Consider the following 68562-nt stretch of genomic DNA (forward strand, 5'->3'; position numbering starts at 1 on the left):
CACAAAAAACAAAAAACAAAGAAAAGCAGCCAGGTGCAGATGTCTGTAATGCCAGCACTTTGGGAGGCAGAGTTGGGTGGACTGCTTGAGCTCAGGTGTTCAAGACCAGCTTAGGTAATATGGTGAAACTGTCTCTAACAAAAATACAAAATTAGCTGGGCACGGTGGTGTGCACCTGTGGTCCCAGCTATTTGGGAGGCTGAGGTGGGAGAATCACTGGAGCCCAGGAAGTTGAGGCTGTAGTGAGCTGTGATCGCACAACTGTACCATAGCCTCGGTGACAGAGCGAGACCGTCTGAAAAAATTGAGAGCTGCTGGCTGGGCGCGGTGGCTCACGCTTGTAATCCCAGCACTTTGGGAGGCCAAGGCGGGCGGATCACGAGGTCAGGAGATCGAGACCACAGTGAAACCCTGTCTCTACTAAAAATATAAAAAAAAAATCAGCCGGGCGTGGTGGCGGGCGCCTGTAGTCCCAGCTACTCGGAGAGGCTGAGGCAGGAGAATGGCGTGAACCCGGGAGGCGGAGCTTGCGGTGAGCCGAGATTGTGCCACTGCACTCCAGCCTGGGCGGCAGAGCGAGACTCCGCCTCAAAAAAAAAAAAAAAAAAAAATTGAGAGCTGCTGACCTCACCACACACAACTCTGTACCCCACGGTATCCACAGATTGGCACTGTCCCTGTGCTTTCCCTTCTTCCTCAAGGCCAATTAAAAAGCAGAGATTTGGCCAGGCACAGGGGCTCATGCCTGTAATCCCAGCACTTTGGGAGGCCGAGGCGGGTGGATCACCTGAGGTCGGGAGTTCAAGACCAGCCTGACCAACATGGAGAAACCCCGTCTCTACTGAAAAAAAATGGATACATATACAAAAATTAGCCGGGCGTGGTGGCGCACACCTGTAATCCCATCACTTTGGGAGGCCGAGGCGGGCGGATCATGAGGTCAGGAGATCGAGACCATCCTGGTTAACACGGTGAAACCTCATCTGTACTAAAAATACAAAAAAGTAGCCGGGTGTGGTGGCACGCGGCTGTAGTCCCAGCTACTCGGGAGGCTGAGGCAGGGAGAATGGCTTGAACCCAGGTGGTGAAGTTGCAGTGAGCCAAGATAACGCCACTGCATTCCAGCCTGGGTGACAAGAACGAGACTCCACCTCAAAAAAAAAAAAAAAAAAATAAAATAAAAGCTTCCTTCCTTCCTTCCCTCCCTCCCCCTCCCCTCCCCTCCCCCCCTCCCCTCCCCCTTCCATCCCCCTCTCCTCCCCCTCCCCCTCCCCCCTCCCCTCCCCTCTCCCCCCTCCCCTCCCCCCTCCCCCCTCTCCCCTACCCCTCCCCTCCCCCCTCCCCCTCCCCTTCCCTTCCCTTCCTTTCCTTCCTTTCTTTCTTCTTCCTTCTGTGGCCCAGGCTGGAGTAAACTCGGCTCGCTGCTGACTCCCTGCGTCCGGCTCCAGTGATTCTCCTGCCCTGGCCTGCGGGCTGCCTGGGATTGCCGCCGCGCGCCGCCACCCCTCCCTCGTTTTTCTCCTTTGGCTGGAGGCGCGGTTTCACCATGTCGGCCAGGCTGGTCTCCAGCTCCTGACCTCCACTGCTCTGCCCGCCTCGGCCTCCCGAGGTGCTGGGACTGCAGACGGAGGCTCGCTCATTCGGTGCTCGGTGTTGCCTGGGCTGGAGTGTGGTGGCGTGGTCTTGGCTCGCTGCAGCCTCCGCCTCCCAGCCGCCTGCCTTGGCCTCCCGGGGTGCTGAGATTGCAGCCTCTGCCCGGCCGCCGCCCCGTCTGGGAGGTGGGGAGCGTCTCTGCCTGGCCGCCCATCGTCTGGGTTATGAGGAGCTCCTCTGCCCGGCCGCCCCGTCTGGGAGGTGAGGAGCGCCTCTGCCCAGCCGCCACCCCATCTAGGAAGTGAGGAACGTCTCTGCCTGGCCGCCCATCTTCTGGGATGTGAGGAGCGACTCTGCCCGGCCGCCCCGTCTGGGAAGTGAGGAGCCCCTCTGCGCGGCCGCCCCGTCTGGGAAGTGAGGAGCGCCTCTGCCCGGCCACCCATCATCTGGGATGTGAGGAGCGCCTCTGCCCGGCCACCCATCATCTGGGATGTGAGGAGCGCCTCTGCCCGGCCGCCCCGTCTGGGAAGTGAGGAGAGTCTCTGCCCGGCTGCCCCGTCTGGGAAGAAGTGCGGAGTGCCTCTGCCCGGCTGCCCCGTCTGGGAAGTGAGGAGCCCCTCTGCGCGGCCGCCCCGTCTGGGAAGTGAGGAGCGCCTCTGCCCGGCCACCCATCATCTGGGATGTGAGGAGCGCCTCTGCCCGGCCACCCATCATCTGGGATGTGAGGAGCGCCTCTGCCCGGCCACCCATCATCTGGGATGTGAGGAGCGCCTCTGCCCGGCCGCCCCGTCTGGGAAGTGAGGAGAGTCTCTGCCCGGCTGCCCCGTCTGGGAAGAAGTGCGGAGTGCCTCTGCCCGGCTGCCCCGTCTGGGAAGTGAGGAGCCCCTCTGCGCGGCCGCCCCGTCTGGGAAGTGAGGAGCGCCTCTGCCCGGCCACCCATCATCTGGGATGTGAGGAGCGCCTCTGCCCGGCCACCCATCATCTGGGATGTGAGGAGCGCCTCTGCCCGGCCGCCCCGTCTGGGAAGTGAGGAGCGTCTCTGCCAGGCTGCCCCGTCTGGGAAGAAGTGCGGAGTGCCTCTGCCCGGCTGCCCCGTCTGGGAAGTGAGGAGCGCCTCTGCCCGGCCACCCATCGTCTGGGAAGAAGTGAGGAGCACCTCTGCCCGGCTGCCCCGTCTGGGAAGTGAGGAGCGCCTCTGCCCGGCCGCCCCGTCTGGGAAGTGAGGAGCGCCTCTGCCCGGCCACCCATCGTCTGGGAAGAAGTGAGGAGCACCTCTGCCTGGCCGCCCCGTCTGGGATGTGGGGAGCGCCTCTGCCCGGCTGCCCCGTCTGGGAGGTCTACCACAGAGGCCAGAAGCAATGTGGGGCTGGATGTGGTGGCTCACACCTGTAGTCCCAGTACTCTGGGAGGCTGAGGCGGGTTGATCACTTGAGGCTGGGAGACCAGCCTGGCCAACATGGCGAAACATGAAAAATACAACTGTCTAACCAACCAACGAACCAAGCGACAACAAGACAGGTCTACTCTGGAGTCATACTCTAATTTTTTCTATTTTCCTCCCTTTCTGATCCTTTATCCCACTTTCTTTTTCTTCCTCTTCCTTCTTTGTCAAAGAGGATTGAGTTATTATCATTGATTCATACAAAGTCCCTATTTTCTTTAATTCCCACCCCCCATTTCTATTCCCCGTCTTCCCATGTGCAACCTTCCTAATGTTTGATATGCATCTTTTTGTTCGTATGTACTTTTAGAAAATGTTTATTGTTTTGTGTGCAAAAAAAAAAATTTTAAAAAAATTAAAAAAAAAAAAGAAAAAAAAAGGCACATTTGAGAAACAGGCAGATCACCTGAGTTCAGGACTAAGCCTGGCCAGCCTGGCCAACATGGCAAAACCTCTACTGCTGGTTTAAGTGAAGTAGGTTTGCTTAAGCCCGAAAGCTTGAAGTTGCAGTGAACTTGTGATCATGTCACTGCACCCTAGGACTGGGCAAGAAGGAAACTTAATAGATGTCCCTTCAAGTACCAGGTACTTGAGGGAGCATGAGAGGAAAGCCAGTTTCCCATGGAAATTTACACACTGCTGCTAAGAGACACATACATACAAAAAAAAGTAAACAGGACTATGTAATCCATCATTTTATTATTTTCATCAACAACCAACACAGCAACACAAATTGACAGCCAGTCCTCAAGGGAATCTTTTTTGAAGTGAAGAGCAAGGCCCTGACTGAGCTACCTACGTGTGGAACATAGTATTTGCAATATGGAAATGGAGACCTAAAGGCTCATGATGGCAATAGAAGGTGGCGGCATACAGAGGAACAGAAACGAAGTGGAGTTATGGGAAGCTCAATCAACAATTGGCAACAAGCTAGGTCAGTAGTTTACCTAACTGGTCATCTATGCAGTGCCTGAGTTTGGGTTCTGGGCCTGGATCATGTAAGAAAGGCAGCAAAGTCTGGGTGCCACGCATCACACCTGTAATCCCAGCACTTTGGAAATATGTAGTGGGAGGATCTCAAAGCTAGGGCCTTGAAACCAGCCTTGGTAACAAAACCAAGCCCTTGTATCTTAAAAACAAAAGGGCAGGTAGATTCCACAGAAATAATGTTGCAGGAAGGGGGTGATAAAATACAGAAATGTGATACACAGCAAACCCTCAACTGCTGTTTCATTGGCTCCCAGTGTCTTAAATCTGTGTCTGCTAACACTTTAAGGTACATCTGAAAGACCCCCCCAAACCCAGAAAGCTTTTTTTAACAGCTAGGTTGTCCAAGGACTTGGAAAATTCACCTTCTGATGTCTTCCAAGACAGATTCCTGCAGAGGAAAAAAAATTCTTATTGGATTGGAAAATACAAATGTACACAATATTTAACACTATGTAACCTAGGAGGAAAAGGTTGCTATTATAAAACCAATTAAATATTTCAACAGATACCTACCATTTTTTATACACCTTCTTTCCTCAGACCTGGAAAAAATAAAACCAATGTTTTCAACAAGTGATGATTACTCCCTTTCTCTGTATAGAAATCTTTATCATCCCTCAGACAGTTCCTTCTGGAACAAATCTTCCTCTTCTCCCCCAGCCAGTCCCAGTGGGTTCACCTTTACAGGCTCTGGGACTAGGACAGAGAGTAAGACATGTGAAAGTTTCTTCATTGGGAATTTTTAGCATAATCCACCTTACATTTAGGTTTACTCACCTGTAATTTCAGCCTGGAGTGAACAGAGACACTTAGTTTTCCTGCAAAATTAAGAAAAAAACATGTAGTCTTGAGAGACTTTCATTCTACAACACATTTTACAATCTCTCAATTATATCTGTTGCTTGGCAGAAAGAAGTTTCAGGGCACATTTTATAGGAAACACTACTTAGCCCAAGAACTTCCTATTGGCTGTAAAGCCTCCTCAAATAACTTGCAATTTTTAGAACATGTCGTTGGAAGGCAGGCTCACAGCTCAGAAAATACCTTTCAGTCACACATTGATCAGACTGGGGCGGTATTCAACTCATCAATGGTGAGCAGCAATTCATCACTGGTGGTTCAGGAGATCAAAGACTTTGGGTTAAGCCAGTTATGTCTGTATACATTCACCCAGATCACAGTGCTATCACACACAAAAATCACAGAAAATTTCATATAGCAGCCATTGACGGTAACTATTGCAAAGCCATTTACCTCCAACTCCTCTTGGGCTTTAGAGAGAAGGTGCTGGCCCTGAAAGGAGGAAGACCAAGTCAGTAGTGCTTCTCATATTCCGCATTATGTTGTTCCCACCCATCATTCTTAGAAAATCAGATTTCAGTCTCAACAGCAAGTCATCAGCCGAACGAGATTCCATGTAAGTCATCACAAACACATGCCTAAAAAGGCACTTTTTCCTACCCTATATGCTGAATGCATTGAATACAGTGAAATTACTCACCTTTGAGCCAATCAGGTTATTGGTTAGTAGTACCTAGAGAAAAACAAAGCTGTGGGTGAAAGATTCCTCAGACATGGTAACCCCCGACTCCCTGCGTTCTCCAGTTTCTCAGGTGTTCATGTATTTTCACTGTCAGTCATAGTGAGCTAGTTTTATTCATCATAGAAACTGCCTACTTGGTGGCCTAAGCTGTAAGGAACAAAAAATATCAACTAACCTCTCAGCTCTGAAGGCTTTTCAATGGTATATAGCAACAAGCTGCTCCTGAATAAAAAAAAAAATCATTCAATTAGCTAATTATCCCAGTCAAAACTATTTATGATTGCTAGTGGACACGCTAAGAAAAAGGTAACAAAATGCCTCAGACAGTTCCTTATGGAATAACCTCTCATGCCGTCTTCAAGTTAACCCTGGTGGGTTCACAATTACTGGTTCCCAGGCTAGAACAGGGGTAAGGCAGGATGTTTCCTCCTCACTGGAGCTGAACCCTGGAAAGCTACAACTGACAAGCATTCATCTGACCCTGGGCAGATCAGTGGGCATCTATCTGAGAGAAAAAAGGGGAGGTCTAGAAACATCACTACAGAGAACAAGAGGAACCAGAAAATTTTATGGGTTAAGCAGGCTTTGGTAACAAACATCAAGATGGCTAAGTTGTCTATTAGATAATAAGCCCATAGAATTCGAAAAACTTACTGTAAGATAGGGGCAGACTGTCATCAGGAATACCTGGAAAAGAAAGCAAATTAGTTATTTAAGGTATTAGGATAGAATGAAGTTTATTCATAAACAACAACTGCCATCAGAACTCTAACATGCTATTAACTTTTGTACCTCACAGAACATCAGCTTATCAATTCAAATCATCTGACAGTAACGTGATCGATATATGGATGAGGGTAACAGCACACCCTTACAAGAACTGTAGCACCGGGTTGCGATCTCCCTCCCCAGAAAATCATTTCAAGAGGAATAAGATGGAAGGCACCAAAAAACAATATTGCTTCCGCCGGCCACTTGTTCTCTTGTGAACATTTAGAGATGACATACACCAATTTGGATAATTACCTGTATTCACCCTGGGAGGCAGCTGAATTCCTCAGGATAGGTTATGAGATGCTGTAGACAACAGAGGAAGGCATTTTATGTAGCTAAAAATAGTCATTCAAAGACCCCTTAAGACCTCTCTCTCACTTCTCAGTAGTAAGATGACATCACTTGTAAGTTCAGCCATATGCTTGTCATTTTGTGTTCATCATGGAGTGGTTATCTAGCAAGGTCTCCTCTATAACGGCGTAGACCATGTACACCTACCTGGAACATTACTGTAACGCTGGCTTTGCATAAAGATGGGTCTTGTCCCATTCCTTCACCAGTAAGCTCTTGTGGGCTGAACATCTGAAAAAATAACACTCTTCACTAACACCTCAGACAAATCAATAGGGCCCTGACATTTGTTGCGTACAGTACAGTGCTACTCAGAATTTTTGTGTTTTCTCCACTAATCCATCAGAAAGAGAGAGTTCGGTTCGTAAAATCATCCCCGTAGCAACTTCCACACACTCAACGAAAGAGCAGAGGTTAAGAAATGGCCATAAGAACTTACTGCAACAATAGAACTCTCTTCGATTCCAACGTGCGCGTAAACCCTGGAGACAGGAGCCCAAGAAGACATTAGGTCAACACAGGGCATTTCGAAAACGCTATTTTCTGAACAGACGTTACTAAGCAGGAGGCTTGCAGGGCCCATCTCCTCAGAGTTACATATCCTCACGGAGCTCAGTACAGGTCTGTGAAAAGGTCCTCATCATAGGGAGGGGACCTGCACGGCCCGCCATCGCCATTTTGTCCTTCACAAAGCCCCGCTACTACTTTTAAGCCTCGAGGCCACGCACAAGACCTTATTCGCCAGTCATCCTGGCCAGACAGCTACAACACAGAAGGCATAGCGCGTGCTATGCTATGTTCGCACAATCGCTCAAAAGAAAATAAAAGAAAAAGACAAAGCACAAAAGAGTAACAGCTACAAAGCACACAAGTCCACTTACCCTGCGCAGTAGGAAAATGAGAACGAATTTAGCACGGAGAGACGATTAAATACCATCCCGCAGAGGCCCACGGGATTTGGGGGCGGGGCCACGGCGAGCGCACGCGCATACGTTGACTGTATGCGACCCCGGGGAGTTGTGGGTAGAGAGTTCCAGGGAAGGAGGGCGTAGACAAAGCGCTGCCTGAACTTGCGGCGCGAAAAAGGCGCGCATGCGTCCTACGGAAGCGTGCTTGCTCACCGACCGCATTGCGGCTTGGTTTTCTCACCCAGTGCATGTGGCAGGAGCGGTGAGATCACTGCCTCACGCTGATCCTGGACTGACGGTCACGACTGCCTACCCTCTAACCCTGTTCTGAGCTGCCCCTTGCTCACACACACCCCAAACCTGTGTGCGAGATCCGCGTCCATGGAGCTACAGCCTGCTGAAGCCTCGATCGCCGTCGTGTCGATTCCGCGCCAGCTGCCTGGCTCACATTCGGAGGCTGGTGTCCAGGGTCTCAGTGCGGGAGACGACTCAGGTACTGGATCCCGGGCTAAGCTCGGGAGGAGGTCCCCTTTGGTGGGGCCATTTCGGGAAAGTAAGTCAGGGCGTAAGTGCTCCACTGAAGACAGGATCTGATTTTTTCCTAACTGGTCCCCTATGTCCTGCCTTCTGGTGCGTTTTCTTTAGATCTTGGACTACTACGGGCCAACATTAGCTAACATTTATGGAGCACCGTTTTAAGCACACTATATGAATCGATTAATCCACCAAAATCCCAAGAGCTAGGTAGGATGACAACCCCCATTTTATTGATGGGGAACCCTAAAGAGCTCCGGCGGTGCTGCCTGCTGCAACTCCTGCCTGATCAATATGGTTGCAGTCAGCTATAGACTGTTTTACTGAGACTGGACAGCATTAGTTCAGTCGTTTGTGGTAAACATCTACGTGTACAAGCACACTTTATAAACATTTTTTTTTCAAGACGTTGGCTTGCTCTGTCGCGCAGGCTGGAGTCCAGTGGCGGGATGTCTGTTCACTGCAACCTCGCCTCCCAGATTCAAGCGATTCTCCTTCCTCAGCCTCCTGAGTAGCTGGGATTACAGGCTCCCGTCATCATCATGCCCCGCTAATTTTTGTATTTTTAGGAGAGACGGGGTTTCATCACGTTGGCTAGGCTGGTCTCGAACTACTGACCTCAGGTCACCTCCTGCCTCAGCCTCCCAAAGTGCTGGGATTACAGGGGTGGGCCACCACACCTGGCCTGGCTCAGTATTTTGGGAGGCCAAGGCGAGAGGATCTCTTGAGCCCAAGAGTTCAAGACCAGCCTAAGCAACATAGTGAGAAACCCATACCCATCTCTACAAAAAAACAGAAAAAATTAGCCAGGAGCGGTGGTGCATGCCTGTAGCCCCAGCTACTTGGGAGGCTAAGGTGGGAGGATTGCTTGAGCCCAGGAGGTTGAGACTGCAAATGAGCTGTGATAAAGCCACTGCACTGCACTCCAGCCTGGATGACTGGGACCGACCCTGTCTCAAACAAAAAAAAGAAAAAAAAAGTGGGACAGATAAACTGGAAAATAAAGATGGCCCAGAGTAGACAGACAAGGCTGGGGAGGTTGTGTGTGGGAATGGCAGTTGGGAAATGCTTTATAAAGTGTCTGGGCATGAAAGGGTAGAAAGACTTGGGAGGGGAATTCCAGTTGAAGAAACAACTGGAGCACAAGCTTGGTGCTAGAAAAAGAAGGAAGTGTGTAGCTACAATTCGTGAAAGATGGGCAAAAGGGGAGTATTAGAATATAAAACTGGAAAGTATTTCCTGGGGAAAGCCAGATAAGCGGGACCTGGAATGCAAAGCTAAATCATTTGAATTATAGATAGAAAAGAAAAAAAAAACCAGGGAGAGTTTTTAAGTAGGAAAGTGATAAGACATTGGGGGATAAGATGGAGACAAGGCCATTAATTAGATTGCCATAGTAGTTTAGGCAAGAGGATTCAATACTAACAAGTGTAATGGCAGTGGAAGTGGAAAAGAGGACATTTAGGTTAGGGGTCTCCAACTCACGTACAGAAATCAGCTAAGTAATGTAGGTAAGTGAAATGAATTGAGTTGGGACTGGTGAACTGGGCAGCCCTTTCACAGCTCCAGCTGATTGTTGCCTTGCGACAATATTGTCTCTGTGTGATCAGATAGTCAGTTTTCAAAAGAATCCAGAAGTCTAGAATTGTGTATTTACCCACTTTAAAATGTTGAATTTAAACGCGGTGGCTCATGCCTGTAATCCTAGCACTTTGGGAGGCCGAAGTGGGCGGATCACCTGAGGCCAGGAGTTAGAGACCAGCATGGCCAACATGGTGAAACCCGTTCTCTACTAAAAATTCAAAAATAAGCCGGGCGTGGTGTGGGCACGGTGGCAGGTGATTGAGTTACCTCAGTATTTATTGATCACTATCTCTACCATCTCAGCCAGAGGGATGTGGCAGGACTATAGGGTAATGGTGGGGAGAGGGTCAGCAGGAAAACATGTGAGCAAAGGACTCTGTATCATAAATAAGTTTAAGGAAAGGTGCTGTGCCTTGATGTGCACCTAGGCCACATTTATGTTTGACTTTACACAAACATCTCAGCGCAGTAAAGAGCAGTATTGGTTGGGCGCGGTGGCTCACGCCTGTAATCCCAGCACTTTGGGAGGCCGAGGCGAGCGGATCACGAGGTCAGGAGATCAAGACCATCCTGGCTAACACGGTGAAACCCCGTCTCTACTAAAAATACAAAAAATTAGCCCGGAGTAGTGGCGGGCGCCTGTAGTCCCAGCTACTCGGGAGGCTGAGGCAGGAGAATGGCGTGAACCCGGGAGGTGGAGCTTGCAGTGAGCCGAGATTGCGCCACTGCACTCCAGCCTGGGCGACAGAGCCAGACTCCGTCTCAGAAAAAAAAAACAAAAAACAAAAAACAACAGTATTGCCGGCAGGGCGCGGTGGCTCACACCTGTAATCCCAGCACTTTGGGAGGCCGAGGTGGATGGATCGCGAGGTCAGGAGATCGAGACCATCCTGGCTAACATGGTGAAACCGTCTCTACTAAAAACACACAAAAAATTAGCCGGGTGTGATGGCGCGCGCCTGTAGCCCCAGCTACTTGGGAGGCTGAGGCAGGAGAATGGCGTGAACCCTGGGCGACAAGGCGAGACTCTGTCTCAAAAAAAAAAAAGCAGTATTGCCGCCAGCATATCTAACCTCCAGCCATAAGGCGGTTTTCTCCTATCAGTAAATAGGATGTACGATCGGGTTTTATACAGATATTCCATTCCCAGGGACTAGCAGGAGACAGATGCTAATGCTAGAAGCAGGGCTTTTTTTTTTTTTTTTTTTTTTTCTGAGACAGAGTCTCACTCTGTCGCCCAGGCTGGAGTTCAATGGCGCGATCTCTGCTCATTGCAACCTCCACCTCCCAGGTTCAAGCAATTCTCATGCCTCAGCCTCCCAAGTAGCTGGGACTACTCTTACCTCAGCTGCAAAGAGGCCTTCCTCTTTCACTAATCCTCCTCAGCACAGACCCTTTACGGGTGTCTGGGGGACGGTCAGGTCTTTCCCTTCCCATGAGGCCATATCTCAGGCTGTCTCAGTGGGGAGAAACCTTGGACAATACCCAGGCTTTCTTGGGCAGAGGTCCCTGCAGCCTTCCGCAGTGTATTGTGTCCCTGGGTACTCGAGACTGGAGAATGGCGATGATTTTTACCAAGCATACTGCCTGCAAACACATTTTTAACAAAGCACATCCTGCACAGCCCTAAATCCATTAAACCTTGAGTCAATACAGCGCATGTTTCTGGGAGCACAGGCCTGGGGCTAGGGTTACAGATTAACAGTGTTTCAAGGCAGAAGAATTTTTCTTAGTACAGATCAAAATGGAGTTTCTTATGTCTTCCTTTTCCCACATAGACACAGTAACAGTCTGATCTCTCTCTTTCTTTCCCCCACATAATCCCAGCACTTTGGGAGGCCAAGGCAAGCAGACTACTTGAGCCCAGGAGTTTGAGACCAGCCTGGGCAACATACGGAGACCCGTCTCTACAAAAATAAAAATTAGCTGCGTGTGGTGGTGCACGTGTATAGTCCCAGTTCCAGGGGAGGCTGAGGTGGGGAGGATTGCTTGAGCCCAGGAGTTCAAGGCTGCAGTGAGCTTTAATTGTGCAACAAATAGAGGCCCTGTCTCAAAAAGAAAAAGAGGGTTTCACTCTTGGTCACTGTAACCTCAAACTCCTGGGCTCAAGCAATCCTCTGGGCTGAGCTGGGACTACAGGCATGGGCCACTGTGCCCAGCTAATCTATTTTACTTTTTGAATAGACAGAGGTCTTGCTGTGTTGCCAGGCTGGTCTCAAACTCCTGGGCTCAAATGATTCTCCAGGCTTGGCCTCCCAAAGCAATCCCTAGGTAACAGACTCAGTCTGGCTTCCTGGCTGTGGCTTCTTCCCTTCTAGTTCATTCTCCACACTGTAGTCAGAGTGATCTTTACGAATAAAAACTCTGGTCGGTCGGGCACAGTGGCTCATGCCTGTAATCCCAGCACGTTGGGAGGCCTAGGCGTGTGGATCACTTGAGGTTGGGAGTTTGAGACCAGCCTACCAACATGGAGAAACCCCATCTCTACTAAAAATACAAAATCAGCCAGGCGTGGTGGCTCATGCCTGTAATCCCAGCTACTCAGGAGGCTGAGGCAGGAGAATCGCTTGAGAAAGGCGGAGGTTGAGGTGAGCTGAGATCGCGCCACTGCACTCCAGCCTGGCCAACAAGAGCGAAACCTCTCTCTCAAAAAAAAAAAAAAAAGTCTGGTCAGGTCCCACTTCAGCTCACAATCCTTCAGTGCCTCTCCATTGTCTTTAAGCTATAGCCCAAATTGATCAATACAGCCATTAAGAAGTGCTGCTAGGCCAGGTGCGGTGGCTCGCCTGTAATCCCAGCACTTTGGGAGGCCAAGGCGGGAGGATCACCTGAGGTCAGGAGTTCAAGACCAGCCTGGGCAACATGGTGAAATCCCGTCACTACTAAAAATACAAAAATTAGCTGGACATTTTGGAGTGTGCCTGTAATCCCAGCTATTTGGGAGGCTGAGGCATGAGACTTGCTTGAACGTGGGAGGTGAAGGTTGCGATGAGCTGAGATAGCGCCATTAAACTCCAGCCTGGGTGACAGAGTGAGACTCTGTCTCAGTTAAAAAAAAAAAAAAGCCCTGCTTCTAACAGGGCCAATGGCTCACACCTGTAATCCCAGCACTTTGGGAGGCCAAGGTGAGAGGGTCCCTTGAGGCCAGAGGTTTGAGACCAGCCTGGGCAACATAGTAAGATGAAACCCCCATCTCTACAGGAAAAAAGCCCTGCCTCCCTATCACCACCCCTCCCCCAAGCCTTATCTACCCCTTCCCACCCACAGTAAACTCCCTGGGGTTTGATTTTATCTAGGTAAATCATCCTGCTATCTCTATTGTCTAGCAGAATACAATTCACAAATAGGACTCAATATACATTTATTAGTTACCTCTAAGTTTTTTTCAGTTTGCCTTTTTATGTTGGGAACGCTGTAAATTTTTAAATGATCTTTTCTCAGCCAATTCATTGACTGTCGTACCTTAACAAATGATTTTGCTCTTAGAGAGGTCTGGAGAGTATTTGTTCAAGGAGCAACCCTGCCCCCACCTGGCAGGAAGAGGCACTGCCTCAATTAATAGAGGAGAAGGACATGCAAATGACCAGTGCTTGGCAGGGAACTTGTAGAGACGTGACAGTGGAGAAAAGGCTCAATTTCTTTTGGAGATGGGGTCTCACTCTGTCACCCAGGCTGCAGTGCAGTGGTGTGGTCTCAGTTCACTGCAACCTCTGCCTCCCAGCTTCAAGCGATTCTCTTGCCTCAGCCTCCTGAGTAGCTGGGATTACAAGCGCCCGCCACCACTCCCAGCTGACTTTTGTATTTTTAGTAGAGACGGGGTTTCACCATGTTGGCCAGGCTAGTCTCGAACCCCTGAACTTAAGTGATCAACCTGACTCGGCCTCCTAAAGTGCTGGTATTACAGGCGTGAGCCACCACTCTGGGCCTCAATTTCTTTTCTTTTTGAACCAGGATCTCACTCTGTCACCTAGGCTGGAATGCAGTGTGTGATCACGGCTCACTGCAGCGTTGAACTCCTGGGCTCGGAGGATCCCCCCACCTCAGCCTCCTGAGTAACTGGGACTGTAGGCATGTGCCATCACACCCAGCTAATTCTTTAATTTTTTGGAGTGTGACAGTGCCTCATTATGGTGCCTAGGCTGGTCTCCAACTCCTGGGCTCAAGCGACCAAATTGCTGGGAAACAGGCATGAGCCACTGTACCTGGCCCAAAATAAATAGAATTTCCTGGGTTGTGGAGGAGTGTGACATTGAGGTGGTCTTCCAGGGAAGAGGTGCCTTTACAACTGTGGTAGGTAACATGGGTATCTGGGCTACCTGGTCATGCAATGTACTAATGTTTTCTGGTTCTGCTTTCAGCTTCATCATGTATATACCATTTCCATCTTTATGTCTGACTAAAGGGTCTGTCTGAGTTTATGACTTAATAGGTCTGACAAGACCCAATTCATAATGGGGCAGTTCTGGATGCTTCATAGTCAAGCTTTCCAGTAACAGCCCTGACGCTGTTTCTCAAAAGGCACCTACTTCCCTGCTTTGGACAGCTTGGCCTTGCTCCAGAATCTCAGGGACTTGCGTTGTGCTTTTGCCATAGGAGCTTGCCATAAGTTCTACACTGAATCTTTTTTTCCCTACTGATACTTTGAACCCCCAGGATCTGCTGGATTGCATGGCTTAAGTGTGCATTGCATCCTAGACTTGATGCAGAGCCCTTTCCTGCTCAGAGTTTGAGTCAAAGTTGGCAGCTTACCCGGTATGTGGGCTGGAGATATATTTCTAAGTATGGATGTGATAGACACCACACCCATGCATCCTTTTTGTCTTTAATGGTGGCACTGATCTCTGTCCCTCCCCAGGATGTGATACTGCTTTTGATTTACTATCGTGGCTGAAGAGAGGGAGGGGTTTTAGAGATCTCTTTGTCTGTTCCACTATGATAGGTCTTACCTCTTAGGCCAAGGACCCAATGTGATTACTTCAACTCCTAAGTATATCAATCCTGTTAAATACTTGGTTTTTTTTTTTTGAGATGGAATGTGCTGGCTTGCAGTGGCGCCATCTGGGCTCACTGCAACTTCCATCTCCCGAGTTCAAGCAATTCTTGGTCCTCAGTCTCCCAAGCAGCTGAGACTACAGGCGCGCACCACCACGCCTGGCTAATTTTTTTTTTTTTTTTGAGACGGAGTCTCGCTCTGTCGCCCAGGCTGGAGTGCAGTGGCGCAATCTCGGCTCACTGCAAGCTCCACCTCTCGGGTTCACGCCTTTCTCCTGCCTCAGCCTCGCGAGTAGCTGGGACTACAGGCGCCTGCCACCACTTCTGGCTAATTTTTTGTATTTTTAGTAGAGACGGGGTTTCACCGTTTTAGCCAGGATGGTCTCGATCTCCTGACCTCGTGATCCGCCCGCCTCTGCCTACCAAGGTGCTGAGATTACAGGCATGAGCCACCACGCCCGGCCGCTAATTTTTTTTTTGTTTTGAGACAGAGTCCCACTCTGCCGCCCAGGCTGGAGTGCAGTGGCGCAATCTCGGCTCACTGCAATCTCCACCTCCTGGGTTCAAGCAATTCTCCTGCCTCAGCCTCCCATGCCTAGCCCCCATTTAAACACTTGGAACTGAGGAAATGACTAGTGATGGGTCCATAGACAAGCAGACTTACTATGAGCTAGTAAGTTTTGGCTAGGACTTCAGTTACCGCCTGACACCTGTAAGTCCCCACTCTAATGCGGGGATCATGATGATGCTTTGGGTTTCCAGGTCTCAATGTCAGCTCAGATCTTGTGCCCAAAATCCTCAAAGTGTTTAGGCGTTTCCCTTTACCCAGTGTACAGTTATCTGAGTAAGTGATATGTTGACATTCTCCCTTTTAGGAGGAACTGGCAGAACTGTTACAGTTTTAGCATCCTTTCGTAGGGATTTGGGCACCTCTTCAGTAATTGAGTTTTGGATGTGAAAGTTGGTTCAGCCAGGTGCGGTGGCTCATGCCTGTAATCCCAGCACTTTGGGAGGCTAAGGTGGTCAGATCACTTGAAGTCAGGAGTTTGAGACCAGCCTGGCCAATGTGGCGAAACCCCGTCTCTACTAAAAATACAAAAATTAGCTGGGCATGGTGGCGTGTGCCTGTAATCCCAGCTACTAAGGAGGCTGAGGCAGGAGAGTCCCTTGAACCCTGAGGTGGAGGATGTTGCAGTGAGCCTAGATCGCACCACTGCACTCCAGCCTGGGCAACAGAGCAAGACTCTGTCTCCAAAAAAAAAAAAAAAAAGGTGGCTTAGATCCAGGAGCTGAATTCAGGATTTTGACTGTTTATTGTGGTGATTGCCCTTAGCTGCCTCTTCCTCCTCTATTCTTGCCTTTTTCTGTTTGTAGATGTGTAGTAGCATCCTTTTTGGCTATCCACATATTTTTCCCCTGAGGATGCTATGCTCTATTGTATCCACAACTCTGTGAATCGAACTCCCCATGGCTACCCCTGCAACATTGACAGTTTTATGGTAGTTGCATATTTCTGGCTTTTGGCAGCTAAGTAGTGCTACCCGGCCTCTGTTATGTGTTGGGAGATACTTCCCCGTATATCTTGAGTAGCTCAGCTCTGTGACTGCTTCTCCTGTCATCAGCTGTGGACTGCTCAGAAGCCACCACTGAATTTCTAAGTGATGCTGATGTCCACCGATGTCACCAGTATATTCCTGATGGTCTTGTAAATGTGTCCTTCGGGTCCTTTCTTGGAACGCCATTCTCTGGTCTCACATAGTACAGTACAGTATGTATATCTATTCCAGCATGGCCATTTTTTTTTTTTTTGGATGGATTTTTGCTCTTGTTGCCCAGGCTGGAGTGCAATGGTGTGATCTTGACTCATTGCAACCTCTGCCTCCTGGGTTCAAGAGATTCTCCTGCCTCAGCCTCCCAAGTAGCTGGGATTACAGGTGCCTGCTGCCATCCCCAGCTAATTTTTGTATTTTTAGTAGAGACGGGGTTTCACCATGTTGGCCATGCTGGTCTCGAACTCCTGACCTCAGGTGATCCACCCTGATGGGAATGTTAATTGTGGTAGTTTCTTTGCTTTTTTTTTTGGGGGGGGGTCTCACTCTATTGCCCAGGCTGGAGTGCAGTGGCACGATCTTGGCTCACTGTAACCTCTATCTCCTGGGTTCAAGCTATTCTTGTGCCTCAGCCTCCCAAGTAGCTGGGATTACAGGTGTGTGCCACCAAACCTGGCTAATTTTTGTATTTTTAATAGAGATGGGCTTTCACCATGTTGGCCAGGTTCATTGCAAGCTCCTGACCTGAGGTGATCCGCCCCCCACAGCCTCCCAAAGTGCTGGGATTACAAGGTGAGCCACTGCATCTGGCCCTGCTTTTTTGGTCTGTGAGGCAGAATAGTATCTGTTCTTATCCTCTAACATCTCATCACTTCTGTACTTGAGGATACTTTATCAGGTGGATTTTTGGAACGGGGAGATTGAATAAAAACTTAAACGTGCTCATCATTTTTACAAGTCAATATAGTATTGCATTACCTCCACGAATGCTGTGGTTCTCCCTTTTGGGGTAGATGTCAGTTAAAATTCACACTGTCGCATTCCACTGTATCTTTTGTTTTCTGGAAAAAACTTTAAGGTGAATCTGCTATTTTTTTTTTCTTTTTCTTTTTCTTTTCTTTTTTTTTTTTTTTTTTGAGATGGAGTTTCTTGTTGCTTAGGCTGGAGTGTGATGGCCTGATCTCGGCTCACCGCAACCTCTAGCCTCCCGGGTTCAAGTGATTCTCCTGCCTCAGCCTCCTGAGTAGCTGGGATTACAGGCATGCGCTACCACGCCTGGCTAATTTTTTGTATTTTTAGTAGAGATCGGGTTTGTCCGTGTTGGTCAGGCTGATCTTGAATTCCTGACCTCAGGTGATGCGCCCACCTCGGCCTCCCAAAGTGTTGGGATTATAGGTGTGAGCCACTGTGCCCGGCCTATTTCCCTTTTTTCTTTTTCTTTTCTTTTTTTTTTTTTTTGAGACAGAGTCTCGCTCTGTCTCCAGGCTGGAGTGCAGTGGCCCGACCTCAGCTCACTGCACTGTCCGCCTCCTGGGTTCAAGCTATTCTCCTGCTTCAGCCTCCCGAGTAGCTGGGATTACAGTCGTGCACCATCACAGCCAGCTAATTTTTGTGTTTTTAGTAGAGATGTGGTTTCACCATGTTGGCCAGGATGGTCTCGATCTCTTGACCTTTTGATCTGCCCGCCTCTGCCTCCCAAACTGCTGGGATTGCAGGCATGAGCCACTGTGCCTGGCCGCTTCCCTCTTTTTTTTAAATTTAATTTAATTTTAAAAATTAAGATGTTTGTCTCACTATGTTGCCCGGGCTGGTCTCAAACTCTTGGCCACAAACAATCCTCCCACCTCAGCCTTTCAAAGTGCTGGGATTATAGGCATGAGCCACCATGCCTGACCCCTTTTTTCTTTAACATTATGTTTTTGACACATTTTGCATATCTTTTATGTCCTGGTTCTTTCAGATTTAGTCATTTCTAGTATTCTAGTTAGAAATTTTCTACAATTTATTTTACAAATGTTCTACAAATTATTTTTCAAAAAAAATTTTTTTTTTGAGACAGTGTCACTCTTGTTGCCCAGGCTGGAGTGCAATGGCATGATCTTGGCTCACTGCAACCTCTTCCACTCAGGTTCAAGCGATTCTCCTGCCTCAGCCTCCTGAGTAGCTGCTATTACAGGCTCCTGCCACCACGCCCAGCTAATTTTTGTATTTTTAGTAGAGACGGGGTTTCACCATGTGGTCCGGGCTGGTCTCAAACTCCTGACCTCAGGTGATCTGCCTGCCTTGGCCTCCCAAAGTGCTAGGATTACAGGTGTGAGCCACCACGCCTGGCCTATTTTTCAAATTTCCAAATTTTTACTACTATAACCAGTGCTGCAGTGAAATCTTTTATATATTGCTTTGTGTACATGTTTGTGTACATGTGTGAGAGTTTCTCTTTTTTTTTTTTTTTGAGACGGAGTTTCGCTCTTGTTGCCCAGGCTGGAGTGCAATGGCACGATCTTGGCTCACTGCAGCCTCCACCTCCCAGGTTCAAGCAGTTCTTCTGCCTCAGCCTCCCGAGTAGCTGGGATTACAGGCATGCGCCACCATGCCCAGCTAATTTTGTAATTTTAATAGAGACAGGGTTTCTCCATCTTGGTCAGGCTGGTCTCGAACTCCTGACCTCAGGTGATCCACCTGCCTCGGCTTCCCAAAGTGCTGGGATTACAGGCGTGAGCCACTGCGCCCAGCCTGAGAGTTTCTCTAGGGTATGAATCTAGCTAGGACTGTTGGTGGGTAAAAGGGTATTTTCATTCTTTTTTTTTTTGAGACGGAGTCTCACTCTGTCTCCCAGGCTGGAGTGCAGTGGCATGATCTCCGCTCACTGCAACCTCCGCCTCCTGGGTTCACGCCATTCTCCTGCCTCAGCCTCCCAAGTAGCTGGGACTACAGGTGCCTGCCACCACACCCGGCTAATTTTTTGTATTTTTAGTGGAGATGGGGTTTCACCATGTTAGCCAGGATGGTCTCGATCTCCTGACCTCGTGATCTGCCCACCTCGGCCTCCCAAAGTGCTGGGATTACAGGCGTGAGCCACCGTGCCCAGCCAAGGGTATTTTCATTCTATAGGTGGTTGCAAATTGCTCTCCTAGACCGGATGTACCAACTAATGTTGCCACTTACGCAATTTGTATCCTCCTAATCACTTGGTTTAGTCAGATGTTTTCATATTGCCAATCTGATGGACATGAAATTCTATTTTCTTGCCATTTTAATTTGCACTTTCCAGATTACTAATGAGGTTCTGTAATCTTTATCATTCTTTTTTATATCTAATTTTGTGAATTGGCTTTTTTTTTTTTTTTTTTTTTTGAGACAGTCTTATTCTGTTGCCCAGGCTGGAGTGCAGTGGTGTGATTTCAGTTCACTGCAACCTCTGCCTCCCGTGTTCAAGTGATTCTCTCGCCTCAGCCTCCCGAATAGCTGGGATGACAGGTGTGCACCACCACGCCCCGCTAATTTTTATATTTTTAGTAGAGACAGGGTTTCACCATGTTGGCCAGGCTGGTCTCGAACTCCTGACCTCAAGTGATCCGCCCATCTCGGCCTCCCAAAGTGCTGGGATTACAGGTGTGAGACACCACTCCTGGCCTGAATTGGCTATTTCTATTATGTGATTAGAATTTCTATTTGGTAGGCTGGGTGCGGTGGCTCACATCTGTAATCTCAGCACTTTGGGAGGCTGAGACAGGTGGATCACAAGGTCAGGAGATCGAGACCATCCTGGCTAATACGGTGAAACCCTGTCTCTACTAAAAATACAAAAAATTAGCCAGGTGTGGTGGCGGGCACCTGTAGTCCCAGCTACTCCGGAGGCTGAGGCAGGAGAATGGCGTGAACCCGGGAGGCGGAGCTTGCAGTGAGCCGAGATTGCACCACTGCACTCCAGCCTGGATGATAGAGTGACACTCCATCTCAAAAAAAAAAAAAGTATAGAATTTCTATTTGGTGATTTTTTTTTCTTGATGATTATTGGGCTTTTTCTTACTGGTTTTTAGTGATAATTTATATGTTCCATCTACTTTGTTAGTTGTATTAGTTTCAGATAGTATGTCTTCTATTTGTGGCTTGTTTTTTCAGTTTGTTATGGCAAGTTGTGATGCATAATTTTTTCTCTTTTAATGTTGCGCAATTTATTTGCCTTTTTCTTCATGATTTATTCTTTTGCGTATTTTTTTTTTTTTTTTTTTATTGAGTTGGAGTTTTGCTCTGTCGCCCAGGTTGGAGTGCAGTGGCGTGATCTCGGCTCATTGCAACCTCCGCCTCCCAGGTTCAAGCTATTCTCCTGCCTCAGCCTCCTCAGTAGCTGGGATTACAGGTGCCTGCCTGTAATTTTTGTATTTTTAGTAGAGACGGGGTTTTTCCATGTTGGCTAGGCTAATCTCTGGCCAGGCTGGTCTCGAACTCCTGACCTTGTGATCTGCCCGCCCTGGCCTCCCAAAGTGCTGGGATTACAGACGTGAGCCACCGCACCTGGCCTCCTTTGTTTCTTCTTTAAAAACTCTTTCCTTATCCTGAGGTCAGAAAGATATTCTTGTTTTCTTCTAAAATTTTACTTATTTATTTATTATTTTTTTTGAGACAGAGTCTCACTTTGTCACCAGCCTGGAGTACAGTGGCACGATCTTGGCTCACTGCAACCTCTGCCTCCCAGGTTCAAGCTATTCTCCTGCCTCAGCCTCCCAGGTAGATGGGACTACAGGCGTGTGTCACCACGCCCAGCTAATTTTTGTATTTTTAGTAGAGATGGGATTTTTTACCATGTTGGCCAGGATGGTCTCGATCTCTTGATCTTGTGATCCGCCCACCTCAGCCTCCCAAAGTGCTGGGATTACAGGTGTGAGCCACCGCGCCTGGCCTATTTGGTTACTTAGAATATAATTTTGTGATTGGTGTGAAGTAGTGATCTAATTTTATTTTTTTATAGTGCCATTTGGTAAATAGTTCATTCTTTCCCCAGTGATTATATTATCTCTGTCATATATTGTTTCAAGTATGCATGAGTTATTTTTAGGCTCGTTTTCTGTTCCATTGGACACTTGCCCATCCCTGTGTCTTTAGCATACTATGATTGTTAATTTATACATTATTATTACTATTTTTTTTTTTTTTTGTAGAGTTGGGATCTCACTGTGTTGCCCAGACTGGTCTCAAACTCTTGGCCTCAAGTGATCCTCCTCCCTCAGCTTCCCAGAATGCCGAGATTATAGGTAATTATTATTATTATTATTATTATTTATTTGAGACGGAGTCTTGCTCTGTTGCCCAGGCTGGAGTGCGCTGGTACGATCTCCGCTTACTGCAAGCTCCGCCTCCTGGGTTCAAGTGTTTCTCCTGCCTCAGCTTCCTGAGTAGCTGGGACTATAGGCGCCCACCACCATGCCTGGCTAATTTTTGTATTTTTAGTAGAGACAGAGTTTCAGCATATTGGCCAGGCTGGTCTCAAACTCCTGACCTTGTGATCTGCCTGCCTCGGCCTCCCAAAGTGCTGGGATTACAGGCGTGAGCCACTGTGCCCGGCCTGATTACAGGTAATTATTACTTTAGCAAATAACATGCCTGCTGCCTGGTAGGACTTGTCTTTTTTTTTTTTTTTTTGGTATGAAGTCTTGCTCTGTTGCCCAGGCTGCAGTGCAGTGGCGTGATCTTGGCTCACTGCAACCTCTGCCTCCCAGGTTCAAGCAATTCTCCTGCCTCAGCCTCCCAAATAGCTGGGATTTCAGGCGCCCGCCACCAAGCCTGACTAATTTTTTGTATTTTTAGTAGAGATGGGGTTTTGTCACATTGGCCAGCCTGGTCTCGAACTCCTGATCTCAGGTGATTCGCCCATCTCGGCCTCCCAAAGTGCTGGGATTACAGGCGTGAGCCACTGTGCCCAACCATAGTTTATATATTATTATTATTATTTGTAGAGACGGGGTCTGACTGTGTTACCCAGGCTGGTCTTCAACTCTTGGCCTCAAGTGATCCTCCTGCCTCAGCTTCCAAGAATGCTGAGGTTACAGGTAATTATTATTTTAGCAAATAACATGCTTGCTATCTGGTAGAATTTGTCTTTAAAAATACGATTTTTTTTCTTTAAAGGTATCTTTACTATTCTTGGCCCTTTTCTCTTGCACATGAATTATAGAATCATCTTGCAAAGTTCTCACCACCAGATATTAAGATTTGTATTAGAATTGCATTTGGATTTTTAGATTGTTTGGGGAGCACTAATTTCTTTATGACATCAAATCTTTATTTTATTATTATTATTATTATTTTTTGAGATGGAATCTTGCTCTGTCGCCCAGGCTGGAGTGCAGTGACGCGATCACGGCTCACTGCAACCTCTGCCTCCTGGGTTCACGCCATTCTCCTGCCTCAGCCTCCCGAGTAGCTGGGACTACAGGCGCACGCCGCCACGCCTGGCTAATTTTGTTTTGTATTTTTAGTAGAGACGGGGTTTCATCATGTTAGCCAGGATGGTCTCGATCTCCTGACCTTGTGATCCGCCTGCCTGGCCTCCCAAAGTGCTGGGATTACAGGTGTAAGCCACTGCACCTGGCCCTCAGTTTTTTTTTTTTTTTTTTTTTTAAAAGAATTTATTAGCTGAGTGCAGTGGCTCATGCCTCTAATGCTAGCACTTTGGGAGGCAGATCACTTGAACCCAGGAGTTCGAGACCAGCTTGGACAACATGGCAAAACCCTGTCTCTACCAAAAAAATACAAAAATTAGCCAGGCATGGTTGCATGCTCCTGTAATACCAGCTGTTCAGGAGGCTGAGGTGGGAGGATTGCTTAAGCTGAGGAAGTCAAGGCTGTAGTAAGCCAAGATCACACTACTGCACTCCAGCCTGGGCAACAGAGAGAGACCCTGTCTCAAAAAAACCCAAGAAACAGAAAACAGAATTTGTCTTTAGTTTCTCTATAGTCCAGCCTCCTTTTAAGAGACTTGGTGTTGAAATTAACCAATTTTTTCTTTCTTTGAGATGAAGTTTCACTCTTGTTGGCCAGGCTAGAGTGCAATGGCTTGATCTCAGCTCACTGCAACCTCTGCCTCCCTGGCTCAAGCGATTCTCCTGCCTCATTCTCCCGAGTAGCTGGGATTACAGGCATGTGCCACCACGCCTGGCTAATTTTGTATTTTTAGTAGAGATGGGGTTTCTCCATGTTGGTCAGGCTGGTGTTTAACTCCCGGCCTCAGGTGATCCACCTGCCTCGGCCTCCCAAAGTGTTGGGATTACAGGCGTGAGCCACCACGCCTGGCCTAACCAATTTTTTAGTTGCAGAATGAGTGATATTTCAAATTCAATTTTCTGTTACACCATACCATACTCTAAATATCTACTTCTCAATATTTTATATTCTCTTTTTACCTTATTGATTATAAAATACATATATATTTTTCAGACGGGGTCTCGCTCTGTGGCCTTGGCCGGAGTGCAGTAGTGTGATCTCAGCTTACTGCACTCCCGGCTCAAGCGATACCTCCCACCTCAGCCTCCCGAGTAGCTGGGACTACAGGCATGTGCAACCACACTCAGCTAATTTAAAAATTTTTTGTGGCCAGGCGCGGTGGCTCACGTCTGTAATCCTAGCATTTTGGGAGGCCGAGGTGGGCAGACCATGACGTCAGGAGTTCGAGAACAGCCTGGCCAACATTAGTGAAACCCTGTCTCTACTAAAAATACAAAAATTAGCCAGGCATGGTGGTGGGCCCCTGTAGTCCCAGGTACTCTGAGAGGCTGAGGCAGGAGAATCACTTGAACTTGGGAGGCGGAGGTCGCAGTGAGCCGAGATCGCGCCACTGCACACCAGCTGGGGTGACAGTGCGAAACTCTGTCTCAAAAAAAAAAAAAAAAATTTGTACAGACAAGGTCTCACTATATTGCCCAATCTGGTCTTGAACTCCTGGGATCAAGTAATCCTCCTACCTTGGCCTTGCAAAGTGCTGGGAGTACTAGGTGTGAGCCACCACACCCGGCCAGCTAATTAAAATCAAACTTTTTTTTATAGAGACACGGGGTCTTGCTACATTGCCCTGTCTGGTCTCAAACTTCTGGGATCTAATGATTCTCCCATTTTGGCCTCCCAAAATTACAGGCGTGAGCCATGGCACCTGGCCAGGCTCATCAGTTATTTGTTTTTTTGTTTATTTCTAATTTTTATTTTAATTATTTTAGACCAGATCTAGCTCTGTTGCCCAGGCTAGAGTGCAGTGGTGCAATCATAACTCGCTGTAGCCTCAACCTCCAGGGCTCAAGTGGTCCCTCCCACCTCAGCTTCCCAAGTAGCTGGGACCACAGGTACTTGCACCATGCCCAGCTAATATATATATATATATATATTTTTTTTTTTTGGAGAAAGAGTCTCAAATAATTTATGTAGATCTTCCCTCTGCCCAGAGATACAGAGTTTAACTCTGTACCTCTTGAGGGCAGGCTGCGCTTAGTGACTCTCTTCCTCAGAGTGTGATGACAAAGTTTTGGAGGGCCAGGGGAGGGAGAAAATGAGGATTCAGTATTGTGTGATCATGACTGCAGAAATAGCTGGTGTGGCTCACGCTTGTAATCCCAGCACTTTGGGAGGCCGAGGCGGGTGGATCACAAGGTCAGGAGATCGGGACCACGGTGAAACCCCGTCTCTACTAAAAATACAAAAAATTAGCCGGGCGTGGTGGCGGGCGCCTGTAGTCCCAGCTACTCGGAGAGGCTGAGGCAGGAGAATGGCGTGAACCCGGGAGGCGGAGCTTGCAGTGAGCCGAGATTGCACCACTGCACTCCAGCCTCGGTGACAGAGCAAGACTCTGTCTCAAAAAAAAAAAAAAAAAAGAAATAGCTGGTGTTGGAGGGCCTCAGTGATAATTTCAAGGTCTCTTATTGCTACTTAGCTTTTTTGATGAGATTAAGTATTCTGTCTCTGATCAGTTGAATATCTGATGTCATTAATCCAAGGATAATATGTTAAAAGTACTACCCCATATTTTCCACATACTGACCTGCTATTTCTCTGGTGTTTATCTTTTAGTATTTGGTTGCATTTGAGAGAATGGCTTGCTGCAGTGTTGTTCATTTGTCTAACTTACTTGAATACTGGATACTTTTCAGATGGTGCATTTATTTCTCTTCTCCTAAGACATGACTTTGGTTCTATTTCTTTCACTCTTTCTGGCTTTTATCCCCACTTTGCATTCTTCACCCTTTACTAAGACAACCCTGACAGTTCTCTTCTTTAGCAGCCAGTGTCCCTCCTATAGGATTCATAGTAACAATTAATAGTATTCTGACAACGGTTCTTCAGATAGTAGCTGCCAAGTGAACTGCTTTGGTTGGAGTCTCTTTCTTTGCTTTAATTTCAGCCACGCTTTGACTTCCAAATGCTCAATTCCTCACCCATCTTTCATTTTTCTTTTTCTTTCTTTTTTTTTTTTTTTTTTTTTGGAGACAGAGTCTCGCTCTGTCACCGAGGCTGGAGTGCAGTGGTGCAATCTCAGCTTACTGCAACCTCCACCTCCCAGGTTGAAGCAATTCTCCTGCCTCAGCCAAGTAGCTGGGATTACAGGCACCTGCCATTGTGTGTGACTAATTTTTGTATTTTTAGTAGAGATGGGGATTTCCCATGTTGGCTAAGCTGGTCTCGAACTCCTGACTTCAAATGATCTGCCCGCCTCATTCTTCCAAAATGCTGGGATTACAGGCATGTGCCACCACACTGGCCTCATTTTTCAAATGGCTAAAATCTTCGAGATTTCTGGCTGATTGGTATTTTAGAGGCAGCTTTGATGTTTTTTTTTTTTTTTTTTTTTTTTTCCGAGACAGCGTCTTGCTGTCGCCCAGGCTGGACTGCAGTGGCGCGATCTCGGCTCACTGCAAGCTCCGCCTCCCGGGTTCACGCCATTCTCCTGCCTCAGCCTCTCCGAGTAGCTGGGACTACAGGCGCCAGCCACAACGCCCGGCTAATTTTTTGTATTTTTAGTAGAGACGGGGTTTCACCGTGTTAGCCAGGATGGTCTCGATCTCCTGACCTCGTGATCTGCCCGCCTCGGCCTCCCAAAGTGCTGGGATTACAAGCGTGAGCCACCGCGCCCGGCCAGCTTTGATGTTTTGTTACTGGGTCTTTGGAATAGAGTCTTGGGCTTTGGGAGATTTATGGAGGCTGTTGGACAGAGACGGTCTCCTTAAGAGTTTCTAGCTGTCCTCCCATCTTCTCTCTGCCTTTAGAAATCCTTCTTAGGCCGGGCGCGGTGGCTCACACCTGTAATCCCAGCACTTTGGGAGGCCGAGGTGAGTGGATCACGAGATCAGGAGATCAAGACCATCCTGGCTAACACGGTGAAACCCTGTCTCTACTAAAAATACACACAAAAAAATCAAAATTAGCTGGGTGTGGTGGCGGGCACCTGTAGTCCTCAGGAGAATGGCATGAACCTGGAAGGCAGAGCTTGCAGTGAGCTGAGATTGCACCACTGCACTCCAGCCTGGGCGACAGAACGAGACTCCATCTCAAAAAAAAAAAAAAAAAAAAAAGAAGTCCTTCTTAGATGTTTTTAGTTGTTTGTTTTTTGAGATGGAGTTTTGCTCTTGTTGCCCAGGCTGAAGTGCAATGGCATGATCTGGGCCCATTGCAACCTTTGCCTCCCAGGTTCAAGTGATTCTCCTGCCTCAGTCTCCTGAGTAGCTGGGATTACAGGCAGCCACCACCATGCCCAGCTCATTTTTGTATTTTTAGTAGAGACAGGGTTTCACCACGTTGGCCAGGCTGGTCTCAAACTCCTGACCTCAGGTGATCCGCCCGCCTCGGCCTCCCAAAGTGCTGGGATTGCAGGCATGAGCCACTGCGCCCAGCCTGTTTGTTTGTTTTCAGGTAGGGTCACCCTGTCAGCCAGGCTGGAATGCAATGGTGTGATTGTGATCACAGCTCACTGCTGCCTCAACCTGAGGGCTCAAGTGATCCTCCCACTTCAGCCTCCTTAGTAACTGGGACTACAGGGGTGAGCCACCATGCCTGGCTAATGTATTAATTTTTGTAGAGATGGGGTCTCCCTATGTTGCCGAGGCTGGTCTCAAACTACTGGGCTTAAGTGATCCTCCTGCCTTGGCTTCCTAGAGCGCTGGGATTAAAGGCATGAGCCGCTGTGCCTGGTCAATCCTTTTTACATGTTTGAGGAAAAATAAACGTCCTGTTTTCAGGCTAAGATCAAGTAATAATCCTTATGTGTTAGGAAGCATGTGACATGGATTTTTGCAGCAGAGGGTTAGAAAGGAACTTTCTTTATATACTTGGCCCTCTGCATTTCAGGGCTCCACCGCCATCTGCCTGTCTGAGTGTAAAGTGGACCTTACTGGCATCTGGGCTGCCAAGCTGCTTTTTTTCCTTTGCTTTGCCCAGCCTTCTCTTGAAGGCTAGATTCTTGAAAAATTATATTCTTTGCATTCCGATAGTAAATATTAAGCTTTATATCAACACATATGGCAGGATCTGAGGCTCTCCACTTACCTCTGGTCCCTTTCTCTAGTCTTTTCTCTGTAGTCTTTTTGTTTTCCTGTCCTCCATCTCCTAATTTATTAGTTTTATTATTATATTTTATATATATATTTTTTAGACAGAGTTTTGCTCTTGTTGCCCAGGCTGGAGTGCAATGGTGCAATCTTGGCTCACTGCAACCCCTGCCTCCTGGGTTCAAGTGATTCTTCTGTCTCAGCCTCCCGAGTAGCTGAGATTACAGGCACGTGCCACCATGCCTGGCTAATTTTTGTATTTTTAGTAGAAACGGGGTTTCACCATGTTAGCCAGGCTGATCTTGAATTCCTGACCTTAATTGATCTGACTGCCTCGGCCCCCCGAAGTGCTGGGATTACAGGCGTGAGCCACAGTGCCTGGCAGTTTGTTTTATTTTGGTTGAACAGTTATAAGTCTTAGTTTGTTTTCCTGCAGTAACAGGTTCATCTTGATTTGATACAGTGTTATTTAAATTCCTTTTCATTTTCCTGCCTTTGTCTTCACATCCTAGTTTTTTTCAGTTTCTTTTTTTCTTTTTCCTTTTCTTTTTTTTTTTTTTTTTTTTTTTTTTGAGAGATAGTCTTGCTGTATTGCCCAGGTTGCAGTGCAGTGGTGCGATCTGGGCTCACTGCAACCTCTGCCTCCTGGGTTCAAGTGATTCTTTCACCTCAGCCTCCAGAGTAGCTGGGATTACAGGTGCCCACCACCACGCCTGGCTAATTTTTGTATTTTTAGTAGAGACAGCGTTTCACCGTGTTGGCCAGTCTGGTCTTGAACCCCTGACTTCAATTGATCTGCCTGCCTTGGTATCCCAAAGTGCTGATTACAGGTGTGATCCACCGCGCCTAGCCTATTTAGTTGTTTCTAAGAAGGGAGATATTGGTTTTGATTGACATAGTTCATCCACTTATTTACCAAACACTTGCGAAGTGCCTACTATGTGCTGCCTCCGAATAGGCAGGTTCATTGACAGTAGCACAAGGCTCCTGCCACTTGTCTTCAAGAACAAAGAGACATCCAGACAAAGAAATGTAATAAACAAATGGGCCATGATTGTAGCAGAGGCAGATGCATGGTGGAGGGAAAGTAATTTTGTCTGGGGAGTTGAGAAAAGCTGTCACTTGAGCTAGATCTTGAATGAATAGGAACTCATGAGATTGAGTGGACAAACAGGAAGGGCCAGCAGCAGAGGTATGGCATGTACAAGATGCAGAGGCCTGAAAAAGCCTGGTGTGTTGTGAGTCTGGCAGGTGTTTGAAGGCTGATGTGGCTGGAGGGTAGTGCCTGTGAAGCGGGTCGTGGCTGATAAGATTGGAGAGGCAAGCTGTTATCCTCTTTATGCATGCAGAAGGAATTGACTTCAGGCTGGGCACAGTGGCTCATGCCTGTAATCCCAGCACTTTGGGAGACCGAGGCAGGCAGATCACCTGAAGTTAGGAGTTCAAGACCAGCCTGGCCAACATGGTGAAACCCTGTCTCCCCTAAAAATACAAAATTAGCCGGGTGTGGCGGTGCATGCCTCCTATAATCCCAGCTACTGGGGAGGCTCAGGCAGAAGAATCGCTTGAACCTGAGAGGCACAGGTTGCAGTGAGCTGAGATCGCGCCACTGCACTCCATGCTGGGTGACAGTGTGAGACCCTGTCTCAAAAAAACAAAAAAAAAACAAAAGGAATTGACTTCAGCCATTTGGAGCCATGAGGGTCTGTGAGTGAGATACTGTGTCACGTTGGACCATCTCAAAGACAGCTTCTGACCCCACAGTTCTCAACCTTGTTCTTACTTATTTTTAGAGACAGGGTCTCGCTCTGTCTCCTAGGCTGGTATGCAGTGGTGCCACCATGGCTCACTGCAGCCTCACAAACTCCTGGACTCAAGTGATCCTCCTGCTTTTGCTTCCCTTGAGTGTTGGCATCTCATGGGACTCCAGAGGCACATCACCAGTTACAGATGATAATTTTTTTTTTTTGGTGGGGGGGATGGAGTCTTGCTCTGTAGCCCAGGCTGGAGTGCAGTGGCGCAATCTCGGCTCACTGCAAGCTCCGCCTCCTGGGTTCACGTCATTCTCCTGCCTCAGCCTCCCAAGTAGCTGGGACTACAGGCGCCCGCTGCCATGCCTGGCTAGTTTTTTTTTTTTTTGTATTTTTAGTAGAGATGGGGTTTCACTGTGTTAGTCAGGATGGTCTCGATCTCCTGACCTCTTGATCCGCCCGCCTCGACCTCCCAAAGTGCTGGGATTACAGGTGTGAGCCACCATGCCTGGCCTTTTTTTTTTTCTTTTTTGAGACAGAGTCTCACTCTGTCACCCAGGCTGGAGTGCAGCTGCACAGTCTTGGCTCACTGCAACCTCTGCCTCTCGGTTTCAAGCCATTCTCATGCCTCACCTCTCCAAGTCTGGGGCTACAGGCGTGTGCTACCATGTCCAGTTAATTTTTGTATTTTTAGTAGAGATGGGGTTTCACCATGTTGGCCAGGCTGGTCACGAACTCCTGACCTCAAGTTATCCGCCAGCCTCAGCCTCCCAAAGTGCTGGGATTACAGGTGTCAACCACCACACCTGGCCTGTTAGTTTTTTTGAGGCAGAGTCTTGCTCTATCACCCAGACTGGAGTGCAGTGGCCCATTCTCGGCTCACTGCAACCTCTACCTCCTGGATTCAAGCGATTCTCATGCCACAGCATGAGAAGTGGGATTACAGGGATTAGTAGGTGGGATTACAGGTGTGAGCCACCACGCCCAGCCAGGCCCAGATAATTTTAAAATTAATTTTTTTATTTATTTAGAAATGGGGTCTCACTATGTTGCCCAGTCTGGTCTTAAACTCCTGGCCTCAAACAATCCTCTCTCCTTGGCCTCCAAAAGGGCTAGGTGACAGGCATGAGTCACACTGCGCCCAGCCTTGAGCTTTTGTGCTTGAGATACAGTCCATTCGGAACCTCTGGTTGGCACTTCTTATCTGGCATATGCAGGGCACCTTGGACCTCTTATCATCTTTGAGCACTGGTCTGAACCCACTTGCTCGCCTTCTCCCAGGGGCTGCCCCGTGCACCCCTTGTTCCTAGGGTGGGGATGGGGTTGGATTCCTGGGGCTGCAGAGGGGACTAGCAGAGGATGACTTTTCTCTGTGCTATTACTTCAGATCCTGGCTTTTGCTTTCTTCCAAATACACAGCAATCTTGGCTTCCAGCCTAGGTGGGAAAGGGAGAAAGAACCAATTTCCTCCAGCTCCTCTCTGAAAGTAGCCCAACTGGCACTGTTTAGGAACAAGGAGTTCCTGAGAGTGTTGGCACCCCACGGTGTTGATGTCCGGTACTTCCCTGCTGTGAACCCTGTCTCTACCCCACTTCAATCCAAGGACCCTGTGGAGGGAATTCTAGAGGGAATTCTAGGCTTCTTCAAAGCCTTTGCAGTACCAGCTGCCTCCAAGGCCTAACATAGTGAAGTGATAGGGAGACAGGACCTTGGGGGAGTTTGGGGATAACCGTGGGAGGCCCTGCAAGGTGGGTAAGAGTCTGGCCATGGCATCTTCTGGTCTATTCTAGAAAAAAGGTGGATGCCTCTGAGACCTAGCTCTGTTATGTTCATTACAGCCCTATCAGTCTCTTCTGGATGTCTGATTCCTAGCTGCCAAACATCCAGGTGCTAGCAGCTGGGGGTGGGGTAGGATAAGAAGAGGGGTGTCTACATCAACCTTCCTGCCCAAACCATTCATTTTAAAGTACTGTGAAGAAGACTGGATTAGTGTTAATTCAATAAAGTTAACAAAGCAAAGTATTGTAGTGAGTACACAATAAATAGTTGCTGCATGAGGAATTTCTTGAAATGAATTCAAGATGAGTCTTGAAAAACGAGTGGGAGTAGTAGGCCGTGCACGGAAGCAGAGGTCTAGCGCCAAGTCCCAGAGGCCTGAGAGGGCAAGCCTTGGTGGGGGAAAAGGCAGAAGTTGTGACTGGCTGCCTCTGAGAGTGCAAGTAGCCATGCAAAGTTGGGAAAACCAGACGGTGGCCGGAGCCGTGAACCAGGGGCAAATGGAGGATGGTGTTGGGGTAGTCACTAGTCTGCCGGAATGGAAGAAGAGGGGCGTTTGGGGACGGTAAGGCCTAAAGGGCACTGGAGGGGCCTCGGGATTTGGGGCAGGATCACAGGCCTAGTCCACTTAAAGGTGGCCCCGTGCCAAGCCGTCCCAGAATCAGGTTGAAATGAACCTTAGGGTTAGACAGGTTGGAGATGAGAAATTGGACGACGTAGGAAGTACTGTCGGAGGCGTGTTCCTGACTTTACTACCCTGAGCCGCCCACGGCTGGGGCAGTCCCCGAGGTTCCACCTTAAGGGGCGGGCCGAGGCGGGGCTCCGCTGCCGCTTCCCAGAAGCCGCTCCTGCTGCTGAGCAGATGCAGTAGCCGAAACTGCGCGGAGGCACAGAGGCCGGGGAGAGCGTTCTGGGTCCGTGGGTCCGGGCAGGGGTTGAGCCACCATCTGACCGCAAGCTGCGTCGTGTCGCCGGTTCTGCAGGCACCATGAGCCAGGATACCGAGGTAGATATGAAGGAGGTGGAGCTGAATGAGTTAGAGCCCGAGAAGCAGCCGATGAACGCGGCGTCTGGGGCGGCCATGTCCGTGGCGGGAGCCGAGAAGAATGGTCTGGTGAAGATCAAGGTGGCGGAAGACGAGGCGGAGGCGGCAGCCGCGGCTAAGTTCACGGGCCTGTCCAAGGAGGAGCTGCTGAAGGTGGCGGGCAGCCCCGGCTGGGTGCGCACCCGCTGGGCACTGCTGCTGCTCTTCTGGCTCGGCTGGCTCGGAATGCTGGCGGGTGCCGTGGTCATAATCGTGCGGGCGCCTCGTTGTCGCGAGCTACCGGCGCAGAAGTGGTGGCACACGGGCGCCCTCTACCGCATCGGCGACCTTCAGGCCTTCCAGGGCCACGGCGCGGGCAACCTGGCGGGTGAGTGCAGCGCGCCCCCGTCCCGGGTGCCCCCGGTTGAATCTAGTGGCCTGCACCGACCCCCTCCTCTGTCCCCAGACGGATCTAGATGGTTCTTCCCTCCATCCGGTACCGACGACCGTTCCCCCTTCCCCCACCCCCTCCCCGGCACATTGTCCTTCCCTCCTTTCTTTGAAGAAAGCCGACCCGCCCCTCACTCTGTCACGAGGGTGGGTGACTCAGCGTCCTCCTTCCCCGCGGCACCAGAAGCCAGTTGCAACCGGTTTCTGAAGTAATGTGCAGGACTCCTTGCATCAGCTCCTCTGAGTCTCGTGATTCAGCCTTGCCTCCCTCTCCCCCTCTCCCCTCTCCCGGTCCCACCCTTAGGCTCTGGGAGAGAGGAGAGTGCAGAGGTCAGGGGCCTCTCAGAGGGGCCTCACCTGTTAACCCAGTCCCCCATTTCAGGTCTGAAGGGGCGTCTCGATTACCTGAGCTCTCTGAAGGTGAAGGGCCTTGTGCTGGGCCCAATTCACAAGAACCAGAAGGATGATGTCGCTCAGACCGACTTGCTGCAGATCGACCCCGATTTTGGCTCCAAGGAAGATTTTGACAGTCTCTTGCAGTCGGCTAAAAAAAAGAGTGGGTGTCCTGGGGTTCCCAAGGAAACAGCTATAAAGGACTTGGCCAGAGGAAAAGTAGGATAGAACTTTTGTCTGATTTCCTCCTAACTGGCTCTGAGTTTTCCTAGGGCAGGTAGAGGGGAGATTTGTTAGTCTTCAGCCTAAAAAGGATTTATCCAGTCGTTTGGGCGCTTTCTACTTGGCTGTGGAATCTTGAGCAGGTCATTTAACTTCTGGGCTTAAGTGCCCTTATTTGCAAAATGTAGATATTTACTAAACCAGTGGTTTTAAACTTGTAAAACAGTAAGTTCTTTGTGGTGGGGGTGGAAATCCCAAATATTGTTTTACGACTCGACATAGACACATGTTTAAAAAGGTTCACTTTGGGAGTGGGGAACACTGGGGCCACTTCTCTGCACTATAAACTTTCTGCCTTCCAATATCTTTTTTTTTAAAATTTGAGATGGAGTCTCACTCTGTCGCCCAGGCTGTAGTGCAGTGGAATGATCTCAGCTTAATGCAGGCTCTTCCCCCGGGGTTCAAGCAATTCTCGTGCCTCAGCCTCCTGAGTAGCTGGGACTAAAGCCATGTGCCACCACACCCGGATGATTTTTTTATTTTTAGTAGAGACGATTTTCACCGTGTTGACCAGGCTGGTTTTGAACTTGCCTGGCCTGCCTTCCAATATCTCAAGGCCCTTCCTTGCTCACATCTGTTTCAATGGAATGAATTTTGCCCGGGTTCAAATTCAAGCTTTTGTACCAAATAATACATAGGAAACACTCAGTGACTTGCATTTGTGATTTCCTTATTTCCCCTTAACTCATTGACTGTCTCATGACTGTGTCTTCCTCCATTGTTTTAGGCATCCGTGTCGTTCTGGACCTTACTCCCAACTACCGGGGTGAGAACTCGTGGTTCTCCACTCAGGTTGACACTGTGGCCACCAAGGTGAAGGTGAGTGTTGGAGCTGATGGCTGGTGGAAGTCAGATGCTGGGGTTGGGATGGTCCTTTCACAGCAATCCCTGTAGACCCAGCCTGGCTCCAACTGAGGGTCCCTTTGCTCCTTGGGGCCAAGCAGGAATGCCTCCTCCTATAGCCAAAGGATAGGCACACCTGTTTTTCTTGTTCCTTTTCTGACCTCTAATTTTTCTTATTTCCTTGACTCTGAGGATGAGTCAGGGCCAGGAAGGGACCTTCTCAGACGTCAGTCTGGAAGTTTGATTTTTCTTTCTTTTGGGAGAGGAAGCCCTTTCTCTGTGAGAATCCTGTCCTGCCTGGTTTCCCAGTTCTTGTTTGATGTGTTTGGAATAGAGCCCAGTCTGAAATTATAAGCACTGGGGTACTCCTATGTGTCTGGGACTATGCCAAGTATTTTATAGATGTTTTCCAATTCCCTGTATAACCATACAAGGTATCTAATTTGCCATAGGCTCAAATCTGTACCCAGCAGGCTAGGAGTAGTGCTTTGAATGTCACCCTAGCTCCTGATGTCTGGGTCCTAGGACACTGACCTGTTCAGAATGGGTAGAACAAAAATGGAAGCAGATACTGACACTGCTGGTAGCTGTGATACTAAGATAGAATTCTGGACTCCCAGCATTTGGGTAGGACCCCGGGATCATCCAGTTTAGGCCTTGCCAGTTACTAGGGGACCCTTTAAAAGTTGCTGATGAGGGAATGTTTTTGGATGGTTTGGCATGAGGGGCGGTACCCTCAGATGGAAATGGAGACCAGAGGAGAGAGTACATGGCCCAGAGAAGGGAAGAAAAGGAGAGTGGGGGTGAAGTTCCGCAGTGTGTGCAGGACTGCCAGGATTCCATTCAGCAGCACTGGCCTTTTTTCAAATCTAAACTGCCCTGGGGCTGTGCTTTGAATTTCAATCTTTCATCCTTGGCCTTGCTTTGAGCAGTTATTGTACTCACACCTTCCCCAGGCCTCAGGAAAGTGGGAGAGGGGGGATCTTGACTGACATTTTAGATCCTGTCTGCTGCTCACTGATTATGACTGTGGACACGTCTCCCTGCTTCTCTGGGTCTGTTTCTTCATCTCTAAAGTACGTACGCTAACATTCCAATGCTAAGTGTTAAACAAAGTTATGTTTGTGGACATACATTTTCTCTGGGGCCTTTTCTGTGGCTTTCAAAGTTGAAGCTGTGTGATTTGCCAGAGGCAAGAATAGAGAACTAAAATGCTGTAGCACTAAGAAAATCAGTGGAAGGGTAGAGCTGGAGGGGTCCAAAGGCTAAGCCTTTGTAGTGCAGGTGGAGAAGACCCAGGCAAGGCACAGGACTCTCCCCAGCTCTTGGGGGGAGGTGTGTGGTAGGTGAGGTTTAGTGTGGGCTGGAATTTTCTGAGCCTTTTCCTGAGAACTGATGTCTGTCCTGTATTCTTCTGCCCCCTATAGGATGCTCTGGAGTTTTGGCTGCAAGCTGGCGTAGATGGGTTCCAGGTTCGGGACATAGAGAATCTGAAGGTGAGTTCCCTTTCCACATTAGGGACAAAGCTTGGGAGAGAACAGAGGGACTCAGCTAGAGCCTAGTAATATTCCCTGGTCCTTGATTCTGCTTTTTTCTTTCTAGGATGCATCCTCATTCTTGGCTGAGTGGCAAAACATCACCAAGGGCTTCAGTGAAGACAGGTGGGTGCAGGCGCCATTCTGCTGACTCAGCTCCATTGTGGGAACCCCTCAGTGGAGTGCTAGGCCTAAGAAGGGGGGATTCCTAGTCTAGAGAATTTTCGTTACCTTTATTCTTTCTTTCTTTTGCTTTTTTTTTTTTTTTGAGATGGAGCTTTGCTCTTTTTGCCCAGGCTGGGGTGCAATGGCGTGATCTTGGCTCACTGCAACCTCTGCCTCCTTGGTTCAAGCGATTCTCCTGCCTCAGCATCCCAAGTAGCTGGGATTACAGACGCGGGCCACCACACCTGGCTAATTTTGTATTTTTAGTAGAGACGGGGTTTCTCCATGTTGGTCAAGCTGGTTTTGAGCTCCTGACCTCAAGTGATCCACCCGCCTCGGCCTCCCAAATTGTTGGGATTCCAGGCGTGAGCCACTGCGCCCGGCCCCATTCTTTCTTTCTTATACTAACCTTGACCCTCTCCCTCCCCTCTGCAGGCTCTTGATTGCGGGGACTAACTCCTCCGACCTTCAGCAGATCCTGAGCCTACTCGAATCCAACAAAGATTTGCTGTTGACTAGCTCATACCTGTCTGATTCTGGTTCTACTGGGGAGCATACAAAATCCCTAGTCACACAGTATTTGAATGCCACTGGCAATCGCTGGTGCAGCTGGAGTGTGAGTACCATGCTGGTGGGAAAGGGGGCAGATGGGAGAAGAAAGGGTTGTTGGGAGACAGAGGCAGAGGTGGGTTATGAGGCTTACTGTAGTGTCTCTCCCTGTAGTTGTCTCAGGCAAGGCTCCTGACTTCCTTCTTGCCGGCTCAACTTCTTCGACTCTACCAGCTGATGCTCTTCACCTTGCCAGGGACCCCTGTTTTCAGCTATGGGGATGAGATTGGCCTGGATGCGGCTGCCCTTCCTGGACAGGTACTGCGTGCTGTCTTTCTGTCACAGGGAGGTTGTTTATCCATCTTACAATGATGATTCTGGGGATGGCGGCAGATAGACGTGAGCCTTGGGGTGAAAACGTGTTTGATTCCTAGTCAGTAGCTGAGTAGCTATGTGGCTTTGGGCAAATTATTTTACCTTTCTGAATTTTGTTCATCCCTTGTGTTACTGCATTTTTTGAAGGGTGGTTAGGATTAAACGAGGGCATGTTTTTAATGGTAATGCCTGGTACCTGGCAGATGTTTGCTATGGTAGCCACCATTCATTTATTCATTCCTTTATTCTTTGGACAGTGGGTACTGTGCTAGGCTCTGTGCCCTCAGGAGCTCATAGTTTAGTGAGGGAGCCAGACAAATAAGTGGAGAAGTACATGGCAGTGGCTGGGCATGGTGACTCATGCCTGTAATCCTAGCACTTTGGGAGTCCGAGGCGGGTGGATCACTGGAGGTAAGGAGTTCGAAACCAGGCCAACAGGGTGAAACCCAGTCTCTACTAAAAATACAAAAACTAGCTAGGCATGGTGGTGCACTCCTGTAGTCCCAGCTACTGGGGAGGCTGAGGCAAGAGAATAGCTTGAACTGGGAGGCAGAGGTTGCAGTGAACTGAGATTGTGCCACTGCACTTCAGCCTGGGCGACAGAGGGAGACTCCTTCTCCAAAAAAAAAAAAAAGAAAAAGAAAGAAAGAAATACATGGTAGGGAGGGATACTACTACATACTACTACAAAGGCATTCACTAGCTTTAGACACAGGGTTACTGTTGATGCCCGACTTTTTTTGTTTTGTTTTTTTGTTTTTGTTTTTAAGACAGCATTTCCCTATGTTGCCCAGGCTGGAGTGCAGTGGCATGATCTTGGTTCATTGCAGCCTCCGCCTCCCAGGCTGAAGTGATCATCGCATCTCAGCCTCCTGAGTAGCTGGGATACGTACCATAGATAGGTGCGTGCCATCATGCCCAGCTGATCTTTTTTTTTGGAGACAGGGTCTTGCTCTGTTGATCTGGCTGGATTGCAGTGGTGCGATTATGTCTCACTGCAACCTCTGCCTCTTGGGTTCAAGTGATACTCCCGCCTCAGCTTCCCGAGTAGCTGGGAATACAGGTGCACACCACCATGCCCAGCTAATTTTTGTAGAGACAGGCTTTCACTATTGTTGCCCAGGCTGGTCTCCAACTCCTAGGCTCAATGGATCTGCCTGCCCTGACCTCCCAAAGTGCTGGGACTGTAGGTGTGTATGTGTGAGGACCCTGAGGTGGGAGCCTGCCTCACTTGTCCAGTAGAAGTTAGCCAGGCCAGGCGTGGTGGCTTATGCCTGTAATCCCAGCACTTTGGGAGGCCAAGGTGGGTGGATCACCTGAGGTCAGGAGTTCGAGACCAGCCTAGCCAACATGGTGAAACCCTGTCTTTACTAAAAATACGAAAAAATTAGCTGGGTGTGGTGGCGCGCACGTATGGTCAGCTACTCGGGAGGCTGAGGCAGGAGAATCGCTTGAACCCAGGAGGCGGAGATTGCAGTAAGCCAAGATTGTGCCATTGCACTCCAGCCTGAACAGAGCGAGACTCCATCTCAAAAAAATAAAAAAGTTAGCCAGACATGAGTTGGGGAGGTTATATATTGGTGAGGATGGGAATGGGAAGAGGGATATGGGACAATGGGCCCAGGGCTTTTTTTTGAGACAGGGTCTCACTCTGTTGCCCAGGCTGGAGTACAGTGGTGCAGTCATGGCTCACTGCAAGCTCAAATTCCTGGGTTCAAGTGATCCTCCCTTCTCAGCCTCCCCAGTAGCTGGGACTATAGGGATGTAACACTACACCCAGCTAATTTTTTAAAATTTTGTAGTAGAGATGAGGGCTCATTATGTTGCCAAGGCTGGTTTCAAATGCCTGGGCTCAAGCGATCCTCTTGCTTTGACCTCCCAGACTGCTGGAATTACAGATGTGAGCCACCATGCCTGACCCCAGGCCTTTTTAAAGTCCTATTTTTCTCTGCTTTTCAGCCTGTGGAGGCTCCAGTCATGCTGTGGGATGAGTCCAGCTTCCCTGACATCCCAGGGGCTGTAAGTGCCAACATGACTGTGAAGGTAAGAGTTCTAGATGGGTAGAACCTGACTGGTGGAGGGTGGGCTGGGCTTGTAGAAGTCTGTACCCAGGGGAGCCCCTCACGTGCTTCTGCTATGTTTTTATCATTCTTAGGGCCAGAGTGGAGACCCTGGCTCCCTCCTTTCCTTGTTCCGGCGGCTGAGTGACCAGCGGAGTAAGGAGCGCTCCCTACTGCATGGGGACTTCCATGCATTCTCTGCTGGGCCTGGACTCTTCTCCTATATCCGCCACTGGGACCAGAATGAGCGTTTTCTGGTAGTGCTTAACTTTGGGGATGTGGGCCTCTCGGCTGGGCTGCAGGCCTCTGACCTGCCTGCCAGCACCAGCCTGCCAGCCAAGGCTGACCTCCTGCTCAGCACCCAGCCAGGCCGTGAGGAGGGCTCCCCTCTTGAGCTGGAACGCCTGAAATTGGAGCCTCACGAAGGGCTGCTGCTCCGCTTCCCCTATGCGGCCTGACCCCAGCCTGACATGGACCCACTACCCTTCTCCTTTCCTTCCCAGGCCCGTTGGCTTCTGATTTTTCTCTTTTTTTCCCCTTTTTAAAAAAACACAAAACAAACAAACAAAAAAACTGTTGCAGATTATAAGTGAACCCCCAAATAGGGTGTTTTCTGCCTTCAAATAAAAGTCACCCCTGCATGGTGAAGTCTTGTCTTCCCTCTGCTTCTCTCATAGCAGGAATTTCTCTCTTTCCTCCCCTCCCGTGCGTCTGCTCCAACTCCTTCATAATTTTTGTAGGGTCCAAGGGCCAGAGGAAAGGGGGCCTCCCAAAGTCAACAGCATGGAGGTGTCAGGGCTGGGATAGCACCCATGCCTCACCCACGCTGGGCCACGGGGCTCTCTGGACATCTTGGGTCTTGCCGACTCTTAACTTCATCTCCTTCAGCAAAGGGCTCTGGCCAAACATAGTTTTCCTGTTTTTGCAGACTTGGCCTTTCACGGAGAGTGGGGGTGGGATGGTCTGGTTTTTAAAAGGTATTTCTAAAGGATACTAGAGGTCATGCATTCAAGAATTTGTTGAACACTCAGCACGTGCCAGAAACTGTCCCTGTTCTGGGGTCACAGCAGGGAACACAGTACAAAAATTCCTGCCTCCTTGGGGCTCATACTCTTGTGGGGAGCAAAGAAAAAAGATATAGCTGTTGTAGTGCAGTGGATATGGTGACAGTGTTCTTATGGAGGAAAAAGTAAAGCAGGAGAGGTGTTTCAGGGTAGAGGGGCCCAGAGGAGGCCTCGCCAAGGAGGTGACTTGTGAGTAAAGGCCTAATAAGTGAGGGAGTTCACCTGGTTAGTATCTGGGGAAGGGGCTTCCTGGGACTGAGGGGTGTGAGCCTGGCTGATGGGAGTGAGGAAAGGAGTAAGGGATGAAGTCTCATCGGCAAGGAGTGGGCAGATCATGACAGTTGTAATAAGGGGTCACGTAGGGTGCAGAGAGTTTGGCAGCCTACATGGTTGGAGGGCATGGTCCCCACAAGTCTTCACTTCAATACCAGCTGCAAGTTCAGGGGTCCCCATGACCACCTTCGGGTAGGTAATAGACTAGAGTGACTCAGAACTCAGGAAGGTATTGGGATTATGGTTTTATTACAGCAAAAGCATACCCAGAGCCAGCCAAAGGATGAGAGGCCTGGGGCAGGGTCTGGAAGGGAGCTAGGTAAGAAGCTTCCTGCTGTCTTCTTGCAATGGAGTCCTGGTACCTCTTCCCGGCCATGATGGAGGTATAACCAGAGAAGCTCACTTGATCTTGGGTGTGCCGTTTCCCTTGGTGCTTAATCACATAGTGCTCTGTGGCTGACCTTTAATCTTCAGCCCCTGCGAGAGCTTTGGGCTAAGGCCTTCAGTTGTCTCCATTTCCCCCAGAGGTTGCCTGTTCCAAAGCTCAGATTGTAAATCACATTTATCACTGACACTCCTGTTAGTCAGGGCATTCCATGGGTCTAGAGGGCACTTAACAGTAGCCGAGGGTAAAGGCCAGACTTCCAAGTAAGAATTCTTCACTACACATAGGGTCTGAGGGAGTGGAATGGGAGTTGTTGCAGGGTTTTGAGTGGAGTGACATGGTCTTGCTTGGAATTTAACAGACTCACTGGCTGTTACTAGCCTGCAAGCAGGGAGGCCAGTTAAGATGGTTTGTTCTGCAACCTAGAATACTTTTTAGGATGGTAGTGAGGTGGTAAGAAGTGTTAAGAAGTGTTTGGGTCCTGCGTTTCTTTTTTTTTTTTTTTTTTTGAGACACTTGTCTCCTAGGCTGGAGTGAAGTGGCACGATCACTGCAAGCTCCGCCTCCCAGGTTCTCACCATTCTCCTGCCTCAGCCTCCAGAGTAGCTGGGACCACAGGCGCCCGCCACCACACCTGTCTAATTTTTTTGTGTTTTTAGTAGAGACGGGGTTTCACTGTGTTAGCCAGGATGGTCTCGATCTCCTGACCTCGTGATCTGCCTGCCTCGGCCTCTCAAAGTGCTGGGATTATAGGCGTGAGCCACCGTGCCCGGCTGGTCCTGTGTTTATTTTGCAAGCAGATCTGCAGTATTTGGCTTTTGGGATCCTGTTGCAGTACTAGTGATCTGTGCAGGCCTCATGGCCCTTGGGGTTAGTTTGGCTCTCTTAGTTTTCTTACAGAAAAGAATGCTGGCTGGGTGCAGTGGCTCATGCCTGTAATCCCAGCACTTTGGGAGGCCGAGACAGTTGGATCACCTGAGGTCAGGAGGTCGAGACCAGCCTGACCATTATGGTGAAACCCCGTCTCTACTGAAAATACAAAAATTAGCCGGGCGTGGTGGTGGGTGCCTGTAATCCCAGCTACTCGGGAGGCTGAGACAGGAGAATTGCTTGAACCTGGGAGGCAGAGGTTGCAGTGAGCAAGATCACACCACTGCACTCCAGCCTGGGCCAAAGAGCGAGACTCAGTCTCAGAAAAAAAAAAAAAAAAAAAGAATGCGGGTCACTGGTGTAGGCTTCACTTCCCATGGGCTGTGTCCTGGAGTGGGCCTGGGCCTCTGAGGGTTTCCTGGTGTAGGGGAGAGATCAAGACATTAAAAGACCCAAATTAAGGCCCAGGATCCTGAGGCTGTCAGAGCACAGTTCCTGAGAAGACACCCCAGCCTGCTGGGCCTAAGGCTTCCCTCTGCCTAGGGTTTCCCTTCTTTCTCAGTAACCACCCCCACCCCCGCCCCACCTTCTGGCTCTTGCCTGCTCTGGGCCTCTTCCTGAGGCTCCCCACCCTTCCCTGTCCATGTCCTTTCCCAGGGTCCCAGCTCCAGCCCTCCCCCTTTCCTCCTTCCTCTGCCTCCTGGACTCCCCTCTTAACACAGTTTATATCTTAGTGCTGTTATGGATGGAGCCTCATTATGGTTATGTGCTTATTTAATTTTCATCTTTTCCCCCTATCCTAACCACTAGACCACCAGGGAGATTTTCACTTAAGAAAAATATAGTAAGGCCAGATGGTGGCTCATGCTTGTAATCCTAGCACTTTGGGAGGCTGAGGTGGGAGGGTTTCTTGAGGCCGGGAGTTTGAGACCAACCTGGGCAACATAGTGGGACCCCTGTCTCTATTAAAAAAAAAAAAATTAGCTGGGCATGGTTGCATGTGCCTGTAGTCCCAGCTAACCTGGAAGCTAAGGCGGGAAGATCATTTGAACTCTGGAGGTTGAGGCTGCAGTGAGGTATGATTGCACCACTGCACTCCAACCTGGGTGACAGAGTGAGACCCTGTCTCAAAAAAAAAAAAAAAATTGTAAGATACATGGCATAAAATTTACTATTTTATTTATTTATTTTTGAGATGGAATCTTGCTCTTTCGCCCAGGCTGGAGTGCAGTGGTATTCATCTGGACTCACTGCAACCTCCGCCTCCCGGGTTCAGGTGATTCTCCTGCCTCAGCCTCCTGAGTAGCTGGGATTTATAGGTGCCTGCCACCACACCCAGCTAATTTTTGTATTTTTAGTAGGGACGGTTTCACCATGTTGGCCAGGCTGGTCTTGAACTCGTGACCTCAAGTCATCTGCCCTTTTTGGCCTCCTAAAGTGCTGGAATTACAGGCATGAGCCACTGCGCCCAGCCATTAGCAAGCATTTTTGAGTTACTGCTCTGTCTCTGGTAACATCCTCAACTTTCTGGGTACAGGGGTGAACAAGACCCTGTTCTGACATGATTTCCAACCTCCAAAGGACCAAATGCTTGATGATAAGCACTGAGAACCTCTCTTAAGGGTTAAGGGCACCACAAACTGAGATAATGTAACAATATAGCAAGTCATTGGTTTAATGACTTTCACTTTTAAGTCATTATGACACACCTAGGAGGACTGTGGGGACCCTGTTTATGGAGGCTGAGGGCTCAGGGAAGTAAAGGGACCCTTCTAGACACAGCAGTGGAGCTGCCATTCAGACCCAGGCCTTAGTACCATGGTCAAGCCCCAGGTGCCAATGGACTTGGTCCTTCCTGGGATCCCTGGCCAATTACCTGCCTTTGGATCATGGGTCGGGGTGGACATCTCTGTCAGCCTGAGCCATTCTTCTGGTTCCAATCGATGTGCTACATGTTGGGGACATAAACGGAACTAAAATACTGTCCTGCTTATCTGACCTTCACTGATCGGGAGTGAAAGCAGATGTGTAAGTAATCGGGTGAGATAAAGGCTGAAGAGCACCAGGCCCTGTGATGGACCGAGGAGGAGCTTAACCCTAGAGGGATCAGGAAAAGCTTCCTGGAGCCTTCATTTGAACTGAGATTGAGGCACCAGTAGGCATTCACATTATGCATGTGAAGGAAAAGGCCGCCGGGTATAGGTGACATTATGTACCACTGCTCTGTTGAGACAGCCTGACGAATGTGAAGAACTGTAACTGGGACATAAAGTATGATTTTGGACAATTTGGGAGAGTGGTGAGAGCCAACCAGAGGCTGAAGCATAAAGGGCTTTAACAGCCATGGCTCAAGTTGTCTGTACTTTACCCCATCATGTAGATTAGTGGTTCCCAGCCTGGTTATGCAGAATCCTCTGGAAAAAATTTTCCCATCCAACTTACACCAAATCAGAATAGCCAAGGGGGATATGCCGTGAATCTCCAAGAGTGTGAGCTTGGAAGTTAATTTTATTTTATTACTTTTTTTGAGAAGGAGTCTCACTCTGTCGCCCAGGCTGGAGTGCAGTGGCACAATCTCGGCTCACTGCAACCTACGCCTCCTGGGTTCAAGCGATTCTCCTGTGCCAGCCCTCCCGAGTAGCTGGGATTACAGATGCCCGCTATCACACCCCACTCAATTTTTGTATTTTTTTAGTAGAGATGGGGCTTCAACATGTCCAGGCTGGTCTCAAACTCCCGACCTCAGGTGATTCGCCCGCCTTGGCCTCCCAAAGTTCTGAGATTATTGGCGTGAGCCACTGCACCTGGCTGGAAGTTTATTTTTAGCCACCTTCCCAAAATTATTCTTAGAGCAGATCAGTGTTTCCCAAGTGTGCTGAGTTATGCCCGGGGGCAATGATTAGCAATAAAAGCCTTGGCCAGCGTTATGGCTCATGCCTGTAATCCCAGCACTTTGGGAGGCCGAGGCAGGCAGATCACAAGGTCAAGAGATTGAGGCCGTCCTGGCCAACATGGTGAAACCCCGTCTCTTCTAAAATAACAAAAATTAGCTGGGCGTGGTGGCATGCACCTGTAGTCCCAGCTACTCGGGAGGCTGAGGCAGGAGAATTGCTTGAACACTGGAGGCGGAGGTTGCAGGTTGCAGTGAGCTGAGATTGCGCCACTGCACTCCAGCCTGGTGAAAGATCGAGACTCTATCTCAAAAAAAAAAAAAAAAAAAAAAAAGAAAGAAAGAAAAGAAAAAGAAAAGCCTTGAATTTTTCTCCTGGATGTTCTGATTCAGAAGGTCTGGGATGGGACACTAGAACCCATGTAACAAGCTCAGCTAAGAACAAGAGAAAGAACAAAAAAAGAACAAGAGGCCGGGCGCAGTGGCTCACACCTGTAATCCCAGCACTTTGGGAGGCCGAGGTGGGCAGATCACGAGGTCAGGAGATTGAGACTATCCTGGCTAACATGGTGAAACCCCATCTCTACTAAAAATACAAAAATTAGCTGGCATGATGGTGCACGCCTCTAATCGCAGCTACTCAGAAGGCTGAGGCACGAGAATCGCTTGAACGCGGGTGGCAGAGGTTGCAGTGAGCTGAGATCGTGTCACTGAACTCCAGCCTGGGCGACAGAGCAGGACTCTCTTTCTCAAAAAAAAAAAAAAAAAAAAAAAAAAAAAAAAGTCAAGGAGACAGAGGCTGTGGGTTTGGAGAGAAGGGGATGGGTTGGAGAAATGATTCAAGAGAAGAGACTCCAGGATTTGTGACCACGTAGGTGGGATGGGCTGGATATGAAGGGAGAAGGGCTGTGCTGTGACTCCTGAGTTTCTAGCTTAGGTGACTCGGAGTGCAGGCTGGAGTCATCAAGCTGAGTAGGGAAGGCAGGAAGAAAAGTAGCTGAGGAGGCTAGGCATGGTGGCTCACGCCTGTAATCACAGCACTTTGGGAGGCCGAGGCGGGTGGATCATGAAGTCAGGAGTTCAAGACCAGCCTAGCCAACATGGTGAAACCCTGTCTCTACTAAAGATACAAAAAATTAGCCGGACATGGTGGTGCGCACCTGTAATCCCAGCTACTTGGGAGGCTAAGATAGGAGAATCGCTTGAACCTGGGAGTTGGAAGTTGCAGTGAGCTGAGATCGTGCCACTGCACTCCAGCCTGGGCAACAGGGTGAGACTCTGTTGCAAAAAAAAAAAAAAAAAAGAAAAGAAAAGTAGCTGAGGGTGGAAAGCTGATCAGCTCCATGCAGAGATGCTGGGTGCCCCTATCCTTGCAGGTGGAGGTTTCCAGCCGGGGAGAGTCTACCGCTCAGCAGAGGGCAAGATCTGGGAGCCCTGGGGGTAGAGGTGGGGGATTTGCCATGAGGATAAATGATGTGTGTGGGTGGAGAAGGGCAGAAGGGTGAGATTGGAGCCCCGAGGACTGGCAACATCTATAGACTAGAGACAGTTGAAGAGAGACCCACATAGAAGGCAGAGAACAGAGCCTGGGGCTGGGGATAGGAAGACAAGAAGAGGCCAGTTGGTATTGGTAGAACTGTCCCAGGTGGCCTTCAGATTTGGTGACAAGGAGAGCATTGGTGGTTTCTGGGTGATCTTCTCCAGAGCATTTCTAGGGGAACGTGGAGAAATTGATTTTTTTTAATTTGAAGGGTGAGAAGGATTTGTACATGTTTCTAGATAGTATCAGTTGGAGCACCTGGTTTTCTTTTTCTTTTCTTTTTTTTTTTTTGTTGAGACAGAGTCTCATTCTGTCACAGGGCTGGAGTGCAGTGGTGTGATCTCGGTTCACTGCAAGCTCCGCCTCCTGGGTTCAAGCAATTCTTCTGCCTCAGCCTCTCGAGTAGCTGGGACTACAGGCACCTGCCACCACGCCCGGCTAATTTTTTGTATTTTTAGTAGAGACCGGGTTTCATTGTGTTAGTCAGGTTGGTCTCGATCTCCTGACCTCGTGATCCGCCTGCCTTGGCCTCCCAAAGTGCTGGGATTACAGGCGTGAGCCACCGTGCCCGGCCGAAGCACCTGGTTTTCTTAAGCAGCAAAAGAATTTACTGGAAGGCCACCAGGAACTGCCAAGAGGAAGCAGGACCAGACTTGGAAAATGGGCAGGAAGCAAGCGCCAAGAAGCAGGAAGTACAATTGTCTTTTAACTGGAACAGCCTGGGATGCTGCCACTGGGAAACATTCTGCCAAAGTGTGTGTGGCTGGGCACAAAGGCGTGCTGCATGAAGGCATTGGCCACCCTGGGTGGGATGTGGGTGGTGCTGAAATTCAGAACATGTTCCATTTGCAATGGCCCTTGCGTGTCCTGAGTTCAAGGACAAAGGGGGATCACCTCTTACTTCTTACAAAGGGCTCTCTCCACTGTAATCCCGGCTACTCAGGAAGCTGAGGTGGGAGGGCTGTCTGAGGCCAGGAGTTTGAGACCAGCCTGGGCAACATAGCGAGACCACGTCTCTACAGAAAATAAAATAAATAGCTTGTCATGGTGGCACATGCCTGTAGTCCCAGCTGCTTGGGAGGCTGAGGTGGGAGAATTGCTTGAGCTGGGGAGATTGAGGCTGCTGTGAGCCATGATTATACTACTGCACTCCAGCCTAGGTGACAGAGTGAGACCCTAAATCTAAAAAACAAAAAACAGGGCTCCATCCAGTTGCCAAATCATGCACCCATGATACTGTCACTGCTCTGCAGGGACACCCTCTTAAAATTGACACAATGATGCTGATATGGTTAGTGTGGCCCTAGAAATAGAATTAGTCAATGGTGATTTTATTTTATTTTATTTATTTATTTTTGAGATGGAGTCTCGCTCTGTCACCTAGGCTGGAGTGCAGTGGTGTGATCTTGGCTCACTGCAACCTCTACCTCCCGAGTTCAAGCGTTTCTTCTGCCTCAGCCTCCCGAGTAGCTGGGATTACAGGTGCCCACCACCACGCCCAGCTAATTTTTGAATTTTTAGTAGAGACGGGGTTTCACCATGTTGGTCAGGATGGTCTCGAATTCCTGACCTCGTGATCTACCCACCTTGGCCTCCTAAAGTGCTGGGATTACAGGTGTGAGCCACTGAGCCCGGCCCAATTTTATTTATTTTTATTTTTTAATTTTGTTTTTGAGACGGAGTCTTGCTCTGTCGCCCAGGCTGCAGTGCAGTGGCTCAGTCTTGGCTCACTGCAACCTCTGCCTCATCAACGGTGATTTTAAGATTTTTGGTTTGAGCAGCTAGAAGTTGGATTTGCCATTTAATGAGATGGAGAAGGCTGCAGAAGGAGTAGACTTAAAAGGAGAAATAGGCAGCTGAGTTTGGGCCTTTAATGCCTTTGAAATCTTAGACATTAAAGTGCAAATGTGAAGACGTCAGCTGGACATACTGCCCTGCTGTTCACAGAGAAGCCTGGGTTGGAGATGTGAATTTAGGCGTCCTCTGCACAGCTGGTGTTTAAAGCCATGAAATGATAGGAGGTGATCAGGGGAGTAAGTGCAGAGAGAGAAAAGAAGAGGCCCCAGGACTCAGCTCTTCAGAGTTTGGAGAAATGGGGGTGGGCCAGCAATACAGACAAAGTATGAGGGGACAGTGAGATAGGCAGAGGGATGTGGTCCTGGGGATCAAGTGAGGGGGAAGGGGTAAACACTGTCAAATGCTGCTGAGGGGGCCAGGTGAGGTGGCTCACGCCTGTAATCCCAGCACTTTGGGAGGATGAGGCGGGTGGATCACCTGAGGTCGGGAGTTCGAGACCAGCCTGACCAACATGGAGAAACCCCATCTCTACTAAAAATACAAAATTAGCCGGGCGTGGTGGCACATGCCTGTAATCCCAGCTACTTGGGAGGCTGAGGCAGGAGAATCGCTTTAACCCGGGAGGCGGAGGTTGTGGTGAGCCGAGACTGCACCACTGCACTCCAGCCTGGGTGACAGAGTGAGACTCCGTCTCAAAAAACAAAAAGTTAATTGAGAATTGATAATAATTGTATAGATTTATGGGGTGTGATAAACCTCCAAGTGTCGGAGGTTTGGGGAGAAAGGAGAAATTGTGAATAAACACCTCAGACCTTCCTATTCACAGTGTCTGTCTGGGGACCAGTAGCAACCACAGTAACAACTTACTTGTTGGAAATACAGATTCTCAGGTCTACTCAGACCTATTGAGTCAGTATCTTGTTGCCAATCAGGCTGGAGTCAGTGGTACCATCATAGCTTACTGCAGCATCAAACTCCTGGGCTCAAAGCATCCTCCCATCTCAGCCTCCTGAATAGCTAGGACTACAGGCATGCATCACCACACCTGGCTTTTTTTTTGTTTTTAACTTTTTGTAGAGATGGGGTCTTACTACATTGCCCAGGTTGGTCTCAAACCTCTGGCTTCAGGCAATCCTCCCACTTCAGGCTCCTGAAGCACTGGGATTACAGATGTGAGCCATTGTGCTCAGCCGGAATCTGCATTTTTTTTTTTTTTTTGAGTCTTGCTCTGTCACCCAGGCTGGAGTGCAGTGGTGCCATCTCCACTCACCGCAACCCCCCACTGTCCCGGGTTCAAGCAATTCTCCTGCCTCAGCCGCCCCAGTAGCTGGGATTACAGGCACGTGCCACCATGCCCAGCTAATTTTTGTATTGTTAGTAAAGGTGGGGTTTTGCCATGTTGATCAGGCTGGTCTTGAACTCCTGAACTCAGGTGATCCACCTGCCTCAGTCTCCCAAAGTGCTGGGATTACAGGCATGAGCCACCGCGCCTGGCCTGGAATCTGCATTTTAATGAGATCCCAGGTGATTCCTATGCACACTCATATTTGACAAGCTCTGATGCAGGAGTGTGGGAGAGCCACTGTTTGAGAGATTTGCAAGTTGATTGCCATGTAGTGGGCGGCGGGAACAACTGGCTTAAGATCAGCCTTTCAGCCTGCCTTTGTTTCTCTTGGTGCTGCCTTGAAGACTCCAGTCCTTCTAACTGGTGGTGACAAAAAAAAAAAAAAACAAAAAAAAAAACAAAAAAAAAACACCTCAGTATGATAAGAAAGAGAAAATGTGCCCTCTTCTTCTGCAGCAGCAGAAATAAGAAGCAGATTCTTTTGTGCATCGTGAAACCATCTTTGCAAACGTTATTTCTAACAAGGGAGTCTTGTCAGACAATTAAATTTATGAGACTTGCTTTGTCCTGCGAAAGTAACCTTTAACTTTTAAAAAGCTTGTGATTCTGATTGCTTGTCTTCCTTAATGTGTTGCCCCGGCAATAATATTTAAATTCACATCTGTGTTTTCTAGAAGGTATAAATACCTGTGAGTTTTCTTTGTTAAGCCAGAGGGGGAGCATTGACACATTCCTCTTCTCCCACGTGCATGAGATAGAATAAACCCGGTGACTGCAAGATTTCTTAATCAAACAAAGAATTTGAGCATATTGTCTCATTTAAATCAACATGGAGACCAGGTGTGGTGGCTCACGCCTATAATCCCAGCATTTTGGGAGGCTGAGGTAGGAGGATTGTTTGAGCCCAGGAGCTTGAGACGAGCTTGGGCAACACAGTGACACTCTGTCTCTACAAAATAAAAAAAATTAGCTGGGTGCGGTGGTGTGCTCCTGTAGTCCTATCTACTTGGGAGGCTGAGGTGGGAGGATCCCTTGAGCCCAGTAATGTGAGGTCGCAGTGAGCCACTCCAGCCTGGGTGACAGAGCGAGACCCCCCAACTCTTTTTTTCTTTTCTTTTTTTTTTTGAGACGGAGTCTTGCTCTGTCGCCCAGGCTGGAGTGCAGTGGTGCCATCTCGGCTCACTGCAACCTCTGCCTCCTGGGTTCAAACAATTCTCCTGCCTCAGCCTCCTGAGTAGCTGGGACTACAGGCGCCCGCCACCATGGCTGGCTAATTTTTGTATTTTTAGTAGAGACGGGTTTTCACCATGTTAGCCAGGCTGATCTTGAACTCCTGACCTCAGGTTATCCATGTGCCTTGGCCTCCCAGAGTGTTGCGGTTACAGGTGTGAGCCACCACACCCAGCCCCCCAACTCTTAAAAAAAAAAAATCATGCAGGCAGCAAGCCAGAGGTAGCGGCCATGAAGAGAGGTGGAAGTTGAGAAGAAGCACTTTTGGGAATAAGGCAAGGGATTTGACTAAGGACAAGCACAAAGATGTGAGGTGGAGCCATGAGGCTCCTGAGTAGAGGTCAGGAACCCTGCATTTGTTCTGGTGCCAATCTGCCAGAGAGTGGGAGCTTTTTCCGGCAGTGCCTGACTGCCCATGTGTCGAGTCAGAGAAGATGGATGGTAGCATTGACCCAGGGTGGTGAATTTGTGGTAGAAGCAAGGGGTCGGGGGATCGTGAGTATTGGTGGTGCTGAGGAAAGATTGCAGGGTCCAGGCTGCTCAGGGAAGGAAAGCACTTGCTGAGGATGGGCAAGGACAGGGCCTGGAGGAAGGTGAGAGGCTGAGGGGGTGGGAGAGTGAGAGTGGAAGACATTGGGGTTTTAGCTCTTGAAGCGGGAGCAGTTGAGGGCTCTGGATTTGGCTGATACAGGGTAGAGGGTAAGGTCCTTGGGGCTGAAGACATCATGACACTGGCACTATTGAGTTGAGTGGGTCACCCAGCCAGGATGGTGGCCAGATTTAAGAGGAGGAGGCTGGGCGCAGTGACTCATGCCTGTAATCCCAGGCGTGAGATTTTGGGAGGCCGAGGCGGGCGGATCACAAGGTCAGGAGTTTGAGACCAGCCTGGCCAATATGGTGAAACCCCGTCTCTACTAAAGATACAAAAATTAGCCAGGTGTGGTGGCACGTGCCTGTAGTCCCAGCTACTTGGGAGGCTGAAGCAGGAGAATTGCTTGAACTCGGGAGCCGAGACTGCACCATTGCACTCCAGCATGGGCGACAAGAGCGAAACTCCGTCTCAAAAAAAAAAAAAAAAAAACGGAGGAAAGCATAGGCTTTGAGATCGTTTGGGGGTGAAATCCTTGCTCTATCCCTGCCTGAACCTCTTAACTTTAGTTTCCTTCTCCATGAGATAGGGCCAATAACATCCATCTTGAGGGAGTCTCAAGACTCAGAGTTTGTCTGTATGTTAGAGGGATAAGAATGCTAGGCCAGGTGCAGTGGCTCATGCCTGTAATCCCAGCACTTTGGGAGGCCGAGGCAGGCAGATCACAAGGTCACAAGATCGAGACTATCCTGGCTAACACGGTGAAACCCTGTCTCTACTAAAAATACCAAAAAATTAGCTGGGCGTGGTGGCAGGCACCTGTAGTCCCAGCTACTCGGGAGGCTGAGGCAGAAGAATGGCGTGAACCCGGGAGGTGGAGCTTGCAGTGAGCCGAAATCATGCCACTGCACTCCAGCCTGGGTGAGAGAGTGAGACTTTTTCTCAAAAAAAAAAAAAAAAAAAAGAATGCTAATAGAGTCAGAGAAGCAGAGAGACTTCCTGTCTGGTTCTCAGATGTCCAAGGCAGCAAAAATGTCATTTAGTAATCATTTATTGGCCGGGCGCCGTGGCTCATGCCTATAATCCCGGCACTTCAGGAGGCCAAGGTGGGTGGATCACTTGAGGTCAGGAGTTCCAACATGGCAAAACCCCGTCTTTACTAAAAATACAAAAATTAGCCGGGTGTGGTGGTGGGCACCTGTAATCCCAGCTACTCAGGAGGCTGAGGCTGGAGAATTGTTTGCACCCAGGAGGTGTAGGTTGCAGTGAGCGGAAATGGCACTACTGCACTCCAACCTGGATGACAGAGTGAGACTTTGCCTCAAAAAAAAAAAAATTATTCCCTACTATGTCACAGACAATATGCCAGGTGCGTACAGATCCTGAGAGGTCAGGGTCTGAAGTGTGCTGGCCTAGGCTTGGTTGGGCAGAGGCAGAGAGGAATAAAGGGAAAGTGAAGACTGCAGGGAATAGGGAAGGAAACCAGTGTTTTCTGAGTGTTTAACATATGACAGGCTTAGCATGATTTGTCCCCCTTTTATTGATGAGGAAACTGAAGCTTGGAATAATGAAGTGACTCGTCCATGTTCACAAAACTCTGGCTCCCAAACTCTTGCTGTACTCCATATCATCTCCTTTGGGGGGATTGGGAGAAGAGAGGAGGAAAGAAGAGGGTGGGATTCCAGGCATTAGGGAAGTTTGAATTAGGCAGGAAAGGCTCAAGATCTGGTATGCTCTGAGAAGTATGTTGAGGCATAGTGTTTTTTGGCTTTGTAAGATTTCTGCATTGGGTTTCAAGAACAGGAAACTAGAGGTTCTGATGGTTTAGTACTTCCCAACTCAAGCACCCAGACTTGAAGCCCCAGAGTTACAGGTGCTTGAAGGCTCCTGGGCTGGCTCTCTGCGGGGGACAAGCTCAAAGAACTCTCCCTGAGAGCCTGACGTGGTGCTGGGCACTGTCCTATAATGTTATGGGTTGAGTTGTGTACCCTAAAAAGATACATTGAAGCCCTAATCCTCAGTACCAGAGAATGCAGATATGGTTAATTAGGATGAGGTTGCAATGGAGTAGGGTTGACCCTTAATCCAACATGACTGGTATCCTTATAAGAAGAGAAGAGACAGAGAGACACAGACAAAGGAGGGGAGAACACCATGTGATGGCTGAGGCAGAGATTGAAGTGTGGCAGCTGTAAGACAAAGAATGCCTGTGGCTACCAGAAGTGGAAGAGGCAAGGAAAGAGTCTTCCCTACGGGTTTCAGAGGGAGCATGGCTGCTCCAAAACCTTGATTTTAGACTTCTAGGCTCCAGAATTGTGAGACAATGGGTTTCTGTTGTAAGCTACCCAGTTTGTGGTACTTCATTATGGCAGCCCTAGGAAACTAATCCATGTACTTTATCTCCTTTAGTCCTTTCAGTGACTCCCAGTCCAGGGGATTTCAAACTCCTAGTACCATGCTCCACCATTAGAAATAGTTTACCTCGTGATCTGGTGCATGCAAACATGTATCTGTTTTCTCTTTCTAAAGTGAAACAAAAGTTTCAAAAAGTACTACTTACCCTCATTATGTGTCACACTCTAATATTTTCAAATCTATTTTAAAACAAGTTGATTAAAAAAAAAAAGCTGATCATGACTCTGATTTCATGACTCACTAATGGGGTCACAACCCACATTTCAAAAAACTCTTAGAATGTCAGCTTCTCCAGGGCAGAGACTATGTTCTATTTACTTCTCTGTTCCCTGCTCCTACAGTCTCTGAAACAGAGTTGGGGCCTGGCAAATATTTATCTGAACTGAACTCCCCATCAGGAAAGTATAGCAGCTCTTTTTTCCCAGTAAGGAAATGAAAGTTCACAGAGGTTATAAAAGTTGCCCAAAGTCATCCAGCTTGTGAGCAGAGGAGTTAGTGTTGAGATAAAACCTTGATTTAGCTCTGGATTTGGACAGCCCCGGTTGTCCTGGTCCTGCCATTAGCAAAGTGGTTCTAAGTAAGCATCTCCACTGCCCACAGATGGACCCCTTTCTAAGCATTGCCTCAGCAGAGGTACCTCTCCAGATAACCAGAAGAGAGGACCACAGTAGGTGTGGTGGAATGGCACTGGGAGTGAGGTGATGGCAGAGATGGCCATAAAAAGACACTATCCATCCTCTCCAGGACCTTGGAGCTGGCCCAGTGCACAAAAAGCCCTCGAGGATGGGTCTTCGGGGAGGACTGCTGGAGGCTCATGTGGGTCTGTCTCTGCCTTTTTTTTTTTAGGCAGAGTTTCGCTCTTCTTGCCCAGGCTGGAGTGCAATGGCGCAATCTCGGCTCTCCGCAACCTCCGCCTCCCAGGTTCAAGTGATTCTCCTGCCTCAGCCTTCTGAGTAGCTGGGATTACAGGCATGCGCCATCATGCCTGGCTAATTTTGTATTTTTAGTAGAGACGGGGTTTCTCCACGTTGGTCAGGCTGGTCTCAAACTCCTGACCTCAGGTGATCCGCCCATCTCGGCCTCTCAAAGTGCTGGGATTACAGGCATGAGCCACGGCGCCCGGCCTGTCTCTGCTTTAACTGCCATTTCCCTACCCTTCCCCACGTGTCCCACATATCCCCTCCCTCTACTGCCTGGGCCCTTCCTCCCAGACCTCTCTGCTGTGCCCTCTCTGTTTAGTGGTCTGCCAGTGCCTCTGCATCTGAGCCTCTTCTCTGACCATCTCCTCCACCGTCTGGCTTCATCCGAAACCTGCTGTTCCCCCGAGGACACCCTGCAGCCCTCTCAGGTGGGGGCTGTTTTTTTCTCTCTGGCTGTTGAAGGAAGCATGTACATTTTCCAGGTGAAATAGGAAAAGACTGTTCCAAGCAAAGGAACTGAAAGGAGTAAAACCATGAAGAAGTAAGCTGAGGACCTGTGTGAGGACCGGGAGAGTGCCAGAGGCTGGGACTAAGGTCTGTGGGGGGAGGCGCCACGGAAGAGGCTGAAGAATTAAGTAGGGCTGAATGGGAAGGCTTTTGAAGGCTAAGGAGCTTGCATTTTTATTTTAAGCGATTGGCTAGCTGTAAGCAAGGAGTTGAAAGCATCAGATCTGTGTTTTGGCAAAATCACCTTGGCTAGAGCATGGAGAATGGATGGGAGTGGGACCAATTAAGGCAGGGTTGGCCGACTATGTCTCGTGGGCCTGTTTTTGTACCAGTCATTAGCTAAGAATGGATTTTGCATTTTTTTTTTTAAACGGAGTTTCCCTCTGTTGCCCAGGGTGGAGTGCAGTGGCGCGATCTTGGCTCACTGCCACCTCCACCTCCCTGGTGTTCAAGCAATTCCCCTGCCTCAGCCCAAGTACCTGGGATTACAGGCGCACACCACCGTGCCTGGCTAATTTTTTTATTTTTATTTTTAGTAAAGACTGGGTTTTACCATGTTGGCCAGACTGGTCTCGAACTCCTGACCTTAGGCAATTCGCCCACCTCAGTCTCCCAAAGTGCTGGGATTACAGGCATGAGCCACCACGCCTGGCCTGAATTTTGCATTTTTAGAAGGCTGAAAAATAAACAAAAATAGTATTTGTGACACAAGAAAAATTATATGAAATTCAAATCTCAGTGATATTCAAAGAAAATATTTTTGGAACACAGCCATGCTCATTTAAGTATATATTGTCTATGGCTGCTTTTGACTGCATCAGCAGAGTTGAATAGTTGTGACAGAGACTGTGTAATATTGCAGTACCTTCATAATATTCTTGATTTTGTCTCTTGGTCTGCAGAGTCTAAAACTAAAATATTTGCTATCTGGCCCTTTACAGAAAAAATTTGCTAATCCCTGAATTAAGGGATTGTTTTGGCACTTCAGGCAAGAAGCCTGGACTAGTTTGGAGGCAGTGGAGATGCAGAAAACTGGATGAATTTGGGAACTATTCAGGAGATAGGCTGAGTACAGGGAGTAAAAGAGAGAAGGAGTCTGGGATGACTCCCAGCTTTCTGGTTTGAGCAACTGTGTGAATGGTGGTGCTAGCCAGGCCAGGAATATCAAGAGAGAAAGTGAAACTCAAGGGCAGGGGAAGGACAGGGACTCACAGTGAAGAGTGAGAACTGTTTTCAGGCTCCTTTTGTGGGACAGTCTGATTTGTGGGGTTATCCAGTTTGTGTATGTTACCAAATATGCTAACAACAACGATGTTAGAAGCAATAACCTCAAGCTCCCTCAAGCCCCTTAGAGCCTGAGGCTGGTGTGGGGTACCTGGGCATTCAAAAGACTTTTGTGCTCTAAAGGTGAGCAGGTACTTGTCTAAATTTCCAGTTGGGTCAGCATGAGTCCTTTGAAATCCCAGCCAGTGTCCTAAGAATAAAACCAAGGATTCCAAAGGCCTGGGGCCATGGGGGATTAGGAGAAGATGGAGCTGTTCCTAGATGCCAAGCCCCCTACCTTCTATCTCCTTGTTGGTGAATTTGGTATACGGGCCAGAGAAGTAGGGCCTGTCTCTGCAAGTTGATAGTGGTATCCAAGGAAGCTGATTCTTCTGGGGTGTGATGTACCTGCTGAGACTTGGGGGCAGGGACTGGGGTGGCCAAAACCACCTACTCCATCTTGTCTTGTGGTCTTGTTGTCTGATAAGCAGGCCCAGGCGGCTTCCAAGAGCCGTGTTTTGGCAGAGCTATTCCTGTGATTGCCAGCAGATGGCGCTAAAGCAACACGATGGGAGTGGAAGGCAGGTGGCGCAGGAGGAGAGAGGATCCTAACTTCCCCAGGCCGGAGAAGGGGTTGGTAGCAGTAGAGGGGAAGACAGCATTCACAAAGCCGCTTCATTCTTTCCCTATTTCCAGCTCAGGCGCGTAGTCGCCCTTGTTTCTGGGGCCAAGAAAGACTCTCAGAACGGGGGAGTGGTGGAGTGTTTGGGGTGGACAGCTGCCATGTCCAGCCACCCTCTCTCTTTGGGCTTATCCCATTTCCCCAATTCTCTGGCAGCTGGGCCTGCAGGAATCTAGCTTCAGAGGACTGAGGGCACAGACCCCACCTCCGGGAAGCCTTCCTGGAATGCACACTCCCTCTCCCACCGAAACTTGTTCCCCCAAACTCCTTTAACCAAGCCATGATGGGATTTAAGTTTCTTCTCCCTGGACTGGGAGCATGGGCTTTTCAAAGCTCAGGCTGGAGGTGTAGGGTCAGAGCTGGGTCTGAAACTAGTCCTGGTTTCTGGTGTTTACCGGCGAGCAGCCCTGTGCCGTAGTAACACTGATCATAGAGCCACTGAGGGCATTTCCCTACGATCTCTCTCATCCTCCTAACTCTTCTGCAAAGGGCTTTTTCCCATTTCAGAGATGAAGACACTGAGAAGAGACATGCCTAAGGTTGTTCAGTGAGGGACATGGCAGGTCAGACCTGCATCTGGGACAAGGGACAAGTGTGAACTGCTAGCTCCATTCCTGAAGTGAATACCAGATTTACCCTCTCCACTTCTGGCCTTCAGTAGAGACGAGGTTAATCTGGCCCCAAAGTTCCTGTTCTCCCAGCACTGCTCAGCTTGCTCAGTCCTTCTGCCTCCCAGGACCTCAGTTTCAACGCCTTTAACATGGGGCAGGGCATTTAGCCTTAAAGGGGCCTTAGGGCTGTGAGGGAGCAGTGGTAAGGGAGGGGCCCTCTTAGGATCTTGAGCTCACAACCCAGTAAGCTGTGCTGGTGGGAAGGGGATATGGGGTTTGGATCCTTCCAAACAGGAAGGTCCAAACAGCAGGATCATTCTCACAGTGCTGTAGTTCCTGGCTAGCCTATCCTGTTTAGATCTTCAATGGATATCATTTCCCATCACGTTGGAAGCTTTCTTCCAAAGGCTTCTGGGAGTCCCAGAGGCTGCAAGGGGGCTGAATCCCCACTCCTCCCTCTGCAAGGGCTTAGCTCCACCCAGGACCTCATCCCTCCAGGCCAACAATTCTCAAACTTTACCCTGCATCGGAACACCTAGACGGCTTGTTAAAAATAGGTGGCGAGTTCCACAGAGTTTCTGATTTAGTAAATTAGGGGGACCCTGAGAATTCTCATAGCTAACAAGTTCCCAGGTGATACTGGGGCTACTGGTCAGAACCACTGTGAACTGAAAGATTCACTCAGCAGGTCTGGATTATCCGAACCCTGCACATTTGCATATTTCAAAGAAAGGTTTGGCCTTGCCTGGCTCCTGGAAGATAACACTAAACCCTTGGAATATACTGCCTGGTAAGTGTTTTTGCTTACCTTTGCTCCTTGGGCCACACGGTATCAGTTTAACTTCTGGAAGGGCTGGAGACTAAGTAAGGTCAGCCATGTGGGTGGTCAGCTGTGCTTTCATGACCAGCCTCCAGTAAGAACATTGGACACCAAAGCTCTGGTGAGCTTTCTTGGTTGGCAGTACTTCATTTTTTTTGTCATACATCATTGCTTGGAAGACTGGGCACTGTCTGCATGACTCCACTGGGAGAGGACAGCTGGAAGTTTGTATCTGGTCTCTCCTGGTCTCTGCTCTGTGCACCTTTTGCTGTTGCTGTTTTATGCTCTATGTTCTTTCACTGTAATAAACTGTGAGGATAATAGCTTTGCTGAGTTCTTTTTTTTAAATTTTTTATTTTTATTTTTATTTTTATTTTTTTTGAGGGAGACTGGAGTTTTATTATTACTCAAATCAGTCTCAAGCTTTGCTGAGTTCTATGCATCGTTTTAGCAAATCACTGAACCCAATGATGGTCTTGGAAACCACTACTCCAGGCTACCGGATTAACCTCTCTAGAATTGCTTTGCGTTGGGCTTTGGGGACCCTTCACCAAAGAAGTGCCTTATAACCTGACCTGAAGGTCATCCTGATGGAGTGTTTTGGCCTAAATACTTTAGGCTCTCATCTACTCAATCCAGGGGTCAGGAGGTTATGAATTGCCTGGAAGTCTGGGTGTTGCTCTGTGGGGTAACCCTGAACAATCCCCCTGGATCTCTGGGCCTTATCTCCTCGTGTAAATGGGGGTTTGGAAGAGTTCTGTTCTCCCTGGGTATGGCAAAGCCAATAGAGAATATGCAGGGATGTGGGCAGGGTTGGTTTATTTCACCTAGCTGCCTCACTTCCAGAGGTCAGGTCTGCGTTTTATAGCCCCACTCACCTGAGCCAGGGACTCCACGGTGCTGGGGTCCCCAGGCTTTAGCAGATGCAACCATGCAGTGCTGGCCCTCCTAGAACCACTTTCAGGGCCACGGCCCACATTCCAAAGTACTTGGGCCCTCCCTGCCCCATCCAGCCCTGGCCTGAGACCAAGGCCTTGAGCCAACACAGTTAGGAAGGCCCCTTAGTGCCCGCTGGTTATGTGGCTTTATTCACAGACTCAGCACTTGCTGAGGATGAAAGGAAAGAACATTTGGGGCCAGGCTGGGCCTGGAGATCCGGGTGGCTGGGAGGCCATGCATGGGTTGGATTGGGGAGCTCACAGGAGAGAACCTGCTGGCTGGGCCAGGCCTGTGTGGGGCAGGGCCAGAGGCAGGCAGCATGCGGGAGGCCTGGCTAGATCTGCATGGAGCAGATCCATCCAGGTGGTGGCTGTGAGCCAGGAGGGAGGGACTGAGGCTTCTCTGGGGCAGGGGGTATGGATTTGGGGCTGGATAGCAGGCACACTTGACTCCCACTCCCAGGAAAATGATATCGTAGGACAGTCAGGACACCTGGCTCCTGGTCCTGTTGCTGCCTTGGGACTTGATATGTGACTAGCCAAGCCGGACCCCTCCAGTGTCATTGTCTTGCTGATGCTTAGACATTTGCCTTGGAGTTGACCCACCTAGGGACCCTCTGAGGACATTTGTAGGGGGTCTGGACAATCCTGGAGGGTATGCCTAGGGCCCAGGTGGGCGGGCTCTGCCTACAAAGCGAGGGGATTCCCCAGCTCCCTGTCATCAGGCTTTTCTCCCAGTGGCCAGTTCAGTTTCTGGCTGTGCCCCCCAGGGGGCACCATCTCACACCACAATCCGGGCCGCCGCTGGGCCCAGGAATACTTAATGTTAAGCCTTCTTTCTCCTGGCCTGCCCTGCTGGCTCCTGACTTCCTGCCTAAAGGCAAACAAGGAGTCCAAAGCCCGGATCCTCCTCCCGGGCCTTCTTCCTGGTGAAGAGCGCATTCCCACCCAGCAGGGAACAGAAAAACCAGTTCCCCGGGTTTCCCTCCCTGCCTGGGAATAGCGAAGTCTGGAAAGTTGGCAGGGTCTCTCTGGGCTGCCCAGGAAGGTGACCCAGGGGCCTGGGAAGCCAGGCGAGGCCTGAGCAGGGCCCTGGGGCTGAGGATGCAGCCCCTGCCCTCTTCCCACCGGCCTTTCCCAGGGACTGGGGTGGAGGGATGCAGGAGAGGGGACCATCAGCATTGGCGGGAGGGAGTGCGGTGCACGGAGCCAGGGCGCTTGGGGATCTTGCGCCAGCGTCTCTTGTCCCAGCGGCAAAGCAGCAGCAGGCGAAAGGTGTCCCGGAAGGCTTTGTTGCAGAGTGCGTAGCACATGGGGTTGATGGTGCTGTTGACGTAGCACAGCCAGTAGCCCAGCTCCCACAGGGTCTCGGGAACACAGTCCTTGCAGAAGGTGGACACCAGCACCATGATGTTGTACGGCGTCCAGGTGAGGATGAAGGCCAGGAGGATGGCACTCAGGGTCCGAGCCGCCTTCTTCTCCTTGACCAGCGAGAAGGTCTTCCGCTTGGCCAGCTGCTCCTTTCCACGGGGCTTCTGGCCCTTGCCAGCTCGATCACGCCCTTTCTTAGTCGGCCTCTTGACTGTATTTGGGGAGCTCCGTGGGGGCTGCTTGGTGGGGGCCTGTGCCTCGGGGTCCACCATTGGCATCTTGATCACCACTTCGGAGCCAGGCTCCTCTCCCTCTGAGGATGTGAGGGACTCCATGGAGCCTTCGTCCTCTTCCTCTTCTTCCTTCCAGCTGTAGGCCTGCAGCAGCCTGGGGGCCCGGCAGCAGCGACAGCAGCGGCCTGGAGGAGTCTCTGGTGAGCCCTCAGCCCCTGGCTGAGACCTCTCTGAACTGCTGCTGCTGCCACCCCCTTTGCCTGGCGTCTCGGAGCCCTGAAGGGCTGCCAGCTCCCGTGCTCGGTTCTCTGTCTCCCGGTAGATGCGCCAGTAGAGCGTGCACATGACTGTGACAGGGAGGTAGAAGGCAGCCATGGCTGTGCCAAAGGTGATGATGGGCTGGGAGAGGAACTGGATGTAGCACTGCCCAGCTAGCACTGTCCGCTCCCCTACCAGGTACTGCCAGAAGAGGATGGCTGGGGCCCAGAGGACAAAGGAAACCAGCCAGGCCAGGCCGATCATCAGAGCTGCCCGGCGGGGTGTGCGCTTGGCGCGGTAGCTCAGGGGCCGAGTCACGGAGAAGTAGCGGTCAAAGCTGATGAGCAGCAGATTCATGACGGAGGCATTGCTGGCCACATAGTCCAGGGCCAGCCAGAGGTCACAAGCCAGCGTGCCCAGAGCCCAGTGGCCCATGAGCAGGTACGTGGTGTAGAGGTTCATGGAGAAGGTACCGATGATGAGGTCAGCACAGGCCAGGCTCAGCAGGAAGTAGTTATTGACTGTCTTGAGCTCCGTGTTGACCTTGAAAGAGATAAGTACTAGCAGGTTGCCTGTCACTGTGGCTAGCGACAGGAGGCCCGTGGTGATCCCAATGAAGGCCACTTGCCAGGGACCCTTTCCTGGTGCCAGGACGGTGATGTTGGGGCTGACAGCAGGTGGGGCTGAGGTGTTCATGGTGGCTAGGTGGGGCTGGGGTTGGAGAGCCCCTTCCTCCAGGCACGCTACAGGGCTTCCTCAGAGGAAAGTCATCACCTGAAAAGAGAGGACATGGGCTTTGGTTGGGCCACTGGACATTTCTGATAGGCCTTATTGGGAGATGCTAGGGATGTGATTCCTGCCCTTGCAGAGCTTCAGACCAGATAGCATCACCCTCCTTTACTGGTGCCCACTCATGGTCATTTACCATGCACTTTCCCAGCCATAAGTGGATTTGCCAGCAGTGTGGAGTGGCTTTGGGATCCAGGGATTTGAATCTTCATTCCAGTTTTACCATTCAGACTCTGGGCCTCAATTTTCTCACTGGGAAATTACTACAAATTCCTGTCTTATGTAACTTGGGTTGCGGGTGTTGGGAAACTCACTTTGTATACAGTCCTGCCAAATTCTCAAAGCATTTCACTCAACTTTATTAAAGCCCTCGCTTACTGAGTAGTCACTGCATGCCAGACACAGTACTAACCACCTAAACGAATTATCTAATTTAACTGTTGTACATCTCTAGGAGAAAGGGCTCTTATTATGCCCATCTCACTGTGAGGGAACTGTGGCTCTGAGCAGCTGCAAGGCTTGGCCATGGTGACAGAGATAGTAAATATGATAAGAACCCGCAAGAACAGGAATGTGTCCTAAAAGAGGAAAGAAAGAAAAGAAGCCGTTCTCACCCCCCCTGGGTATGTGGTGCTCCAGTGGGACTTTTCCACTAATAAGGAGAGATGGGAAGAAAGGGGAGCTCCTGAGAAGATAAACAGAGAGAGATGGGAACAGAGGGGCCTTAGGGGTGTGTGCGTGTGTGTATTTTTTTTTCTGCACGTTTTTCTGTGCATGTGGGTTTACATATGTATGTAGGGGGTGGTATTTGGGGCTGAATTGAATTCCCTATGAGGGCAGCAAGGAAAATTGTGCTGGACTCAGACACTCAGTTGGTAGTAAGAAAGTCTAGGGCAGGCCGGTGCGGTGGCTCACGCCCATAATCCCAGCACTTTGGGAGGCAGAGGCAGGTGGATCACGAGGTCAGGAGATCGAGACCATCTTGGCTAACATGGTGAAACCCCATCTCTACTAAAAATACAAAAAATTAGCCGGGCGTGGTGGTGCGCGTCTGTAGTCCCAGCTACTTGGGAGACTGAGGCAGGAGAATCGCTTGAACCTGGGAGGTGGAGGTTGCAGTGAGTCAAGACTGCGCCACTGCACTCCAGCCTGGGCAACAGAGAGAGACTCCGTCTCAAAAAAAAAAAAAAAAAAAAGAAGGAGGTCTGGGGGGGCAAAAGCAGGAAGCAGGGATGAGGGCCTCAGCTCCTAGCTCATTGGGGATCTGGACCCATGGGTTGTGGGAGGCTTCCCTCCCTCTCCTGGCTCTGTTCCTGGGCCCCAGCTGAGTGGGGAGAAGCAAGGGGAATGGGAAGATCCCCCAGACTTTTCTTGGATCTGGAATCTGGTCCAGGCACTAAGGCTGGGTAAAGAGAAAGGCCAGGGCCCTTAACAACCTGCTGGCTGGGCAGGAGGCCCCCACAGCCACAGTGAAGCCAGATGGAAGGGTAATGGTCCAGGCAGCTCAGCCAGGGGCTTGCTGCCATGTGATTTGGTGGGTCCCTTCCTGCTCTGGGCCTCAGGCATCCATCTGTCCATTGAAGAGCTTGAGGAGCCCCTGACCCTCAGCTGTGGCCTCCAGGGGCTATATTGTTGGGAAAATTCCAAGGGAGAGATGTTGGGCAAGGGTCCACTGAGCCCTGGTGTCCCTTGGGCACCTGGCCTGTGACAGGCTGCTGTGATAGGTGGCCTGGGTGGTTTGTGGCTGAGGGCATCTCCATGGCTTGCCGTGAACCCTCAGTGTGTGCAAGTCACTGACAGCGTGGCGAGTTCAGTGGGGGACAGAATAAGCAAGGACTGTGGCTGGCAGTGTGTGCTTGTGTGTCTGGGACAGTTTGCACATGAGGGGGCATGTGCAACCTGGACTCCGGAGCCAGACTGTCTGGATTTGAATCCAGTCTATCCTATTTACTGGATGTGTGATTATTGCTAGTGATATAACTTCTTTTTTTTTTTGTTTGAGACGGAGTCTCGCTCTGTCGCCCAGGCTGGAGTGCAGTGGCGCAATCTCGGCTCACTGAAAGCTCCGCCTCCCGGGTTCACGCCATTCTCCTGCCTCAGCCTCCTGAGTAGCTGGGACTACAGGCCCGCCACCACGCCCAGCTAATTTTTTTTTTTTTTGTATTTTTAGTAGAGACGGGGTTTCACTGTGGTCTCCATCTCCTGACCTCGTGATCCGCCCGCCTCGGCCTCCCAAAGTGCTGGGATTACAAGCGTGAGCCACCGTGCCCGGCCGATATAACTTCTATATGCCTAGGTTTCCTCAACTGAAAAATGGGATAATACCCATTAGCAAGACTGTCACCTCTTTTCAGGCGATGAGGATTAAATGAATCAATGCATGTAAGGTGCTTAGAATGGCCCTGGCACATGGTAAACAGTAGGTCTCCTTTAACTCTCAGGATGTGTAGCAATGAGGGTGCTAGGCTGCCTAGAAATGTCTACTTCTTGGCCGGGTGCGGTGGCTCACGCCTGTAATCCCAGCACTTTGGGAGGCTGAGGCGGGTGGATCACCTGAGGTTGGGAGTTCAAGACCAGCCTGGCCAACATAGTGAAACTCTGTCTCTACTAAAAATACAAAATTAGCCAGGTGTGGTGGTACATGGCTGTAATCCTAGCTACTCTGGAGGCTGAGGCAGGAGAATTGCTTGAACCCAGGAAGCAGAGGTTGTGGTGAGCCAAGATTGTGCCATTGCACTCCAGCCTGGGCAACAAGAGTGAAATTCTGTCTCAAAAAAAAAAAAAAAAAAAAGAAATGTCTGATACTATGACAATAGCAACTAGTAATAATAATGTTCATTGTTGTTATTGAGAGCTCCCTGAGTGCCAGTTGCTGTTAAAGGGTTTATATGCATAATCTTATTTAATCTTTTTTTTTTTTTTTTTTTTTTTTGAGACGGAGTCTCGCTCCGTCACCAGGCTGGAGTGCAGTGGCACGATCTTGGCTCACTGCAACCTCTGCTTCCCAGGTTCAAGCAATTCTCCTGCCTCAGCCTCCCGAGTAGCTGAGATTACAGGCACGTGCCACCATGCCCAGTTAATTTTTCTATTTTTAGTAGAGACGGGATTTCACCATGTTGGTCAGGCTGGTCTCGATCTTGTGACCTCGTGATCCACCCGCCTCGGCCTCCCAAAGTGCTGGGATTACAGGCATGAACCACCGTGCCCGGCCATTTTATTTAATCTTAACAGGATCAAGGGATGGCTGTTGTCTCCATTTTTTTTTGAGATGGAGTCTCACTCTGTCATACAGGCTGGAGTGCAGTGGCACAATCTCAGCTCACTACAGCTATTGTCTCCATTTTCTTTTTCTTTTTCTTTTTTTTTTGAGATGGAGTCTTGCTCTGTCACCTGGGCTGGAGTGCAGTGGCACAATCTTGGCTCACTGCAACCTCCGCCTCCGGGTTCACGCCATTCTCCTGCCTCAGCCTCCTGAGTAGCTGGGACTACAGGCGCCCGCCACCACCACGCCCGGCTAAATTTTTGTATTTTTAGTAGAGATGGGGTTTCACCGTGTTAGCCAGGATGGTCTTGATCTCCTGACCTTGTGATCCGCCTGCCTCGGCCTCCCAAAGTGCTGGGATTACAGGCATGAGCCACCACGCCTGGCCTATTGTCTCCATTTTATAGATAAGGAAGCTGAGACTGAGAAAAGCAAGGGAATTTGTACAAGATCATGCAAGGAAGGTAGGAACTAGGATTTGAGCCCAAGCAGTTTGTTCCAATGAAATTTCATTTACAAAAACCGAAGACCAGCCTGGGGATCATAGTTTGCTAATTTGAATTCTAAAAATATTACATTAAAATATGATTTGTCTTGATTACTGAGTTTTGCTGTACCCTTTCCCTTAAACAAAGTCAGCCACTGGGCTGGAGGCTGGGATTAGGCTGGGGCTTTCCCCAGTGAGGCCACTGGGGAATTTGACAATTTGTGCAATTCTTGTCACTGTCATCTTCTGCCCATTGCTCACAGGGAGCAGCTGAGGCCCAGAGAAAAGGGAGCAGAACGCATTGTCTAGTCCAAGGTCTCCTGGCTCCTAGATTGGGTACTGCCCCCCATGCCGTACTCTCCTGGTAGTTTGGATCAGCTCTGTAGCCCTGGGCAAAGACCTGCAAAGGCTGAGTTAGACAAGGGGAGGTCGCTAGCCTGAGAGGCTGCACCCTGCCCTGCTGCAGGGGCCTCTCATCTGCCTGGGCATGGTGCAGCCTTTAAAGCTTGACTTCTTAGGCCTGGCGTGGTGGCTCACGCCTGTAATCCTAGCACTCTGGGAGGTTGAGGCAGGCGGATCACATGAGCTCATGAGTTCGAGACTAGCCTCAGCATCTTGGTGAAACCCTGTCTCTACTAAAAATATAAAAATTAGCCGGGCGTGGTGGTGGGCACCTATGGTCCCAGCTACTTGGGAGGCTGAGGCAGGAAGATCACTTGAGCCCAGGAGGCAGAGGTTGCAGTGAGCCGCGATCATGCCACTGCACTCCAGCCTGGGTGACAGCGTGAGGCCCTGTCTCAAAAAAAAAAAAAAAAAAAAAAAAGCTTGACTCCTTATACCTCAGCAGGCTAGGACTAGGGTAAGGTGAAAATCAGGCACTTGCCTCCAATGCAAAATGTAAGGGGTGCCCCAAAACTTAGTAATCAAGAAACTATTTTAATGTAATATTTACAAAAATGGAAGTTAATGCAAAAAAATCCAAGATGAACAACATGTTAAATAAAGACAGGGTCCACCCTGCACTTGCACAGCCCTTTCTCACTCACCTCACCCTAATCCTGACCCTAGTTCCAATAAAACTTTAGTTACAAAAACAGCCAGCCAGCCTGTGGGCTGGAATTTGCTATTTGGTTTAAAAAAATATTATTATGATATTATTTCTCTTGATTAGTGAGTATTTTTATGTCCCCCTCTTAAATTTTGCTCCGAAGCGAGTGCCTCGCTTGATTCACCCTAGTGCTGGCCTTGTAGTTCCCAGTTTTGGGTTTGAAGCTTGGCGCTGAGCCTTCCTTGCTGTGTGACCATCAGTAACCAGTCAACCTTTCATTCCCCTGCTGCCCTCATCCCCAGCTGTGAGGATGATACCGTTCAGAGTGCCTGGCACTGAAACAGACACTCAGTTAAAAAGTTAAAGCCTTATTGTTATTATTATTATTACTTTAAGATGGACTGTCACTCCGTCACCCAGGCTGGAGTGTAATGATGTGATTTCAGCTCGCTGCAACCTCTGCCTTCTGGATTTAAGCGATCCTCCTGCCTCAGCCTCCCGAGTAGCTGGGATTATAGGCTCCTGCCACCACACTCAGCTAATTTTTGTATTTTTAGTAGAGACAGGGTTTCACCATGTTGGCAAGGCTGGTCTCGAACTCCTGACCTCAGGTGATCCACCTGCCTTGGCCTCCCAAAGTGCTGGGATTATAGGCATGAGCCACTGCGCCTGGCCCTGTTGTTATTCTCCACTCCTCCTGATCCAGTGCCCAGCCTCTTCCCACCATGCCGTTTCCCCTCCAGACCCCAGGCATGCCCCTACTCTGGTTCCCAGTTTGCTCATTTGCAATGGAGGAGTTGGACAAGCCTGGTGTCTGGGGAGATTTTACAGAGTCCAGAAACCAACATCTCAAGGTGCTGAACAGAAAGAACCCAAGTCCCTGAGGCAAGGCTGAAGGCTCACTTACATTATCTCACTTGGGGCTGGAAATGACATCAACTCAGGTTGGGAATACGGTGCCCATCGCATGGCTAGCTACAACTTTGGTGAATTAAAAAATGCTTTCAGAACAGGGGGCTTGTGAGAAGAAGTAACTCAAGGAGTCTTTGGAGGTGAGGACCTCTCCTAGAGGAGTCCTTGGAGGTGAGGAAGCCGGCAGTCCCTTGCCTTGATGTCTGGAAATTCCTTCCAAATCTCCCATTTTAATAATCATATTGCTAACCACCATAATTAATGCCTCCTGGGTGGCAGGCACTTAATATATATTCTTTCCCTTAATCACAGGACACCTCAGTGGACATCCCATGGGGGGCTCTATCTTTATATTATAGGTAAGAGCATTGAGGCTCAGGGTGCAAAGTAGATTTCTGATGGTCCCACAGAAGTGGTGGAGGTGGAATTCTGACCCGGACCTGTGGGCTCCAAGCCTGTGTTCTTTCCACCTCGGCAAAACCCCTCTGCCCCACTTATGCAGATGAGGGCTAAGGCCTCTTACCTGGGACAGGTGGCAGGTAGAGAAGTCACCAGAGGTTCCAGAGAATTGGAACCTGATTCTTGCCACCATCTAGATCTTCTGCCCCCTATGACGCAGCCCAAGAACAGACCCATCAATGAATGACTGCCTTTCCTCTATATCAGAAGCAGAGGTCCTCACCCCCAGCCCTCTCTTGGACAGAGAAAGAGCTCAGGAGAAGGTTCCTGGAGATGTGCTCTAGTCCCTTCTGTGTGACCTTGTCCAAGTCTCCTTAACTGTCGATGTGGGGCAGTCTTCTACCTGTCCAAGGCCCCTGTGGGATCAGTGAGATGGTGGCTGTGAAAGAATCTGGTTTCCCATGATTGTGGCAGATTCCCCTGGGGAGACCAGCCCTAGGCTGAGGGTTAGGGTATGGGGTTCAGTGGTAGCTCTAGAATCCCTAAAAAAGGAGGGACTTAGGACAGCCAGCTGGTTGAAAAGGGGGCTTGAAGCTGGATTTGCAGGGCACGTCCTGTGAAGGCATCCATGGGGGCTGGGGCTCACATATGCGGTGAGTTTGTCAATGGGGATTGCAGT

The 68562-nt window shown here is 49.4% G+C and overlaps 2 protein-coding genes, 1 long non-coding RNA gene and 8 other non-coding genes across 17 annotated transcripts in view; 1 reads left to right on the top strand and 10 right to left on the bottom strand.

Annotated features, from left to right (window-relative positions):
* Positions 1–3714: 3714 nt before the first annotated feature.
* LOC129489998 (uncharacterized) lies at positions 3715–7597 on the bottom strand. Of its 2 annotated transcripts, XR_010121626.1 has the most exons (10): positions 7132–7595; positions 6840–6923; positions 6594–6644; positions 6222–6254; positions 5743–5789; positions 5526–5558; positions 5279–5317; positions 4802–4842; positions 4538–4566; positions 3715–4412 (listed from the first exon to the last, which is right to left on the bottom strand). It is a non-coding gene; the product is annotated as an uncharacterized lncRNA (long non-coding RNA). The 2 variants fall into 2 exon arrangements; XR_010121625.1 differs by having other exon boundaries at positions 6840–7597.
* LOC129461551 (small nucleolar RNA SNORD22) lies at positions 4637–4762 on the bottom strand. The gene has a single exon (XR_008650590.1). It is a non-coding gene; the product is annotated as a small nucleolar RNA SNORD22 (small nucleolar RNA).
* On the bottom strand, positions 5052–5122 carry LOC129461522 (small nucleolar RNA SNORD31). The gene has a single exon (XR_008650580.1). It is a non-coding gene; the product is annotated as a small nucleolar RNA SNORD31 (small nucleolar RNA).
* On the bottom strand, positions 5390–5457 carry LOC129461520 (small nucleolar RNA SNORD30). The gene has a single exon (XR_008650579.1). It is a non-coding gene; the product is annotated as a small nucleolar RNA SNORD30 (small nucleolar RNA).
* Positions 5629–5693, bottom strand: LOC129461505 (small nucleolar RNA SNORD29). The gene has a single exon (XR_008650574.1). It is a non-coding gene; the product is annotated as a small nucleolar RNA SNORD29 (small nucleolar RNA).
* Positions 5882–6006, bottom strand: LOC129461554 (small nucleolar RNA SNORD22). The gene has a single exon (XR_008650591.1). It is a non-coding gene; the product is annotated as a small nucleolar RNA SNORD22 (small nucleolar RNA).
* Positions 6323–6397, bottom strand: LOC129461508 (small nucleolar RNA SNORD28). The gene has a single exon (XR_008650576.1). It is a non-coding gene; the product is annotated as a small nucleolar RNA SNORD28 (small nucleolar RNA).
* Positions 6718–6789, bottom strand: LOC129461513 (small nucleolar RNA SNORD27). The gene has a single exon (XR_008650577.1). It is a non-coding gene; the product is annotated as a small nucleolar RNA SNORD27 (small nucleolar RNA).
* On the bottom strand, positions 6999–7074 carry LOC129461516 (small nucleolar RNA SNORD26). Its single transcript, XR_008650578.1, has one exon. It is a non-coding gene; the product is annotated as a small nucleolar RNA SNORD26 (small nucleolar RNA).
* Positions 7598–7708: 111 nt separating the features above from the next.
* SLC3A2 (solute carrier family 3 member 2) lies at positions 7709–39633 on the top strand. Of its 6 annotated transcripts, none has more exons than XM_055293760.2 (12): positions 7709–8093; positions 21420–21512; positions 22215–22307; positions 32293–32721; positions 33166–33339; positions 34186–34277; positions 35729–35797; positions 35904–35962; positions 36437–36617; positions 36725–36868; positions 38885–38968; positions 39081–39633. In XM_055293760.2, the coding sequence occupies exons 1-12, from the start codon at positions 7982–7984 to the stop codon at positions 39441–39443; spliced, it is 1893 nt and encodes a 630-aa protein (XP_055149735.1). In that variant the 5' UTR covers positions 7709–7981; the 3' UTR covers positions 39444–39633. The 6 variants fall into 6 exon arrangements, with proteins under 6 accessions (XP_055149735.1, XP_055149908.1, XP_055149820.1 ...); XM_055293664.2 differs by lacking the exon at positions 21420–21512 and adding an exon at positions 28049–28144 and having other exon boundaries at positions 7791–8093; XM_055293845.2 differs by lacking the exon at positions 22215–22307 and having other exon boundaries at positions 7764–8093.
* A 19618-nt stretch (positions 39634–59251) lies between these two features.
* CHRM1 (cholinergic receptor muscarinic 1) overlaps positions 59252–68562 on the bottom strand; it is a 13174-nt gene continuing 3863 nt past the window's right edge. The window contains exon 2 of the mRNA XM_055294045.2: positions 59252–61760. Within this exon, the coding sequence (XP_055150020.1) occupies positions 60300–61682 (1383 nt within the window). The 5' untranslated portion in view covers positions 61683–61760 and the 3' untranslated portion in view covers positions 59252–60299. The remainder of the gene's footprint in view (positions 61761–68562) is intronic.

Source organism: Symphalangus syndactylus, chromosome 1 (assembly GCF_028878055.3).
Source record: "Symphalangus syndactylus isolate Jambi chromosome 1, NHGRI_mSymSyn1-v2.1_pri, whole genome shotgun sequence".
Classification (NCBI taxonomy): Eukaryota; Metazoa; Chordata; class Mammalia; order Primates; family Hylobatidae; genus Symphalangus; species Symphalangus syndactylus.

Excerpts from the sequence above, each read along its gene's own strand:
- SLC3A2 (XM_055293664.2), top strand. The coding sequence starts at position 7,982 with ATGGAGCTACAGCCTGCTGAAGCCTCGATCGCCGTCGTGTCGATTCCG. Across the intron at positions 8,094-22,214 it reads CAGTGCGGGAGACGACTCAG|AGACGGGGTCTGACTGTGTT; the intron begins GTACTGGATCCC and ends TATTATTTGTAG. Across the intron at positions 32,722-33,165 it reads CGGCGCGGGCAACCTGGCGG|GTCTGAAGGGGCGTCTCGAT; the intron begins GTGAGTGCAGCG and ends CCCCCATTTCAG.